A 60948-nucleotide genomic window follows, 5' to 3' on the forward strand; every position below is an offset into this window, starting at 1 on the left:
TCTCAGGGGAAACGCAGAAGGAGTCAAATCCCCGCAGTGCATACTCTGAACGCAATTTTTTTCACGTAGTTCATAATTCATTCCACTACCATATCAGTGAGACGCGGGTATAAAATTCAGATCGGGTCATCAGCGTAATATACGTCCCCCCGAAGGGGTCAGCGACCATGGTAAGGAAAACAATACACTTCCTCGTCTTTTGCAAACGTCCCCGAAGGACAAATGGAGACGCGAAATTGCTATTTGCCGTAAAAGTGTACTATTCATCCTGCACGTCTTATTGAATTTATATTTTTTAAAAAATACATTAGGCTGTCGCTGGTACAATAACGTTCACTGTCAGAACAGGGATGACAGCGCTGATCCATCATCATCGTCATGGACTATCTTACAAGATGCTCAGTGGTTCTCCCTGAACTTTTCCCTGTAGAGCTCTGCACACCCTTACCTCACCTCACACCTCACCGTCTGAATCTATCAGTTTCTCATTCTGTTCAGTTATTTTCTCCCTTGCCTCAGCTTTTCTTTCTTCTTTTTCTCTTTCTTGCACATTCTTTACATATGACCCCCTATTATCGCCGTGCGGGTGCAACGTACGCTCTTAAATGAACTTCAGCCAAAATCTGCTGCTTTAGCTTTTGTTGAAAAGCTATTTTGTATTCAAGTCAGTTCCTCTTATTTAAAAAAAGAATTACTGCCTGGTTATAATTTATAGTCCTAATGCAATTTGAGAAAATACACTTGTAATGGACTAATAGCCAAAGTTTGACCTACTATAAAATTCTGTAGCTGATACAGGTGAAACTACTGTGCGCCCAACGCGGTATATTTTACAGTGCATATCTCAGTCAGTGGTTGACAACGAAGCCTGATTTTTATCTCATCGAAACATCTAGTATTTAATTTCAAGAAATGCAAGGCTATTATGACATATTGTTGGTCTGATTAGTAAAATAGTTTGAAGTTCGGAGCTAACCATCAGTGAATGATCTTGCAGATACCAGGAAAGGTGTCCATTTTTATCTACAGTATTTACATAGAGACGGCTCAGCTAGCGCATCAGACAGCGTCAGGAGGCGATGTGACAGCGCGCACGCATTCATGATGACTAATTGAACAGCGATGACAACAGAGGTAACTTGAAGACGAGCTGAAGTGGTGGGCTGAATCAAGCTGCCATTCTTTTATCCTATTGGGCGGAGGGTTGGATTCGATGATCTGACTTCTTTGTGAAGTCTATGGTAGATGCATTGTACGGTTCAAAACGAGCTATAATTTCAAACGGTCTCTCGTGGAACTTTGTGAATTTTCTTCGGATACGTACCAGCGAATCTGGACCATTTAAAGCGGGACGTAGGTGGGAGGAAAGGACAAGCAAAATACCGTACCTGTGTGAGTGCATTCTTTACCTTGCCGTGCGTTATGGACCCAACGTGTGAAAATACATTTCTATAATGGATGCCTGATGTCTTTGTGTTGACTAAAAAGTTGATCGCGGGGGCAGAAGGACGTATAGATTCATTAATAAAGACAGAACCGAAACTTCTGAAGTCTGATACGGTCTTCCAAACCTGCAAACGAAAAAAAGAGAAAAAAAATCATATATAAGCCTACATTTCATGTGTTCTGTTCCATTTGCTCTGAATGTTAACTCGCTGCTTATTAGCATATACTTCCGCGTTATCATGGATATTATCACCACAACTGCGATGCTTAGCAGTAATATAAACAAATATTTATTATGAGTACATTTTTTCTTATCCAGGCATAATATACATGCATCTATTTACGTATATGTTCTAATTGATTGAGTTGTATTGTCCTGAAGATGGAATCTGTAAGTTCTTATATATTAGTATATATTTTATTTATTTTGTAGATGTATGCTGAAGTCAAAGTTGACTGATTAGTGATGATGTAAGGTCTTTCTTGTGTGATTAATTGTGACCTGGTGGTTGAGACAACTTCTTGTATTGGATTCTTATAATGAAAGTGGGTTCCCAATGGGTTCAATTCAGAAGAATATATTTATACTAATGATACTTCAAATAATAATAAAAATAATAAAAATAATAACACATTCTTATCTTTTTCTTTAATATAAATAATACATTTATTTATAGAGGGCTTTCCTTATGCTAGCAATATTGGTGATTACCTCTCTGTTGCCAAAGCAACGCTGCAATTCGTTTTCCACGTATATGTGCTGGACGGTAAATCCTGCAGTTTCTATACAATGCACTCTTTGAAGATCTTCTGCAATTTGTGTCTGTGCTGCATTATGTTAAGTAAAGTGCGACTGGAAATTACTGAATTACTCCAGGACTAGAATGCACTTGAAAACGGACTGGGAATGTAAAGGTTGTCAATGGTAATGGTAAAGGAATCTCATGGCACACACAGGCCAAGATTACTCAGCTAGCACAAGTTCATGTATTAAAACTTCAAAACAATGTTGTGGTGGTAGAGTGACATCTGCTGGCCCACGTTGAAAATGGCATGTCATTGTTCTTTTGGCCTGTAGAGGTCAGTAGAATTAGAGTGTTTAACGTCACTTTTTGTTCAGTTTTAAATCGCTAAAGCGGAAATTAATGCTTTTGTGATCATGGACATTATTATCTGTGAATCAGTCACAATTGCAAATTATTAGATGGAGAATTGTATACGTACACATATGTGGAAAAACTCCTTTCAAGGATATTTTGATTATATATTTTGGTCAATTTTATAAATAGAACTCTATAAATAGCAACGTTAAAATGTTAAAATGTGAGGAGTAAGCTGGAATTCGTAATAAATGGGCAGCTTATACTCAAATGTTTTTGAAGTTTTAGAGTATATGTACATCATTTAGGAGAATATGTTCATAAGCTCTCTCTCTCTCACACACACACACACATATGTTGAACAAATGCATCTGCAGGACCCTTTTTTGATAAGATAGATATGGAGTAGTTGTAGAGCTGCTTTTGTCAACATACTTGCTGTTTTGGTCTTTATCAGTTAATTGTTTGGTAATAAAAAAAAAAATGCTCAGAGATCGAAGTGAGGCTAAGTTTCTAATTCAGTCATGTTCATAGCCTACCTAGGGGATATGAAATTATGGTAATAACAGTATAAGCAATCATTTTGTTTCAACATAATGACAAAAATCATTCTGTTAATCAGGAAAGGTTGTGTTTTGCATGGTTTCACATGACTTTTGTGTGGACCTCAAGAGCCATGGGTGCATATACTGTGTGTGTGTGTGTGTGTGTGTGTGTGTGTGTGTGTGCGCGCATATGCGTGTATGTGCCTGCATGTGTTTGTGTATACATTTTGCATGCTTGGGTGTGTGCATGCACGCACGCGTCTGCAGTGTCACGTGCGTGCATGCACACGTTGTGCCTGTAAACTCACTTTCTGTGGTTTGTGTCAAAGCTGTGTCCTTTCCCTCCGACTACAAAATCCAATCAAAATTCTTGCAGATCTAAAAGGACTCCTCTGTTCCTCATTACACTTCCCCTTCATACATAAAGACCTTTTCCTCTATTCGCTGTCAAAACCAAGCATAATCCAAAATGGCATCTACAGCAAATTTTGTGAAACTCAGAGTTCACATGTTCAGTTTTAATTTCATTCCCAGAAACAGACAAAAGGCTTGCCAGAGTCTGGCGTCTTAGCTCCTGGGAGAGCAGGATGTCAGAATTAAACTGAAATGCCTGGTTTTTACCTTCAAGGCCATTTTCTTTTAGCACAGTAAGGTTCTCTTAAGTTGATATATCTCCAGGCTAAATTTTATATGCTGTTATAATTGGGATAATGTCTGGAATCTGAGACAGAGGCACATTTTTATTGCATTTTGCGGATGATGTTTTTGCCACCATTTGTTTGGGAGAATTTTTTAGGTACAGTAAATCTCCTCTGCTTTTAACTCCGCGGGCTGGAGCTCAGACTCCAGAAATAATCCCCTCTCCCCAAAGCGTTGGGCTCAAAGTGAGAAATCTCTCTCACATGATGCTGTGGAACACAGTGAAACTGTGAGGCCAAGCCCCTGGCAATTAAACTGATCCTGAGACCCCAGTACTGACAGCTATTCAAAGGCCCGGAGCGCAGGGATTCATGGAAGCATTTGCTTATTTTCAGGAACGTTCCCTGCCATTCTGTATATAAGCACACTGGTGCAGACGGCACATAATCTGCATGCTATTTTTAATTTACGTTGTCAGACTAATAATTGTAAGTAATATCACTTGAGGCCTCTGAATGTCACTGGAAATCAAGCAGCCTCCACTTCCTGTGTTTCTTGGTCTCTGTGGCGACGGAGAGGGTTGGGCCCTGTGTAACAGGGTAGGTCGCATTGAAAGGACACAATTGGACCGAGCTGACTTTTGGCAGAATGTTGCAAGGCAACACCTCAGCAGAGGGGGGGAAGAGAACCCCTGTCTGTACAGAATGTTCCCATCAGGGCGGAAGTGGCGCTGCTAGTCTGGATGGTCTCGGGCAATTAGAAGCTGCAGTGACATTCCTCGTCCAGCAGGTGGAGTCCACTGCACACCGAAATCAAGGCCCTACACTGTTCATGTGATACTGTCTGGAAAGTTTTTAACTGAGCGGTTAAATTAAGGCGGTGTGACAGAACTAGCCTCATGTCTCAAACACCCTGTTCGCTCAGGATGTGTACTGTCACTCAGGATGACTGTACCACTGATTTTTCTGAAGATGAAAGCCAGTTGGTGAGCCAGCTCTATGGGAAATGCAGATCCACAAAGCATATTAGTGGCATGAATAAGATCCTTTTCCTCTCAGTCTTTTGGACCAAAGGACCTTTTTTCCCTCGTGGAACATAAGCAGATGATGATCCTGTTTGTGTCAGTGAAGAGATGTTTGACGTTAGCTGAGCCTTGATTCTGTGTTAGAAGTGTCTGGATAAACAAGCTCATAAGCATCTGAAACGTTAATTGAGTGAAAATGCTATTGTGGCCCATTTTGAAGGTGGAGATAGAGAAAAGTTTGAAGCTGGAGAAAAAAATATTTTGGAAAAGTATATTTGTAATATGGAGTACTGTCAAACCTGGAGCATGTGTGAATGTGTATGAGAGGTGGTGTATGAGAGGTGGTGGCTCAGCCTGTGCTTTTCGAGGCTAACTGGGCTATAGTGTGTCCCCTTTCTGGGACAGGGGTCAAAGCTAACCCATCATGCAGTGCGGCCGCAGCATGCAATATTCCAAGCTAACTGTAGAACGGGCAGCCCCAGTTACCTGTCTCTGGTTATAAGCTGCTATTTAAGCTGCTGAGATAAAGTGGGGGATGAAGGCTCATTATCTCCTGCACTTTCTGCCTGTGCATGTGTATATGTGCGTTTGGCTTGGGGGGGCCTATTGATGTTATTATAGGTGCCTTTTCTTCCCCTCACAGAAACTTAACTGATTCAAGCCTCAATTTTCACTCTGTGGAAAGTAACCCTTCACTGTCATTGATCACAGGGCTGCCCCTCTCCCTGTCTTCCCTGGTCCTTGTTCAGCTCGGAACTCAACTTTGTGCATCTGCTCTATGGTGCAAAGTTCACCCGTCAAAGTGTGATGCTAAAATCCTCTAATGCTATTATAACATTATAATAAGACATCGTCTTGAAGTCTGAAATGGGACATGTTGAGCACTTTGCAGGATTTTGGGCTTCTGCCCACAGTCAGAGCAAAATTCATGTCTATCAACTAACTGTCACTTCTGTTCTGAGAAGACTTCGCAGCTTGTCAGCTTAACAACATCTTCACACCGCAGTTGGAGCAAGAGGCTTAAGGGGTGCATGTCTGCTAACATCAGCATTGCAGCTGAAATGGATTCTCTCTCTCTCTTTTTCCATTTCCGATTCTCTGTCTCTTGCACACAGACATACACGCAGACAGAGACTGAGACAGAGAAGTGTGTACATTCGTAAGGGCAAGAGGTAAAGAGTTGAAAAGGTTCCCACGAGAAAGCTCCCCTTGTGTGGTACCAGCCGGAAGCTGTGGTTGCCGCGGTTTCAGCTTGATCACAGTGTTCTTGCAGCTCGCAGCAAGCGCTGCCGACGCTCGCACTGAGTCACGAGACACCTCGGGCGGGTCACGTGACCAACACCCCCCCGACACACTCACTCAGTAAACCTCAAGACTCAGGTTCCACGGGTCATCGAGCGGGCACCAATTGAGTCAAGAGGTTGAGCCATGTCGGCTTGCCCGAGTCAAAACCCCCGTGCTCACACCTGCAGGCTTACCAAACTGCATGTCTGCCACTTTTTTCCCCCTCCTCTGTAAATCACTTGAGCATAATGTCCTGTTCTTTTGCTCCGATATTTTCTCACCATGAAAACCTGATGTATCATTAGTAATATTATGAGAGGGGTTTCAGTTCCTTAGCTTTTCAGCTCAGACAGCAGCATCTGCATTGACTTACTCCTCTGTTTCCCCCCTCTGCCCTCTTGAACTTCTCTCAGTCTTGCAAGACTGAATACGTGAATCCCCCTTATTATACAGGTTCTGTTGGTACAATTAAAAAACATGAATACACATTTCATTTTAGAGGCTGGAACTGTGCATTGTTTCAGTACCTAAGTGGTGTCATATGGCAGCTCATATCAAAAAGAAAAGCGCAATCAAACCTGAACAAGGCCTTGTTTTTATGTACTTTTCCATTGGCGGAGACTGACATGTTTCTATTGGGATTGAAAGCAGACATGTATGATTTTTATTACACAGGCTGCCTTCACCTGTCGATGTCACAGCATGACAAATTAACAAGGGATGAGAGACGAGCCCTTCTTCCTGCTTTGCTGGATCGAGAGCGGCATATTGCTTGATGGCCGCAGATAACGGCACTCGCCTCTAATAGGCGGCCTGTTTCAGACTGGGCTGAAGACGCTCGCCGAGCACCCCTCCCCCTACCCTCCCCACTTTGCGACCACCACCGACAAAGAGGGAGGAATGCCGAAGCATTTATTTTTAGCCGCCTGAGCTGGGATGGAAAAATCTTCGTTGTGTTTTGGTTTGGGACGGAAACCACAGACAGTTTGCGATGCGTCGGCTGAGCGCCTGAGACTGTGCCTGTGAGAGCTGGCCTGTGCCCCGCCTTACAAGACTCCGAGTTCTTCTCAGGAGTGAACTGGGCCAGCGGTTGCATAACAAAACCGAAAGAGTCCATCTCTTTCTCTTTCTTTCTTTCTTTCTTTTTTTTTGCGTCCTCCGTTCTGACAACTGATGGAGGCTTTGAATCCGTGGCGCCAAATTTCGATGGCATTTATTTATATTCCGCTCTCGAAGGAAATCCTCTTTCCGTCTGAGGGGGGGTGGGGTGGGGTGGGGGGGGGGGGGGGGGCAGGGGGGGAAGGCAGTCATGTCGGTTGTGCATTGCCGTAACATAGGCGCTTGTAAGTTATTCTCTCCTCTGGGCTCACAGGCCCAGGAACTAGGCAGGGAGGCGAGAGAGTAGGTAGTAGTTATGTAATTCCGCTGTGCTGCTCCCAGTAGGAACAATTAGTGGATACACGATCATGACTCCATTGCTTACTTTAACTTTGCCCTCGTACAAATCATGAAAAAAGAATGATAACAGAGTAATTGCATCATCGGAACGTCCTCTCCCACCACAGTCGCGCTCAAGAGAGTTCACAGCAAAAAAAAGGTTAACAGAGCAATATTCTAATTAAATGATTATCTGTTTAAAAAAATCATTTCCTTGTATTTTCTTATCAGTAGGTGAAATTAAAATTTAGCTAACTGTCATGAACCTTAAAGCAGTTTCTAAATCTCATTTCAAAATTCTCATCATCTCATAAATCATTTCTTATGAAGAGTATCAAAATACTTAATAATGTTGAACGTATGCCTCTGTTTAACAGGTTAATAGTATTCTAATGAGAAACATTTTCTGAAAATGCGGAATAGAAGTGATTTGTTGACTGTGGGGTCAGTGTGTCTTACATGGGTACAAAGCTAACACTAATTTAAAGCAATATTGTTCCTTGAGAAATAAAAATAAAAACATAAATAAATTAATCTAAAATAAACCTAAATTACAATTACAGCTGCATGACACTACTTACACTACTTTCTTATGTGTAATCTTATACATGTATTGTGAAATATGTGCCACTATGTATGTGAAAAATTGATCATATGAAATTCACACTAACAGATGCACACAAAAAGTCAAATAAATCATTTGCCTGAAAAATAAATGCTTTGTCATAGAAAGTTGAATTGTGATAATATACATGATACTATGTATACAGCAGATCTTAGGTTCAAAGTCCCTACATCCCCCCTTAGCTTTAGCAATGGATTCACACCACTAAGCCATGCTGTTGAACAAGGCTGAGGCTGTGAATAAAGTTTATAGAAGTGCAGGGGTCTTTTAGGGGTTCATAGGGTTCTGTTCATGCACCTTGGTTGCAATTTGACCCCAGAGATTGTCAATGAGACTAAGCTCAGGTGATTCTGATGGCCAATCCACAGTCTCAGCTCCCTCCCACTCACACCACACCCTCACAGTAGCACTGTCTTGCTAATCTATGTCTCTTTAATTGCTCGCCTAATTCAGATTAATGTATTTGTTATGCTTCTTTGTTTGTGAATTAACTGTGAGCTCGTGAAATGCAGACTGCAAGTGTAGACAGGGGTTCAATGGGTTCTTGGGAATTAGTGCTGCAGACTGTGATGAGAATCCTTCTGAACCGAGAGCTGTCCTTGAAAAACAGACACAAAACACAGTGTTGCTTGTTGAAGGCGAGTTGTCTCATCCAAGAAGCATAGGTTAACATTTTTCATCTGGTCCTCTCAAATCAGTCTCATCAGCAGTGGAGTGAAAATTCTTGTTTGCAGATGATTGCTGTGAGAATAAAAAAAGGCTTAACTAATAAAGTAAGGAAGAAGTGGGTTATGGGGGTTTGCCATGATACCCCATAAAATGTGGAAGACTTAGACCCATACATGGAGAGCACTTCCCATTGCCCCATGTGTTGTTATAGTTAGCTTTTTCCCATCTGGTATTCAAAACCATAACCCTCACCTCGAAAGTTACATTATTGGCATTTAGCAGTCACTCTCATCCAGAGCGACTTACATCAATTACAGGTTTTTACAATGTTATCCATTTATACAGCCGGATATTTACTGAGGCAATTGTGGGTTAAGCACCTTGCCCATGGGTACAGCAGCAGTGCCCCAGTGGGGAATTGAACCGGCAACTTTTCGGTTATGAGTCCTGCTCCTTATCCACTATGCTACACTACACATTTTCTTAGGATTTTAACATGTCATCTGGGTCCAGGTTTTACTGGCTTTTAATGACACAGGGGAAACCTGAGTCCCAGGGTCCTGGATGGGCTAGGGATGGTATCAGGGGCTGGAGTATCCAGCGAATAGCGCGGAACACTGGAACCCCAGTGTTGTGGGAACGTTGCAGAGACGTTAACAGCGTCTGTGGAGAGTTCCTCCCTTGGCAGCAATCCACGACCTTCATGAGAAAAAAAAATCCAGTGTTTGTTTACAGAAATAAACAAACTGCCCAGGGGGATGGGGACAGGGGCTAACCAAGGCCATGGGGAGAGAGGCCGGGGATCGCCGTGGTGACCGGAGTGAGGACACATTCGACGAGCATCTCAGTTCTTTCAGTGTTGGTGGCAGAATCTTGCACATTTTGGAAGTAGAGGAAAAAGAAGGAAAAGAACTTCTTTTTCCCTCTACCATGGCCACAGGGATGCCGTCTTACCTCATAGATTAACGTTAAGTTATTTGAACTAGTCGATATTAATAGAATGTTTTTGCTTACAGTTTGTTCCGATCTGCAGTGACATCGTTGATTGGCGATTGGATTACTCCTGCACCATTTCCTCTGAATCAGAGTCACGGCAAAGCGTTAACTGCGTGGGGACAAGTGCTCTTTGAGCACAGAGGCCATTGCTGTGTTCAGTCAGTCGGTTGTGTAAGACTTGGGGGGACCCGCAGCAGGGAATGACACGGCAATGTGCTGAGAAAGGTACTCACCCCGTGAAGAGTTAACAGCCCCGATTAATTAGAGAGCGATGGGTGCAGGGGCTTGTGGCCCTCATAGCTGGCTATTGTAAGGCTAATGGAGAGTTGAGGTTTACATGCACTCTATAGTCCTAGGGCTAGGGGTAGCATAGAGGCAGGAGCAGGAGTGGTGGGAAGGGTAGTGGTAGGGGTAAGGGTAGGGTAGAGACAAGAGCAGGGGTAAGAATAGAGTAGGATAGAACGTTTGTCATGTATTATTACAGAGCCATTCATAAATATACTGCTCCATATACGCCCCCATGCTAGAGCCACAGGGACATGGCCCATAGTGTGAATACCATTGACTTTGGGTGACATAACTACGCCTCCTCTCTCCAGCTTTGTTCTGTTATGGTGATGTAACTCCGCCTTCGATCTCCAGCTTTGTTCAATTATAACAATGTAACTCCTCCTCCTCTGCCTGGCTCTATTCAGTTTGGGTGACATAACTCCACCCCCTCTCCCTGGCCCTGTTTCGGTGTGGATGAGGTAACCTCATCTCAAGGTGTTGCACCGAGGTACAAAATGGCAGGAGTGAGGTTGATCGCTCACGCCCACGAGCCGCAGCGGGACAGGTCCCTGGGCATGGTAACATCATTATGCGCTAATGGTCATGGGCGCGGGACAAAGCTGGATGGTGTCCCTCTCCTTCCCTGACTCATTACCGTGATTAGCGGAGAGGCAGAGTGAAGCATGAAGATGGGAGATGACATCACCTCTCATTAGCACACGCTGAAGAACAGCATCAGAGCACAGCGGCCAGCAGCACAGGACCCCAGCAACCCTTGCTAGCACCATTTCCTGGAAACTATATGTGGCCGTAGTGTGGCTGTATTCATTCCTCAGCCTATAGACCCTGCTTTGTGTTCCACCCACTGCTATGACCCCCCAGAGATGGGCAAAGATACATCAAAATGTATCTTGTTACAAAATACAAAATACCCCTCAAATAAATGTTTTATGAATCATGGAGAAAGTATTTTGAATATTTTGAAAATACAAAATTGCTCCACTCTGAAATATCTTGTTACAAATTACATTTGAATTTTTTCAGTCCTGTCAAAAACAAATTACCAAATACTCAAAAGTAATTGAAATACGTATTTCAAATACAGGTAACAGAAATACTGCCCATCTCTGTGGCCACATAACAAACACCTGTGGGAACAGCAGACCCCTGAGTGCACTTTTGCCAGAAATATGGAAATGAGCTGTTTGGAGTCAGCAAGCTTGTTATGATCAGAAACTCCTTCAACAGCTTTTCAGTCATTGGACAATTCTGCAAGTTTGTTGAGTAGGGTGGCCAAACACTGCTTGATCTATATTGTAGTCCAGGGGCTTCTAACTCAAGTAATTCAGTATTCTGATATTTAATATTATAATAAAATTTAGGGGTAATAATAGTATTCTCTTTGTTTCTTAGACTATCACTGTATAAAACTCCAGTGCTTTGTATGTGTTGAATGACTTCTTTTACAGAGGTTTCCATTCTTTTGTACTTTCAAAAGTGAAACTAGATTAAACAATGGTGATACCAGTTATTTTGTCCTAATGCATTCACTCACCTATAATAATCAGAACAAAGAGCACAGAATAAAATGCTGAAATATATCATTTAGGTTGGGTTCAAATGTTGTTTGACATATGTATAGCTAGATATAGTTAATCAAATTCTTAACATTTTGAATTTAAGACCTGGTCTTCAGTAGGGTCCATTGGCCCGTTTTATTGTGAGGATGGAGTCTAAGGCCATTTTTACACAGGCGAATTGTGACACTCAATTTTTCATAGATAGTGTGTTATAACTCTGCATGAGAGCAGTTGTGAAACATCTTGCTAGCTAAAATTGTATTTAGGAGGTAGCTAGCTGTGATTAATAATAGGTCACATTTAAATATCATCTTTTATGGATCTGAAGTGACTTCACAATGTGGGGAGGTTCATCTCAACCAGCAACATTGTCTAGCACCGCCCTGGGTGATTCATGGCAGCCATTTTATAACAGAACACTCACCTCACATCATCAGATGTAGAGAGGGAGGGATTTATTATGCAATATAGATTACAGATATAGCCCGTGGCAGTAACCGATCAGTGACACTGAATAATGGCTGAACGGCTGACCTCAGCCCTAATAACTTCACACTGCAGGAAGGCTGCCGTGCGCTTGGGAAAATCGGGATACGAGTAATACAGTCTGCAAGCTTTGAAGCACCTCCGCCCTGCAAACATTTAGACGATTGTTCGTGTTGATTTATTTGAAGGGAAATCCTGTGCAAAAACTTGTGAAAGCCCGCTGGGGTGCTACACCTGTCTTGTGGGTCTCATTTGACTGTTTTGGTTCAAGGTTCAGTGCCATTCGCAGTCCCATTGGTATGCGCCACTGTACATGTTAGCTTGAGCCATTTTGCACCCTTGCTGAAAGCGGTTATCTTGCACTCTCATTCATCGGTGGGAACTCACTGGAAGTTCACTGGGAAGAAGGCCAGTGCTCTTTTTTTGTTTTAATCCTAGACGTTTGTGAGGAGCGGCAGTGGCTAATTCAGATGGCTCGCTCCAAATCTCATTCGAACAATATCAGTCTTGTGCATTCTAAAGTAACTATTAAAGCAATTAGCAGGAAGGCAATATTGTGATTGGTGTCCTTTCCCCCTGAATCACACACAATGTGATCTTACATTGTGTTCTCGGTGCAAGCAGTGATGAACCAGATGGTAATGATGAGGGGGCGGAGGTAAAAAAAAAAAAAGTTAAAAAACCTGAACTCATTATATTGCATTACAAGTGAATACACAAAAGACAAGCTGCTGCTAATTATTGTTACTGTCCTCAAACAGATTTGGAAACGTTTTTCTCACAATTATTTATAGGACAATGGAGGCCATCCATTCTGCTGCTTTGTCAGCAGATTGGCCACAAGTTAGAAACCACACTCATTAAATGATTAATAGATCGGCTGAGCCTATTGAGTGATCTCCTTTGAGTATTTTTACAATGTCTGTTAACATGCATACGCAGTACGTATGTGTGTGCATGTGTGTGTTCAGTTGTGTGTGAATGAGCTTGTACATGGCTTGCGTATGACCTTTCAAGGCATTTTGAAATCTGTCAGCCCAGATAAAATGAGACAAGCTCTGTGGTTTTAACTGTCGCGATTACGAAAATAGCGGGTTGTACAAATCCTCATTGCAGAGGAAGTCATCGACCCCAACCGCCTGTCCATATTTAACCTTGTTATTTATTTATTTTTTTTTGTCAAACGAGCAAAAAAAAAAAATGGTTTGAATCGACTTAAACAAAAGAACCATCTTTGCGGCTGGGAGCGAACGGCTTTGTGGACTGAAGTTTTGGCGACAATATGCCTGATTTAGGAAGGAAGAGACGCACAAAGGGCCAGCCTGTGTTTGTTTGGGCCCCGATGCTCTACTTCAGGGAGCAGGCAGCCCTGTTTAGTCTTGTCTAATGAAGTGAAGTGCTCAGAAACGGTGGCATCGCCGAAGCGAGCTTGAAGTAATTCCCACCAGGCAGCTGGAAAGGAAAAGAAGCCTTTCATGGTTTTCAGGGGTTCTGTTTATTTAATTTATTTTGTCCAGTGTTTATGTTTCCCTTGTATGTTTGATTGCAGGATAAATGGGACATAATAAGCAACTTGTTCTCATCAGCTTGGCTTTTGCTCCATGGCAGCTCTGGCCCATGGAACGTTCCAGAAAGTCTTGATCTCCCATTCTGTTGAATTTAACAGGAAACATGCGGCATAGAAGATGAGTTCCTTGAATTAATCAAACAAAGAAGTGAGCATAATCTTTGATGTTGTTTTTCATTAGCAGCATTATAATTTTTCCACTTTCAACACACTGCTTGAGGGTACAATAAGACTACACTACCCCCTCTCAACCTTCCCCCATCATGAGAGCACAGATTACACAACCAAGGACAGATTACATTAATAACAGGACTAATAACTGTAAATCCTCTCTGGTCAGATGCAGAATCCATGAGAGAACAAGTCCTTGGAGAGGGTAAGCTGCTCTTAAGTGTTCTTGGAAGGAAAACCTCTTTTCCCCACATGGGAGTGCTGCTGGGGGGGGGGGTTGTGGGGAAGGGTTGCTGGGCGTGGGTGGGGGTCACCAATGGTTGCCTGGCTAAATGGCACCAGAGGGCTCCTGAATCGTCGAGATGTTTTCCAGAAAACAAACAAACAATAACCGGGCAAACCAAACGAGAGGCCCTTGGAGGCCTTCCCCACTGAAGTCAGCCGACTGATCCCAAGCCTGGAAAAGTAGTCGTGTCTGCGTGTCAGAGACGGGAGGAAATGCGTCACGTGTGAAAATAAAAATAACAGCGTCAACAACAAACAGCGCAGTGGTTTGGATAGGCCTGACGCCAGCACCTCTGCAGCAGAATGAAAGGGTTCCTGGCTTCTTTGTGGAAGAGGCATCAATAGGAAAGTGTCGGGCCCTGGGGGTTGCACAGCAATTCCAGCTCACCTCCGCCACAGGTCAGCCAGGGACACCCTTCCCCCCCATACCCCCCCACACACATTCAACAAAGTTTCTAATGCCAATGAGTTATACCTAACACTGTGTGCAACTGACAATACAATTATCCTAGTACTGCTACAAAGGGACAATACTATTATCATTGACCATATCTGTGGAGTTGGCTGTCAGCAATGATTTAAGACCTCTGTAAAAAGTCATTAAGCATTAAATAATAGACAGGGAAAGTGTTTTGCTCGGCATGCCAAGCAGGCAACCAAGCAGATGGCACTTACAAGGGTGTTTGATAAATGCATGATACACGTAAACCAAACGCTTCCTCTGGGTTCATGCATTTGAGAGAAGCTATCATAGTGCATGTTAAAGCTGAGAGCAGTTAGGTGACTGGGTGAACAGGGCAAAAAACATGTACACACTGACTGTAGTTACCATCACCAGCATTGTCTTTTTCAATCTGATTTGTGACTGATCAAGAGGGAGAAGGCCCTGGGTGGGGTTGGAGGCTTCTATGTTTTTGGGCTTGGTGTCAGAAGATGCCAGCCAGAGTCTTTGTGTCATTCTGAGTACTGACTGCCCCTTTTCTCCCCATTATTTTCCATCTACTATTCTTGATGGGAGTTTTACATCCAAAAAAATCGACGTAAAAAACTTCCAAGGTTCTGGAAATCTGTATTTAATTTGTAATTTTTTTATGTTAATTTGAGTCTTCCCACGCTGACTCACCTGTAAGCAAGTCTGAAAGCTTTGCTGAATGCCTTCATGGCTTGTTCCTTTTATGGGCATTTTGTCTATTTTGGCACTGAGCACCAGTTTCTGCCACAGCTGCAGTTTTTCCAGATGGGGAATGTGCTAGAATGTTCCTTTGGTTAATACGTCTAAACTGGTCTGATGTTCCGCCGCCTCTTAAGCACTTTCTTTTAGCGTGTTCCAGTATTGTTCCCAAGGGTAGGAGTGCTTCATCAGAGAAATAGAATCTTTAAAAGAGACAGGCCTTGATGCCCTCTCCAAACCATGCTCTAGCAGGATCCTCTGAGTCATAGGCGTTTGAGTGTGTCTGTGTGCGAAAAGCTCAGAGGATTGTGGGTAGGCAGACATCACAGATAGAGAGGGAGGGACAATGGAAAAGTGAGCGAGGGATAGGGACAGAGAGTGGGAGAAAGAGACTATGTGAAAGGGCAAATCTAAACAAAGAGCCAATGCATCTTAGCCTATAGACTTCTGAGTTCTTACTGGACAACCTGTTGATTCGTATTCTTCAGCAAATTGATGATCCAAAGTGTTAGTTTGGAATTCACTTTTAAATGAGTGCATTTTGCCCTTTTAACACTGTAAGAACTGTATCTTATTTATAAGTATTTGTGGATGTAAACGGGTAATTGTTGCTAGGCAACAAGACAAGACTGTTTTAATTCTATTAAAAACAAATTTACTTGCAGAATTTTTGGGTTACATATCTTTTTCAGTAAACAAAATATTAACATAAATCAAATATGTTGTTTCTGCTGTTGGGGTTGTTATCAATGCATGACAGGACATTTTTTAAATACCTGTGTGATAGTCATCTAAATCTCTGACATGAACATTAGCTATCACTGAGGTATTTAACAAAATGCATTCACAGATTTGTCTGATATATTTTATTAAATACCTAAGTAATAGTCAGCTAATGTTCATGCCTAAGTTATTGATGACTACCACTGCTTTGAACATCAGCTATCACTGAGGTATTTAACAATATCATATCTAAAATCATTAAATTCCTCTGAAGACCCAGAGAAAATCATATGCCACACACACACACACACACACACACAGACACACACACACGCACATATGTGCACACACTTGCATGCATATACACACTGCATTTACACATACACGCACTCACACACCCATGCATACATTTCACTCACTCCTCTGCCTATTCCCAGTTGCTCACACCAAAGTGCAGGAGATCAGAATGTGTTAGTTTCAAATTGTGATATCTCTGAGGTCATGAGATTAAGCACTGTGAATGGGGTTTGCGCCAAATGGAGAATTATTTGCATCACTAGTACATTTTGTCTCTGCAAAAGATAAAAAAAAAGCGAGAACAAACTTCCTGTATCTGATGTTTAAGGCTGGATTCATCTGTTTCACTTTCTAATGTGTGGATCTGAATTACTGTAGGTTATTTATTATTTACATTCATGTGCCACATTATTCAAACAGTGCATGTCACCAGGGGCAATTTGGTGGAGTTATCCTTGTATGCTGTTATTTTAATTGCTGTCAACAATAAATACATATTCCCATTCTTCTTTAATGGGTATGAATTATTGGTACCTAAAGCATTGTAGCAATACTGCAACGCTATTTCATTGAATTATGCAAGCATGTGTGTGTCTGCATGTGTGAGTGTGTGCTTCTGACAGGGATATGCTTGGAGGGCATAGCCTTATTTATGGTAGCTAGACAGGTGCTGTCAGACTTAAGCCCTGTACCTGGAGGGGACAGGTAGTCCCTGTGTGGTCGTGACATGAGAAACGTCCACTTGTCTTACTCAGAAACAGGTTTCCTGACTATGTTCGTCACACCACATTCTTATTTAACCATCCTCTATCTCAGTCTTTTTCCCTCCTGCGTGTGTGTCTGTGTGTGAGTGTGACTCTGTGTGTGTGTGTGTGTGTGTGTGTGTGTGTGTGTGTGTGTGTGTGTGTGTGTGTGTGTGTGTGTGTGTGTGTGTGTGTGTGTGTGTCGGCCTGGTTTCACTACTGGAAACACAATGATACTGGAACACACTGAATAGGGTGAAGACTTTTGAAAAAAAGTGATTTTATTTGCAATATATCCAAGATAAATGCATCGTTTTTTTCAGGTTTACAATACTGTATAGAGGAGTGGAAAGGTTGATTGTAACACACAGGACTCGAGAAGAGTAAGATCAGTATGCTTTAATAAGATATCAGTGCAGAAATACAACTTCTTATCGGGTTTAAGTCCCCGTACAATAATAATAATTATAATAATAATAATAATGAATTTAGCATATTAAAAATATTCATAGTATCACCTAATGTAACTGTAAGGCTTCACAAAATAAAATGAATAAAAGCAGAAAATGTGCCAAGAAATAAACAATAACCCTCATTACTTTTAGTAAGATGCTGATATTGTCTTTAAGGTTAATGAAAGCTATGAATTACACAAGGGAAATTAGTGATTATGAATATGCTGCACTTTATTTGTTGTCTTTGATTGGAACCCTTCTAAGTGTCACAGCGGCTACAGCTAAGACTGATGAGTGGAACTCCCTCGATTGTAATCTCTCAACTTCCCTCAGCTCTTCTCACTTACTGCAGCACGGTTATCGACAAATGTCGGCTGTAGCTCACTCCCGCCTGCAAGCCTCAGCCATTTCCAACAAAACAATGGGACCTGACCAAAATCGGAATCTTTCATTTTGATTTTTGTCCTTGGATAGCCTCATGTTTAAATATCCCTGAAAAGTCACTGAATGAGAAACATTTTGAACTTAAGATCTGTACGGTTTGTTTGTTGCCGAACACTTTGTGAGGAAACTACAACTGTTGGTCATCCATGTTGAGTGATTTCATGTTATGAAAGTTATTTGCGGCAAACATGTCAAAACAAATGTGGTACCTGAATGAGTAAACCACAAGACACAAGTTTGAAGGAGGAGGTGTCACCTTTTGTCAACCTACAAGTATAGCAGTTCAAGAAGCTCGCTAATGCAGACAGCCTCATATCTGGCAAAAATAAATACATACAATAATAAATCCTTTTATTTAAATGTCATTTTACAGGGTCTGTGGACAAATTAGGGAGGTTTCTCGCAGTCTATTGACTTTGTCTTGAGGGAAAACAAAGAGCGACTTTTGTCACGTCCTAGCATGTGAATGTTCTTAGAGGAATTTGCACATCACTTTGTTCGTGTGAACACTTTTTGTGGGGGTGAATGGAAGTGGATGCTCGGGTGGCTGCTGTGAGAACTGCTCTTGTGATGAGTGAAGCCAGTGAAGTGCTGCGTCAGTGGGTTGGCTGAGCAGCCGGGTTACACCCCTTGCTTTCACTCAGGTCACATTCACCTCACAGGTGCCCAGAACACACACATAGACTGACATTAAAAAAAAAAAGATTGTGTACAATTGGATGAAAACGAAGACAGGACATGCTCAAATAAACTGCACTGATCGACTGGAGCAAGTTGATTAGTCTGATCATTGTCTTTTTTTGTTATTTTGAGAATTTTTGTCATCATCCATCATCATCATCATCATCATCATCATCATCATCATCCACTTAATCATTATCAGCACTCTAAATCACCAATTTATTTACACTGTCCCGAGCACACTGATTGTTATGCATGAAGGGACATTATGCTAAACTTCCGCTTTTAACTGTCACAATATTTGCAGCGCTAAAACTCATCTGTGGATTGTCACCAAAATTTTTACGCGGGAGGCAGGTGGTTGGGGGGGGGTCATAGGACAACAGTCAGTTAGTAAATCAAGAAAATCAATTGACTCTAGTCCTCTCCAGTGTCTCACAATTAATATAAATACAGCTGGTGTGTCAGTCAGGGTTTAGTAAAAGCTTGTGTTAATGACACAAAATTTGCTCTTTTTGGCCGCAGTACACCACACAAGAGAAACTGGAGCTTGTGTGTGTGTACACTTGGTGTCCTTCTAACACTCTAAGGCACTCTAAAACTACAGAGAAGTCTTTTTCAGTATATACTGTGCACTGTGAAGGGCGTACAAGGCCATTAAAGCAACGCTAAAGTGCCACCCAAGCAACTTTAAAGACAACATCAGCACTTAAAAACAAAATACAGTGTTAATGAAAGTGGATCCCAGAAACTTTATAAAATTGTTTATTAAAAAAAAAAACACACACACACACAAGTTGGTTATATCTATGGAGCACCATCACTTTTTCGATATCATTGAAAGTGATTCTTTTTTTTTTTTCATTTTCGGTTGTCGTTTTTCTTTTGTTTAAAACATTTAATCTGCTACATGTCGAGAGTGGAACACACAAATGTATGGATTTTTTTTTTTTAATTTCATTTCCTTTTTTTCGAGGAGCATAAACAGTACTGGCCTGCTGACACGGTTATGACGCATTTGTATATACTCTGGGAAAGGCGACTTGAAAGACAAAGAGAAACCAGCACTATAGGGACAAAATAAAATCTACTCGTCGAACATCCAAAGCAAACAGGAATCCAATATGCATCTACTGCGTAGATAAGACAAAGTACCAAGGCACATGAATACTAAACACTATCATAGACAATATCCTAGAAACTTTAGAGCTTCTTTCTTTAAATATATATGTATGTGTATACAGCTAGACCTGCAGTGGCCACCACACGGAGATAACTGGACAACAAAGAGAGAGAGTTGAGAATGACTTCCAATGTCCATGAGGAAGCTGTGCTATGGGGCAGAGAAGGGTTAGGGCGAGGGCTGCTACTTTAAGTCTAGGACATAAGTTTTAACCCTTGGCAGAAGGTTCCTGTTAAAGGCAGGCAATATTGGGCAACTGACCGTCAGGCATACAAGGCATCATTCAATATCTCTGCAAAGTGCTTGTGGAGAGAATAGAGGTAACGAGAGCAGCAGACTCACACACGGATAAAGCCTATAAAGCATGACCATCATATTCATTACACTGAAGGCACAAGAAGGCGAGAGAGAAAGGGAGACAGAGAGAGAGAGAGAGAAAGAGAAATAGAGACAGAGAGAGAGGGGACAGGGAGAGGAGAAACAGGGAGAGAAGGAGGTAGGAATGAGAAAGTCAAGTTTTCCTAATAAATTGAGGAAGTAAGTCACGTATTCAAAATAGATAAAGTGTTTTACAGTAGATACAACAAAGGCAGGAAGTCTATTGATGCATTCTCCTTTCCAGGGCAAGAAATAGACCTCAACCTGATGTGTTAAACGTGTTTGTGTGTCTGTGACAGCGAGAGACAGACAGAGAAAAACAACACAAGGCCCTGAAGTGGTAAAGTCCAGGACAGGAGTTCTGGGAGGGCGGGGGGCTTGGGGGTGGGGGGGGGGGGGTTGGTGTTGTGAGTAGTAGTACAGTAGTATCTGGATGCACTGAACAACAACAAAAAAAACTTCGGTTAATATTGGAAATAGTCTAACTGCAAAAAAATTAAAGATATACAGTAAGTATATAATTTAGAAAAACAAGAACAAAAAAATGAAGCGGCTCTTTTTTTTTTTCTCAGATATATGCGCGTAGGGCGGCTAGGTTGTGGGCCAGGGGCGTGGCTGGGTGGGGCCCGGGTGAGTCTAAGTGGCCTGATCCAGTGCCCTCAGCAGGTCGTGCCCCTGGAGCAGGTGCAGGGTGCCCTGAAGCGGGACGTTGACCTCGCAGTCGTAACGGGTCAGCTCCGGGAGAGAGTACGACTCGAAGGAGGGGCCCAGCAGCCGACTGGCCACTCCTGTGGAGGGGCGGGGCAAACAAGGGAACAGTGGGGGACATAAAAATCAATCAGTCTATCAATCGACCAATGGTTGCTTAACAAATTAATAATATTGCTTGTTTCGTAATGGTTCTATCTGTTAGTGTAGCAAATGCAGAAATGTTAAAATCTCAGGTCTGTACTGTCCATCAGTGACTGGAATTAGTTCTCTACTTTTCCCAACAGGCAATTCTGCCTCAGCAAACAGCTATGAATGTTACAACCAAAGGCCATAAACATGAGCTGTAATATGTTTGTGCACAGTGGCGGTGGTGGGGGGATGCTGTCGGCCCTATACCTTCCATTTTTGGAGAGGGCAGCATGCTGTACTCTCGGTAGTTGGAGGCGTAGCTCTGTCCTAGGAAGGGCTTTTTTGGTTTCCCCACCCCGCTCCCAGGATACTGGCTCTTCCTGTGTTGCTGTAGGGGGCTGAGGCGATGATCTTCACCTCCTTGCAGGCCTGTGAATTTATCTAACAGAAAGTGAAAGACAGGAAGAGAGAACACGTCATTAACGGTTGTGTACTTCCCTATGAAGACCCGCTTATCACACCTACAGAGGTTGAAGTGATTGCGTACATCTTTATGTAAAACTACTGCATAGCAGACAGCACCCGAAGGGCATACTACTGTTGTCCCTGCTAGCAATTTGGAGTCACAGCGCTCTGGTTAAAGGTCAACTGCATTGCCTGATGATGACTTTCTTAGTAACTGGCAATGTGCCTCTGAGGCCACCGTACCTGTGAGGGCGCTGGTGCTGAGGCACTTCCGGTCCATGAAGGCACAGCTCTCATGCCTCATCTTCTTCCACATCATCTCTGTGGGCTTGTTGTAAGAGGCCTCCTCCTGAGCCACACACACACACACACACACACACACAAGAATGCACAAACGACAAGCATCAACACTCAGTCAGCAAGCAGCTCACAGAAAATTCGTTCAACAGACAGGCCTGTACATGTGGTGGGGTGCAATTAAGAAGGCACAGCAGTGACCTATCAACAGACAGGCAACACACTGTCGCTCCCAGTGCCTTGTGGGTAGAGGAAGCTCACCAGGGTCATCTGTGGATAGGCACACTGCTCCCCAAACTCAAGCTGTCTCTTGCGCTTGAAGCTGTTAGCCAGAGCGATTCGGGCGGGACTCATGTCTCTGTGGGCCTGGACGAAGTTCTCCATGGACCTGCAGAATGAATTGCTTGTTAGCCTTGAAGGTTCCCTCTCAAGCAAGCCCTGTATGAAGGGTAAAACAGTAAGAAGCGCAATACCTTTGCTTGTGCAGGGCCAGGCGGTGAGAGGGAAGGTTCTGGCATGCCTGGGGTCCACCCAGCGGCTCCGTCATGCCCCTCTTACTATTGGGGTACTGTAAGTGGGGGTCGGGCGGCCATTGTAAGTTCTGACGCCCCCCCATAGAGGAGAGTGGGGTGCTGGCCGGGGCGTGGTAGGGCGGCATCACCACGGTGCCTGGGAAGGGCAGGTTGGGGCGATGGTCCAGGGGGGAGGAGCTGGGAGTCCTCTTGTCACCCGGGGCCTGCATGACTGGGTGGAGGTGGGCGGGCGGAGGCGACGCCAGGGGCTGGAAGAGGCTGGCGATGTTGCTGAAGCTGTGCTGGGTGCCACTGGGGCCGGACTCCTGCGGCGGCTCCTCCTGGCAGATGGGGTTCAGCTGGAAGTCCTCACCGTCCATGGGGATGTAGGGAGCCAGCGTCTCCAGGTCCAGATCACTGAGGTCAGACTGGAGGAGAAAGGGACAGAAGCACTTGGGTCACACTTGGATGTATACTTGGTATATACTTGGCTTCCCTTGTCTAGTCAGGTTGCGTCAGTTCAGTTGTGGTAGGGCTTGAATAGTGTTATGCTCACACTCACTGGTCTGGAAGTGTTGTTAGCCTGGTCTGACACTGCTGCTCATTCAGCTTCAAAGGAAACATTTAAGCTCTATTGTGCTGGATGTTGCTCTAGATAAGAGCGTCTGCTAAATGAATGTAATGTATTGCAATGCATGTCAATCACATGTTGTAAGTGAATCTCTACTATATATAGATTACAGTCAGACAACAAAAGACAACACTATGAGAAAAAAAAATGTGTCTGCTCTATTAACAGATATTAGCCTTCAAACCCAGGCTTAAAAACCTTGAGTCACTCCTAGCAGTAGTGAAGAAAGTGAAGAAAATAATATAAATAAAAATCTTAGTTTTTGTGTTATTGTCGATGTCTCCTAAAATGCCCTACCAGATTCACGGTGAATGATTATCTGTGGGGGCGAGTGACAGTTTTGATTGGATTCCAGCCCTTGTGCTCCCCATACAGAGACGGACACTGTTTGTTAATGAGGAATGAAGTGCGGGGGTGTGAGCAGTGGAGCGCTGGCGAATTTGCATGTTTGACCCCAGTTACAACGTGCACCCTCTTAGGCCCGATTCAGGCCAGGCCAATCAGGAGCCGGCTCCACGTGAGACTTCCCAAACAGGTACAGAACACATCAAGGAAGCACTAACCTGCTGCTGGGCGCCTGTGAGTGCGTCACATCAGCATTCAGGGCCCACTAGTTTATCTAATCAGCAATCAGGGACCAATGAGTCTGTCCAGTGAGCGGTCAGACACAGTGAGTCTGTCCAATTAGCTGTCAGGCACCACTGTGTCTGTCCAATCAGCATCTGAGCGTGATCTTGCTCTCGCTCTAATAAACTGACCTGAGTGGCACTTGGGCTCTTGGGTTCTTGGGTGTCCAACGCAAAGAGCTTCTCTGTGAGTTCGACCTTCAGGTCATTGTCCAGGGAGCTATAGTAGTCTCCAGGACTGCTGGGCTGTACAGGCAAGGAGAGCGACAATGTGCTTGTTACAAAGCTGAGCAATTACAAACCAGCAGTACATGAGCAGCCCACTGCTGCTGCCTACAAGGAACCCCCCCACGCCCCTTCATTTCCATTCAGATCTCCCCCAGCCTCCCCCACCACCAACCCCAGTTCTCCTTGAGGGAGCAATTCTGCCAGCATCGGCCTACATGTCTAAACTGGCTCTTGATTCTCATCTCTAACTGAGATAAAATGAAGAGCCGGTGAGAGACAGCAGCTTTAGGGGAAGTGCGGAGGGGTGAGGACGTGGGAGTAGTGAGGATAGGGGATGTAAAGGAAGAGATAAGCGGGGAACGCACTGTGGAGCAACCGCTCAGGCTGGGTGTGGCGCTGCCCGGGGGTGGGGCCTGGGGCACCGAGAAGGCGGCGGCCACGTTGGGCATCTCACTGGCCGGGCTGGGCTTGGGGGCGTCGCTGCCCCAGGGCTTACTGGCAGGTGGCGGCATGGAGGATGCCTTGCTGAAGAGCTGCGGCTCCTCAAACGGTGGCCTTCCTGTTGGACGAACAGCACACACAGACACGCACACGCTCTAGGGTCAACTCAACAGCGACACTGAAGGGAGGGCAGGGTGAGGGTGGAGGCGGGGGTGGGGTATGAAACAACATCAGGGAAACATTTGGGGAAAGGAGGGCGGGGGTGTGATCCAGAGGTAGGACAGTGCGATGGGCATGTGAGTTACAGACTTCTTTTGGCAAGGATTCCAAAGGATACACCACTATCCAGCAGCCCACCTTCCTTAGTACATAATACTTCATAAGCAGGGATATCCTTGTATTGTAAAATAGATGTCACAACCCAGAGAAGAAAGAGGACCCCCAAAGGAAAAGGAGAACAACAAGGGAAATGGATTTTTGATTGTAGGATCCGTTGTGAGTACTCCAGAGTGGCATGCTGTTAGTCTGTTGTTACTCAGAAACAGTTGCTGTATCAACATAAAATGGAAAGACTTGGAATGGTGTATGGTAGAGGGGCTAGAGTAACCAGATTTATGTGTCTATTTTCCGCATAACCTTCATATTCACGTTTGTTGAGGAAGTGAAAGAAAAACTGATCATGTTCCCACACAATATTTCAATAAAAAACAATGGTTTGTATTCATATTTTTCAATACAAAGTTTATTAATTAAAAAATATTTATTTCCAAGTACCAGCAAAACATCAGCCAAGTGCATCAGCCAATATAGCAAAATAAATTTAGCACATACTACTAATAATGGTTTGTTATTTCATGTTGAATTACTGATGAATTTTTCAACACACTGTATGCATACTATAGTCTATTATCTGTATGTATGCAGTAGCGTAGCAACAGCTCAAGCTACAGAATTAATGCTGGGGTGAGCAGGTCATTTGAGCATAAGCTTTGTGTGTGTGTGTGCGTGCATGTCTATATGTGTGTTAGTTAAAGAGACAGTTGAAAAACCCATAATCCATAGTAAGGTTAGCCATGCTGCCTGGGGGGCAAGGGAGAGAGGTGTGAGGTGTTGGCAGGGTCATGCCAGGGAGATCAGGTGACAGGAGGTGCGGTTCAGGGGAACAGAGGGCGGGGATAGCTGTGGAGGGGGCTCTGACCAAAGTCAAGGGCGATGATGGTGTCCCCGGGCGTGGGGGCGAGCTGAGCCAGGTCCTCGGGCTCCTCCTTCAGCTTGGTGAAGAGCATGTCACCCGGCTCGCCCGCCGAGGCAGCGCCGCCCTGGCTGAAGAAGCTACTCATGCCCAGCACGTGGTGAGGCTTGAACAGCGACTCCGTCTGATCCATGGAGAACATCACCGACTTCTCCTCAATATCACTGCGGGGAAAGAGAAGGAGCGAGAGGGAGAGAGAGAGAGGAAGAGAAATGGAGATGGAGAAGAAAAGAAAGTGGGGGTGGGGGGAAAGGGGAAGAGAAAGGAATGGAAGGAGAGAGTAAGAGAGGGGGGGGGGGGGGGCAGAAGATAAAGAGGAAGAGAAAAACCCATAACTCACACGCACAGAACAGCCACACAGAGAACACAGCCTTTTTAAAGAATTCTCTATTGACCATGAAGACAAACTACACTGTACACTACAAGGGGCGGCAGTGTAGCATAGTGGTAAGGCACAGGGCTCGTAAACGAACGGTTTGATTCACTGCGGGGACATGGCCATTGTAGCCTTGGGCAAGCTGCTTACCCAGAATTACCTCAGTAAATACCCCGCTGTATAAATGGATAATATGTAAAACTGCAACCTGTGTAAGTCACTCTGGATAAGAGCGTGTCCTAAAGGACAGTAATGTAATGTAATGCAGGCTGTGGAAGTGCAAACTCCCAGCCCACCCCAACCTCCCGCCTACCTCAGGACGTAGTTGATGCACACGATGCACTGGGGCTGGGAGTTGCGGCTGTTGTAGATGACGGTGCCCTGAGTCTCCACCCACACGTAGCCGCCGTGCTTCGCCAGCATGCGGTACTGCCCGCTCACCGCCTGGCCCTTGGTGCACACTGGGAGATGCACGGAGGGATGGGGGGGGGGGAGTGGGAGAAGAGGGAAAAGAAAAGAGAGAGTTAAAACACTGACTAGCCCCTGCATCCCCTGGATGCACAGTATGCCTTTGTGACAGTAAAGATAGGGGCAGGGAGAGGCACAGGCCTGCCGTGGGAATGGGGCGGACGAGGTCTGCACGAGCAGGTCCGGCAGGATTAGATAAAGTAAACACAGCCCCTTCCACCCCCTCCCCCCCCCCCGCACCCCGCTCCACAGTCCCATCACGTGCTAGCCCGCGCCCCGCGCATCCTCACAGAACCACCATTCTGTCCGTCGAGACTCCATTTCCGAGGGGGATCACGGGAGTGTCTGATTGGTTCATTTCCGGGCGGAATGCACAGCAAAGTTTGCGTATGCTGGAGAAACTGAGCAGCTGGGAGCAAGGGTGTACTCTCCAAACGCAACATAAAAAAAGACCAAAAAAAAAAACCCCAAAGGACTACAAGCTGTCCTGTGCGGGTGAAGCTGTCACCAGCCCATCTAGATCCACTGCCACTGAACATAATCCAGAACAAGGCGCTTTTTTTCTTCTTCTTTCATTTTCTTCCCTTTCAGAAAGCAGAGAAGGACCCTAATTATTGGTAAATGTCATCCTAGAGAGAAGCCATCTCCCTTGAAAGTCTCATTAGCGGCTAATCTGGGGGACTGCCGGGGCAAGGACACCTGGGCCCGGGAACCACACGCCGTCCCTGGCAGCTGTTGGCCTGATATCTGTCCTGTCACGGGTCAAAGATAATGGGATTCAGGACATCTTAATGCACGCCGAGGCTCCCTGCGACAGGAACCAATCTAATAAGGGTTCTTTTGAATTGCGTTCGTAAATCATACAAGCGTCTGAAATTCAATTTGGCAGAGGGGGCCTTGTGGGCGCACACGGTGTCGTGCTGAGCATCAGAGCGGCGCCATTTTGACGTTCGTACAGCCAGCGCCGAAATCTACACAGATATTGCGCTGTGCTTCTCTGAGAGAGAGAGAGCAGGAGAGAGAGAGAGAGGGAGAGAGAGAGTGAGAGAGACAGAGACAGAGAGAGAGGGGGAAAGAGAGACGAAAAAGTGAAAGCCCTGGAGGTGTTTGTACAAAGCCACCAAATGCGCAGAGCTGAAAAACCCAGTATATTGTTGTGAAGACTCAACAGAGTTCTCTGTGTGTTTTAATTAAAGGAAAAACAAAGAGGGATTCATGGGCGTTATGAAATAAAAGGAAAAGAGGTCAGTGGCTAAGACAACAGCCTGGAGAGCTCAGGCCCCGGCGCATTATTCTGGGTCTGGTACACTGGGCAAAGTGGCACTTAATGCGGCCTTGTCCTCCGCCACGCCAGTGTAATAATAAACCTTGGGAACCACACCGCAGCACCTGAATTAATCCTCACAGTTTTGTCGTGCCAGTTGGGATTCAGAGATTCTAATCAGATCATGTGCACGCTCTCTCTTCTCTCTCTCTCTCTCTCTCTCTCTCCCTCTCCCCTTTCGCTTTTCTTCCTCTTTTTTTTGGTTCTCTATTTTTCATGTTTCCTGGTTAGTAGGCTCACTAATGACTATTAATTAGGTTTTCTGCACGTGTGTAATTAACAGGAGGGATGGAACAGCGAGTGCTGTTTTTGTCACCATACATGTGATTGGCACAATGGGTTGTTAGGGGAGGGGTCAGCTTGCAAAAAAAAAAAAATCCTTCAGCCACTGACCATTACTGTGATTTAAAGGGGGGTCTAAATCAGACAAGTGTCAGTGCCAGTGCCGTGTGTGCGTGTGTGCGTGCATCGGGGACTATAGTCTAATTTATACCCCATCTCTCTGTACCCCCCCTCTCCCAGGGGCGACCCCCTCCACCTCTCTCTCCCCTGTCCCAGTCAAGGACTGCTTAAACCATGTCACAAGGTGCCAGAACTCGGGCCAAGAGTGAGACAAACGGTACTGCAGCGTTCATCTGCAGAGATTTATGGAGATGCACAAGGACCCTGGAATACACTGGAAGAACACCGCATTCCACACAGTACAGAGCCGTGCATGCTGGGATACAGAAAGCTGAGGTCAGAAAGAGTGCTTACAGTATGGAATCTGCCGTGTGGATAAGGGCTCCCGTATAGGAGTGTGTCCTTATGACACAGAATCTGCTTATTTCTTGTAGCTGGAATTGAGGTAAATATGTTATATATAAATATGTAAATATGGCAGTGCTGGCGGAGCCGTCGTTCAGCATGCATACGGTCTGACAAATGCAAACAATAGCTGTGTGGACCGCACGTCTCGGCGTGTTCACACAGGTATGCGAGTGACATAACAGCCTCAGGTGGGTCATTGGGAAGCAGCTGGTTCAGCCAGGTCTAATCACAGTGAGGGTCAGACCAGTCAGAGATAAGATCCAGCTCTAGGGGGGGATGTGCAGCGGTTCTGGGAAGGAGATCTGGACACTTACGGTTCTGATGGCTCTTGGTCACGCTGTCGGAGTCCAGCGCGTGGTAGAAATCATACACAGACCGCCCCAGGAGGTCCTCTGGGCAGTATCCCATTAGCTCATTCACCCTGCAACACACAGAGAGTACAGCACTCTTTAGGTCACAGATAGTACAGCACTCTTTAGGTCACAGATAGTACAGCACTCTTTAACACACAGATAGTACAGCACTCTTTAACACACAGATAGAACAGCACTCTTTAACACACAGATAGTGCAGCAGCCGTTCACACATAGACAGGCAAATGCAACCTCCAACACACAGACTGACCAGCATGGTCTTTGACACGCAGACAGGCACACACAGTCTGATGCACACAGACAGTCCAGCCCAGTCTTAAACACACTGACAGATAAACACAGAATGTTTAACACAGACAGACACACGCTGTCTGTGATACACAGATACATGTGTAGTCTTCAATACACAGGTGGACATATATATATATATGGTTTGTTTTACAAAATATATTAACATTCAGTAGAAACATACATACAATTTTTAATACAGACAGACACACACAGTACACAGTAACTAGAGAAACATGGGAGAGCTGCCATGTTGTTCACCGCTAAGACTTGGTGAAGCGAGAAAGTGAGAGATTGAGTGATTTAACATGTATTTGCTAAGTACATCAGTGGGACAAAAATGCTGAAATTCAATCAAGCAAACATGACATATTTCTGCTGCTGCCGCTAGTTTTGGAAGCAGATAAGAGCCCATCTCGGTTTCTAAAAGGAGAAAACATGGCAAGCGCTCTTTTCCTGGAAAGATTAATCTCACTCGCTGTCACGAGGACAGTTGGGTTATTTGTGATGATATCTGGTCTGCAGAATGCTGCTGAAACAAGAGCCCAGAGCACCCAACCCCCCCCCCCCCCCACATCAATTCCCCCTCCCACCCTCACCCCGTCAACACTGCAAATTTACAGCTTTTTAACAGCTGAGGTTGGGGTGGGGGGTGGGAGGGGTAGTGACCTCTGTCCTTTCTGACCCAATCATAACTTTGAAAGCAGCAAGGAGTTACGGCCATCAAATCCTCCTCTGCATGATTTCGCTCAAGTGTTTATATCAGTGATTTAAAGGGATTCCTTTAGAGTAGCCAATATGGGACTTTTACTGAGTGCAGACATGCAGATATTACTGTAGGAGCCATCAGGTGTGCAGGTGGCAGTAGGTGTGTTGGCTGGGAGTGGAAATTTAGGTGGACTAGGGGAGGACACATGGTACTTCAGGGATACTGTTAGCTTCAGTCCCTTATACATCAGAAAGGAACACTCTTGATGCCTTCACTGTTAGCCAGCCCTCCATTACTCCAGATCTACACTTATCACGGCTGAAAAACACATTTTCCATTTCATTATATTGGCTAATCAGAACTTTCCTATAAACTGACTGTTGGTTAGCATCTGCATTTAGGTTACAACAAATATTGATTGTCAGTTCTAGCGTCGTTTCCTTTAACTTGTACTTATTAATTTGTATTTCATTTGAACTTCATTTGTGCAGTTACGGACTGTTTTCCGCACAGATTCCCAGAAATGCTTTTTAAATGGTCAAAGGCAGACGTTGATAATATGATAGTAATAGTAGCATTGATCATAATCACAGTAACGTTCACTTACCTATATGTGATAAATCTGCCAGGGGAGAGCTGCACCGTTATAATCAGGTTTGTTTATCCCAGGCTAGTAAACAGCCCCAGCAGCAGGGGGCGGGGTGGGGGGAGCATAAAGACACTCCCTCTTTGGGTGGCAGCCAGCCACCCCTGGCTCTCTGGCCCTGGACAGCGTTTACCGCCGTGCTGTTACGTAACGCCTGACAGCTGCAGATTTGGTTAGCCTCTGATGATGGCTCTGTAGCGCTCTAATTGGGGAGGGGGGTGAGCGGGGGGTGGTGGCGGCGGTGGTGGAAAAGGACGGCTCATTCCCAAACTCTCTTCCTGGTCACTTCCTCTAGATTGCTAAAACTGCAGCGCCAGCAGCTACGGGGGAATCCAGATAAGGGGTAAATCACTGTTTCGAGCAGGGACTTGGAGGACCTCAAGCACGTCTTTAAGCGTTTGGGCTCATTACATCCACTGACAGAATAACAGCTGGTATCGGGGGGCATTACCAGGGATATTGCAGCTGCTATAACAATCTGCATTACCAGTATCATCATGGCTACTGTCAGAATAATTGCTGGTATTGAGGGTGTTACCAGGCTCATTACAGCTACTGTTAGAACCACTGCTGGCATTACCACCACATGGCAATGTAAAATACCCAGATGAGATTTTTTTTTTTTACACGCAGATAAGTAAATACAGGATGAAACCCAGCCAACTCATAACATTACCACATCGGTCCATTACTATTACAGTATGTTGCACCGAGGAGATAAAGTTTCAGAAATGTGAGAAGGTTGTGCTTTGGCCAGGGGTGATTGACAGCGCTCAGTTTTCCGCTGAGTAGTGCTAGTACAGTGTGTTTAACTGTAGTAAACACACGTTGCTGTTGGTAACTCTGTATGCGCATGTGTGTCTGTGTGTATATGTGTGTGAATGCATGTATGTGACATTAAATGCAGTGTATGTGTAGATAATGTAGATAGGAGCATGTGTGTGTATGAATGTATATGCATATGCATGTTTGTGTGTATATATTTAGATAGGAGTATGTTTGTGTGTTTTATGTGTGTGTGTATGAATGTGTGTGTGTGTGTGTGTGTTCTGCAGCTGCCACACCCGTGAGCTTTCACACACAGATTTACAGAGGGGCTACAGAAATACAGGGCGGGATAGACAGGGTTGACAGGCTGGAACAGGGCAGGTGGGGCGTGACAGTGCAAAAACTGCCTCTACTTTTAAAAAACCTGCTCCTGCCGGCAGCACTGACCTGCACGGTATTCAGAGGATCAGCTTTCTTACAGAACCAGTCAAAAAAAAAAAAAAAAAAAAAAAAAAAAAAAAAATATATATATATATATATATATAGATTATATATAGATTAGGGTGGCAGAAATGACAGAGCATGAGAAACAGCCCTCCTCTTTGCTGATAACTTTGCCTTGCGTTTGACCGAAGGCAGCGTTTCTGCAGGCTGCTGCTGCATTGGTGAACTTATCCAGCTGTCACTCATGTCCCTGTGATGACTGACACCTCAGGAAAAAAAAAAAAACCACTGCTTTTGCTCGACATGTCTTCATTAACATTCCAATTAATGCTACTCCCACTGTGCCTCCAGCAACAGACCGCCCTGTCTCCTTCAGGGTCTTAGATAGCAAGCTGTAAATCAAGCAAGTGGATTTCTTCTGCATGAAAAAATACGACTTGCTTTATCTACAAAAGCTCTCGAAAAACAGCAACTTCATCAACGCACAGGTGCAAGGAGTTAGGTGCCGAGCACGAGCGCAAGCTGTTCAAACCGCACGAAACATTTAAACAAGACTAAGTACACACTGCATAAATATTTCTAGGATCTATATTTTTTACATTTGAAGTCCTATTTTGCGCTTTCTAATTTGCTTCCAAGAATAACACGAGGGGTGCCAGGTACGGCAAAAGACCGTGGCGCTAATTACCGTAATCACAGTGCGCTGTGCGTTCAGCTCATTTGCGTAACTGGATTTGATTTGCGCAACTATTGAATTACGCCGAAAGAAGTAGGAAAAAAAGGGTCTATTCTGAGGCGGTTGCATACTGTTCTAAAATGGAATCTTTGTCCTGCATAAGCGTCTAATCTGATTAGATCTGAGAGAACACCCAGTAAGGGGAATGTTTTTCTCGGAGCGAAACAGGTTCGCCGTTCAACAGCTGGCACGTCACATTGCGGCCCGCGCGGGATCGTGTCACCTTTTGATGGGGGGACATTAATCAAGGGAGCGAGTGACGAGGGAACCATACCCTTCCACCTCAATCCAGCATTACAGCGCTCCGGGCACAACTTCATCTTTGTCAGAGAAAGTTAAGAAACGTTTGAGGGGAAATGCCATCCGGCACTTGGCTGAAATGGTGGTCGCTTTGCTCGGGGAAAAAGAAAACTTTCAACTGCCAGCTTTTAATCACTTTCTGTGTTTGACACCTGGGTGAACCCATTACACCTGGCGGGTGGGTGGTGGGGGCGGGGGGGGGGGTGGCTGGTGGTAATTATTCTGCCCTGTGGGGGTAATTATTTGGCAATGCTAAGTGTGGCTGAGGTACATCAGAGAAAACTCTCAGAAACAATTACTGAAATGGTCCTCATGTGTCACACCTGTTATTGCTGACAATTAACTTCACCACAGAGTGATGTATTACAGTATGCGTGTGGGTGTCGCGCTTCTCCGAGTAGCAGGTGATTTGTGTGTGTGTGTGTGTTTGAGTGTGAATGTTGAGAGAGAGAAAGACAGACTTTGTGAATGTGCGTGTACTAGTGCTTCATGTGGTATCTGAGTGTTTGTGTCTGTATGCTATCTTGGTTACTTTTTAGCTGTGTGAGTATGTGTGTGTTTTTGTGTGTATTCTCTTAGTTTATCTGTGTGAATATGTCTAAGAAAGTGAGTTCTTCGTGAGCTTGTCGTCCGTGTGTCTCACCTCTCGTCGCAGTAGGTGAACTTCATATCCATGCTGTGGCGGCTCAGGAAGGTCTTGCTGTCGAGCGGCATGTCGATGTTGGAGGGGTGGGGGATGGGCGAGCACATCATGACCACGCAGGTGAGGGGGGGCTCCTTGTACCCGCACAGCACGCGAGAGGGACAGCTGTTGTACACCTTCATGTGGCCGGTGCAGTGCAGGACCTGTGGGAGGGGTGGGAAACAGAGAAACGTGGGCCATGACTGCACCAGCTGAGAGGGGAAGCTGCTCACGGCAGACACCACTGTGTGTCTATAACACTTTAAATCCCAGTGGCCCAGTGTAGTTCTTAAGGTAATGGAAACTGCCTGATGCTGCAGTCAGTAAGTCTGGCTGTGCCACACATACAGAGGCGGGGTACTGAGCGCATACCTTCCAGCTGGCCGATTTGAGGTTGACGGTGCGTCCTCGGTTGGTCACGGTGCACTTCATCCTCATGAAGAAATCTCGCTCTGTGTTCATGTCCTTGCTCCTCTTTCCAAACCCTGCACCTGGGGAGCACAGTACATGTCACTGTCAGCCGTGGGTTTGTGACCAGACCACGATCACTGCGGCATGACTGGACCTGTTCAGTTTCTGCAGTGATCTCATCTACTGGTCTCATTGACTGCGCTTTCATAGGCTCAGTACTAATTCTGTCTGTTTTGTTATACTGTGATAGAGGGTCACCCCTGCTGTGACAACTTGATTTCGTGATATATTTAATATATTTGTGTGTCTGTGATACCAGATCCAGGTTCTCAGGCTTCCACATTCAAAACAAAATTCAAACATTGTTATATCAACGAATATATAATCATAAATATAATTAGAATATTATCTGAACAGATTATATAATTATATACTTATGAAGTACTCAGGAAATAACATAAAGTTATACAATAATAGGTTGTAATACAGCATTTTATATCCTTTGACCTTTGACCATCATAAGAGTGTTCTGTGGCAGATATCATGGCAAAGGGCCCTCTCTCTCTCTCCCTTCCCTGATCTCACCAGGGTCTGTGCCCTTGCTTCTGGAATGTTCTTGTGCGACGCATATCAGGAGGAGGGAGGGGGGGGGGGGGGGGGGGCACAGGCCAAAGGACGGCCATAAGGCGGCGATGACATCATCGCTTCTCTCCCATGCGACCGAGAAAACCCATCGCCCGCATCACGGAGTTCAGAGTTCGGCGTGAGCCCGAGTCAGGTGACGCGGCCGAGGCAGATAGCGAGGCCCTCCACGCCCGGCTGCAGCGGGCCCCGTGGGTGAAGGGGGGAGCTGCTGATAAGGGCGGGGGGGTGGAGGAGGAGGGGGAGGGAGGCACGGCGGTGGCAGTGCCTGCCCGGGCGTACGTGAGCGCGGGACCGCAGCACCAGCACGTCCACCCCAGCGGTGTCTGCATTGTAGCAACAGCCCAGGAAGGTCATTAGACCGAGCTGTCTCCGCTTTTGTGCGGCCACGGCAGGCAAGAAAACGGAACAGAGCAGGAGGAGAGCCAACTGTGGCGCTGTCTCACCTTTGAAACGGGCTCTGAATCGAGGGAGTCACCTCTCCGGGGAAACTCGCACAGAAAAGTCTGAAACGTTTTCCTGTCGAGCTGGGTCCCATGCACCGGCACCACCGGCGAAACAATATCCCCCCCGGACCTCCTCATGCCAAATGCTGAGGTCTTTCTCAAAGGACGGAATGAGACCGTCCTCCTGTTTGTGGCGGTTCAGGGACAGTGAACTTTCCATCCACTGTGTTCTACACAAGATTCTGGACTGTTTCCCTGCTGTTTCTTCTGCTCACGTACACCCCTGTGAGGCACTCCCCTGCCCTAAAGTGTGGTTTCAGGAACTCTCTGTCTCCACACCGTACACTTATACCAGTTTCAAAATGTTGCCTGTTCTGTGTGTATCCAGTGTTGTATTTGTATGGAGCACCATCATACCAAAAAAAAGTCCTTGTAGGGGCAACCTACTTGGCTATAAACTAAATTCTGATTATGATGCAGACAAATATGAAACTTATGCTGTAAGTTTACAGGGTGTTCTGTCCTTTTGGAGCAATATGGAGAAATAAATGATATATATTTGTAGGTTTCATTTGGAAACGTAGCTTTTATGCCTCTCTTGTTCGACATGCTAATGTAGCTGTTCATGTTGTGTTCCCATTGTATGCTTGTACCTGTCTTGAGGCTGAGGTTCTCGCGAATCTCCTCATGGTCGCAGGGATGGGTGAAGTCGAAGATACTATGTCCTGTCAACTCCACCTGGGAGACACAAACAAGTCCTTTTCACACCAACAAACAATGCCTCACCAGCAATAGCAGGCAAAACCAGAAAAAAGAATATGACCAGCACCAGCAAAAACACAGTGGGCAAGGGCAACATCAGCTTCAAGGACAACAATAGCAAAAATGGGCAATTAATAGCAATTAAAAAATGCAACGACAGGAACAGCAGAAACAGAAGCAACAGTTCTAGAACATTTTCAAACAACTAATTAGTAGTAAGTAACTGTCTTATATGTGTTGTATTTTTAGGAAATCTGTTCCTTCTCCACCTGAAATTGACCATAGTCCTGAGAAATCACACAAGTTTTTTTTTTTATTTAAATCTGCTGTTAAGGCGTGTGAACGTCAGACTCAAAACAATAAATAGATACAATTATTTCGCAATCTTGGCCTGCGGGGGCCAAACATTCAGTTACTGTTCAGCTGAACTAGATCATAGCAGAGCTTAGGCAGCCTGAGAAGAAAAAAACAATACAAAGCATCTTATTAAAAATACATGGTGCTTTGTCCCCTTCTGAACTGGTTGTGCTTCTCGTTAAGTAAACTGGACAAGAGCAGATGGGGCTCGGCTGGTGAGAGTGAGTGAGCAGGAGCTGTCTGATCCCCTAACACACCTGTGTCAGGCCCATGAATTTGTTGATGTTCTCAGACAGGAAGATCATGTCCCCGTCTGATGTTACCACGGTGATAAAGCCCTCCAGAGACTTCAGATAAAGGCTGTCCATCTGTCTGTCCTCCTCTGTCTCATTGTCAGTGCAACCTGTGACACACAAACACAAAGCCCCTCATTAGAGTCGCACGGCAAACAGCAAACAGCCAACAGCCCTGCTAGGTGTGAAAATCAGTGCCTGCATGCACATGTGAGAGACTGAGAGACTGTTTCAGTCTCGGAAAGGGGTGTGTACGCGAGAGTGTCTGTGTATATGTGTGTGGGTATGTACGGTAGGTGTGTGAAAGAGGAACTGTGCATGTGTGTGTGTGTGTGTGTGTGTGTGTGTGTGTGCGCGTCTGTCCAACTTGTTTTGCTCCTTCAAGCTCTGGCTCAGACCCAAAACAAACCAGAAGGACCCCATCCTGCAACTCTGAACACTCCCAAACTCCCTGACCTTCCTTTGGTTCCTTCCCCATCACACACACACACACACACACACACACACATATATGTCCTCCATTCATGTCCATTCCATATTTTCATAAGGTACCGCTGCTCTTTATGAAGCGCTTGAGAAAGAGACAAAGGCTGTTTTCCTAAACTTTGAAGGGGAAACTGTTTTCATAGGTCATCTGTCTGTTTTATTTTGTCGTGAAGTGGAAGTCAATGAGTCATACCTTGACAAAGCAACTTAAATAGCTTTATTTAAAACATCAGATAGAAGAGGGCATTGTGTGCATCATAATTATGATAAAAATACTTATTTTCCTACCATTATTAATATATGCCTCAATACAACGAGGGGGATCTGAAAAGAAGGGAAAAAAGTATACATAAAACAAATGAAAAACAAAAAATGATTCAAAATAACAATATAACAAACTGAAAAAAGAAAATTCAGAAAATCAGATCACCTTTACCTGACATCGGCTCAAATGGGAGGTGTAAAAAGGATATCAAGTAATGAGAAATTTCTAGAAAAAGAAACAAAATCTGGCTTCATACTGGGAGGTAGGAAGCATGCGATTCCTCCAAGTGTGTTTCCCTCAGATAAGAGCTTTTCTCAAGGCCTGCCGGGGCCTGGGACTGGAGTTTAATGAGGTCCAGGGAGGGTGGTCCCTCCTGCCCAGAGAACAGAGCTTGAAGAGAGCTTCCACCACAGGGGGTGACTTCTCCTCTCTGTCTTTGCCAAGAGGCTTTTGAAAACAAATACTTGTAACAGTAACCTTTGTTGTCTCATATGAAGGATTCGGGTTTTGTTTTTGCGTATGACACAAATTCTCAGTTCATGCATTCCATATTTTTGCATCACCTATCATGATCTGAAAGGCCACTGCCTTTTCTATACAAACTATAGGTGGCACTGAATCAAATACCGATATTTTTGTACATGTGGTGCCCCCTATGTGACTATATATTGAGATGATAAGATGAGTCATATACTGGCTGGAATTTTTAGCAAATGATCCTTTTTCTCCCACTGTTATGAAATGTACCCTTGACTTTTACCTCAGCCCTTGTGATTAAATGGAAAAAAATCTGACGATAAAATGGACGTTTACACAATTTCCAGCAAAAAAGTCTTTTTTTCATGTGGTCATAACTTGCCTAACTTGGCATAAAGAATTTAAATGAGACATGGGTTCGGTTTTTCCTTAACACTTATACTCAAATTCTGCAGGGTATGATGAAAACAGCCCCACAGGGAGCTCTTATCACATTATTTCTCATGGTGAGTGTCCACTTCCTGCTGGAGTCCAGAGCTTTGGCAGAGAATCTGTAGACTTTCGACAGCTGGGGCATAAAAACCCCCACCCCACCATCAAAAATGAACAAGAAACACCTGTTTGTGTTTAACGGAACTGAATGGAAAGTTTAAAACAGAGATAATGGAAATGTCATCTTTCCGTGTGCCCATCTTAGACCACCTCTTTTTGATTAAAAATCCTAAACACACCAAAGGGTCATTCCTATTAGTCCAGCGTACTTTCTCATTGTTGTTCATTTTTCAAAGCTGACATCACCAAGGTGAATATAAAAACTGCATTCCAGATGAATAAGGACAGTGCAGACGATGTAGGGGTGACACAATGTTTCTTTCAGGTTCTTTCCTGAAACCCGCCCTGTTGTTCAGCCTCCCTCCAACAGAGGGCAGCACTGAGCTTATCTACTATTGCCACCAGTGACTACTGCGATATTGCTGGCATGACAATCAAACACTAGAGGGGCAATTCATCGGGCGTTATGCACGGATCAAAGAACAAGACGATGACCTAGACGACCCTAAAACGTTCCCTGAAACATCTGGAGCTGTCACCAGTGGGGCTGGTAGAGACTGTGGGATAGTGTCTCTTCTCTTTGGCTGCACTGACTCTTATGCAAAGGAGCACAGGTGTCTCCCCAGCACACAAGGGCTGTCGGGGGGGTGATTTCTGTGTGGCGCCAGGGCTGGGTTATATTTTGGCTGGGCCAAGACAGTGAGAGCCCGTCTCGCGGCAATCACCAGCATCCTACGCCAGCCTTCCTGAGAGCACTGCACTCCCTCTGCGATCACAGAGCTCCAGAGCGGCAGATAACACAATCTCCTGTGCCATCTCTCTGCTAACGACCTGCTGGCGCACTCCCTAGCGCTCACTCTCCCTCGCTCCCTCCTCGCTCTCTCTCATTCCCTCTCTCCCTCTAGCTCTGTCCTATCCTCCCCTCTTCTCCCTCCCTTTCCCTCTGACTCACCCTCCCTTTCTTCCTCCCCTTCCATCTCTCCCTCCGTCACCGTGCTTACCCCCCCCCCCCCCACCCTCCTGACTCCGCCCCACCCCATCTTCTCTGTCGCCCCTGCACCCTCCTGCCTCTCTCTCCCTTCAGTTGAAGCAATCAAAAGGAACCAAGTGAATGGGCAAAATTTCACGCAACAGTTGCATGAGATGAGCTGGCATCAAATCCACACATCTTTAAAAAGTAGAAACGGCAACGGTCATTTTGAATTCAGAGTGTCATAAATAAGGAGCTAGGAGACCATGTGCCAGATCTTGTGACTCCTGAGATGGGGACACGGTGCTTTCGCCTGTGCTTTTTATAGATCTGTTCCAACAAAGACAGGGCTGGAATTTGGGAACAATGGCATATTCCTTTGTCCGTCTTCCTGAGATTATAATCTCATTGTGCGCTGGGGAAGATAGGGAGGGAGGAGGTTCACCCCTTTCCCCCCTCTAAACACACGTGCATGCATGCACATACACACACACACATCTACCTCTGACCAATGGGAATAAAAACACCGTATCCAGATTGCAGCCTGACCGCAGTTTCAAAATAAAACTGAAAAGGGACAACAGGCTGTCTGCACTAATGTTTTTCCCTCCAAGTCTGGCTACTATCATCGGCTCTGGCTTATTCCTTTCTCTGAGCCAACGATTTCTGATCTCAGAGAGAATTCATTAAGTGAACTGTGGGACCTAAATGGGCTCATTGTGTGTGAGGTTTCAGACAGGCTTACGAGACTGCTGTACACACCTAAGGCAGTGCGCATGGAGACGCCAAATATTCACGGATTTGATTACAGACAGACAACAAATGTGACACTAACTCGTTTTCATCCTCATTTCAAATGATAAGATTAATACCTGCAGTCTGTAACAAATGTTTCTCCTCAACACACAATGTACTTGCTGATGTTTTGTATCCTCGACATTTAATGAAGCGAGCTAAGCAGGCACGTGTCTCCTTTACGGCTCAGAATGTATGTTTACCTCAAAACTATGACGAAAACTATAGAAATAAAATTCACGTCAGGGATCAGCCAAAGTGACACTGTGTGAGCACTGGGAGGAGTGAGTGTGGAACTGGTAATAACTGTCACTTCAGCATCCCATACAATAATCTTAAAAGGCTTTTACAGGTGGCCAGTCAGAGAGAGAGCAGACTTGGAGAACCTTTACTGTAGGGAGCGAGAAGGAACGGGAGCAGATAAGGGGTCGGTGAAAGTGGACTGGAGTCAGTGAGTCGGGGTGTGAGTCTATCCATTTAATCATTTACACGCAGGCCCATAGGCAAGCGCGCTGTGTGGGTGCTGAGTGTGTGTCTCAGGGGGGAGGCTCACCGGAGGATATGAGCTTGCGCATGCGCAGGAAGCTGATGGCCAGCCTCATGATGGAGGCCTTGTCCAGGTGCGAGCTGATGCTGTGGGGGAGGGGCAGCTGGTGCGCCAGCTCGTAAAACACCTCCGTCTCCTTACTGCGCCGGCAGCGCGCCGCGTCCCGAGACTTCTCCTTCCTCCGCTCCGAGCTGCTCCTGACGGGAAGGGAGAGAGGGACACAAGGTCAGAGGTCAGAGTGGACACAGAGAAGCACGGACTGTGCGGACTTATCATTTTACGAACGAGCTGTGGGCACACAGAGTGCCTCAAATGTCGTCAACATCAAGACAGGGGTGGACGTATTGTGCAGAATGCAGCAAAAATAATTATGTAATGAAAAGAACTTGGAGGCTACAGTGGTCAGGTTCTCAGATCAGTCACAAAGCCACACCTTGAGTCAGCATTCTCAGCAGTATAGAGCAGACGCTCGCCCCCTCTGTTCCGCTCAGTCTCCCCGTTCTCTGTCTCTCCCCCACTCTAGCTTGCGTCTTACATGCGCAGAAAGGGGATGGGACTGCATGCAGGTCCTGTAAATAGGACGCTCACAGAGGGCCACTGCTTACTCCTGTAATGTGCTTTTGTACACCACACTGATATGTACAGACACACACACACACAAAGCAGACAAAGCACTGCTGTCTCACTTTCTGCTGATTTAGCTAATGCTGAGAGAGAGACAGAAAGAGAAAGCGGGAGAGAGAGAGAGAAAGAGAAAGAGAGGGAGCTTGCAGGCCATTTTGTCCTCATTTAGAGGTTCCTGCTGGGCTGCCAGCTGCTCGTTCCTGCTGGGAAACGAGAGGAGAGCAAAGTCCCGAATGGTTAAAGATGAGCTCTGAGAATCACGCCACCAGCAGTGAGCCAGCAGCACCGAAAACCACTTCCTGTGTCTCTAATGTTTCCATCCTGAAAAGCAGGTCAGTGCCCCAGCACCCTCATGAGAACGGCACACAGGCATCGCGCCTGTTGCAGCTACACATTTCACAAACCACCAAAAAAAAAAAAAAAGCTGCACACGGCAAACAGCACAGCCACTAAAAGCGAGAACAGCAAGGGTAGGGAGGCTCTCCCTTTTCATAAACTGAGCTCAAAAGGAGCGTCTGCCCTTCCAATTGACAAAAAAAGAATGCTTTAAACTCGTTCAGCTGTTCTTCTGAAACAGCAGCCATTTTCCCACGCGGCCACAATGCGTGCAGGGGCAGCGCCTCGGCTCCCCTCTCACCGGAGTCTGTACAGGCGCCCAACTCGAATGAAGCTGTGCAGACCCAGGTGCTGTCCATCCTAGAGACATATTGGGCGTGTGTTGTGCATGTTTCAGGTTGGTGACGAGGGCAATGTACATGCACACCTGGAACGCTCCAAATGTCGGTTGCTCAGAAAAGGCACCAAGATCCAATAATTAGTAAGTTTAGATATGGAGTGCAAAACCTGCTGGGAAATTCGAACATAATATGTATGTTACCAAGGAATCTCTCAGCAGTCAATCACGTTAGCTCTGGACAAGACTGGTAAAACTTTCTTCACCACCCAATCAGCAGTGATGAACATCACCCTCAGCTGAATTTATGAATATCTTGAGAGGGAAAACAACAACACACTCACACACAGTTTAGATACACTTAGTAGCAGCACACACAGGGACATATTGTACTAAGAATCTCTGACGTGTGCAGACGTAAACTCTGCTTCGTAACAGTTGTGATCTGTCCAACCATAGGGCACACACATGTGCATGTGACACTTGTGTGAATGTGCACCATGTGAGGGGGAAAGTCCTAACAGGCCTTAAAATGTGACATAAGGACATAACAAGGCTCACAGCATTGGGAAAATGCAGCACTGCTTGCTGCTACTCAGAAACTGTACATCCAGATGCCACTCCACCCATTCTATTCATTTCAGTCTACAGCACAAACACCATGTAAGCATCAGCAAGTAATACTAGCCTTTTGCACTCACCTGAAAAACCAGTAATCAGTCTTAACCCAATTATATTATTCTAACTACGCTTTGTACCTTAGCCTGAGCCTCACAAGGTTTTAAAAAAGTTTGAGAGCCACTGAAAATCACAAAAAATCATTTTTATCAAACATATTTATCAACGGGACTACACTGGCTTGCTTTAAGTCGCTCCCTTATCTTGCCTATATGTGCTGACCAAACTAGCTCTGTTTACCCTTTTTGTCAATCAAGAGCGGAGGTGCTGTCCACCATACCCTTGAGCTAAAAAACTCAACCGTGTGAGGTGCATGCCTGAGTATTAAAAACACTCGGCCCACCTGCCGAAGCAGACATCTCAAATATACAGGACATATATAATATATATAGGGGTGCAGTAATCACCTGCACCCGCTCATGTCCTGAGGAGCACCCCCCTGCTGGCAGAAAATAACAAGCAGAGCGGCCGCTATAATTTTCCCAGCGCAAAATCTGGCAACCTAAGCAGCAGCAGATTTAAAGACTCTCCAGCCGAGTATGTGTTAATTAACTGTTGACATGAAAAGGAGTGCTGGGTGTTAGCGCTGGAATGTAGTTCCTCTTTGTGTACCACAGGAAGCCCCAATCCCAAGACCTAACCCCTGACCCTGCCCCCATCCCGCCCCCCCCCCAAAAACAGTTCAGCTGACCACATGGAAAAAGGGAGGTATCAGAGGGAGTATTATGGGTCATACGATATGATTGAAAATAAACAAAGGAATTGAAAGCAAATGCAGATGGACAAGCACTTTGGACACGCTTAGGAGCAGATACCGAGTATGAGGGAGAACGGAATGAGAAGAGGAAGACAGACGGAGGAGGAGTGGAAAGAGATAGAGAGGAGAGCAGGAGAAAGAGAGGAGGGCGCACAGCGAGGAAGATAAAGAGGGAGAAGGAAGGGGACAGAGAAAGTGAGAGAAAGGGAGGAGAGGCACAGATAAAGAAAGAGGGTTTGGGACAGACTGAGATAGGAGAGAGAGGGAGTGGACACAGAGAGAGCAAGACAGAAGGGAAATTAGCCAGACTGAGAGAGAGGAACGCCTGCAATCAGTCCACCGTAGCCGCGCTCGGAGGAGTAGCTGAGCAGCGCTGCGGTTTGCGGACAGCCCATTGGGGCACAGCACGTGGCAGAGGGCTGGGTGAACTCTCCGTGCCCCGGGCCTGTGGCACACCACAGTGCCCTCTCTCACACACCCACTGAAAGAGAGAGAGAGAGAGAGAGAGAGAGTGCAAGCGTGCATGCGAGAGAGACAGAGGGAGTCAGAGAGCAAGTCCCATGCAGAAACTGCAAACAAAAAAAATGGAACGCCTGAGTCTGACATTCCACAATTATGTCACTTGGTTGAGTGTAGTGTTTGGCTAGAATTCAAGACGTGCTTTGCTAAAGCCGGTCAAACTAACCAAACTCAAACAAGGTGGCAGCGACAGCGCCACAGTAAATTTCCAGCTGGCACCAAACCGGGGAAGTATGAAAGCAGAATAAACCCTGCGCAGATCCACACTGAGATTAAAACGCGCAAAACAGCCAAACAGGTTTGCTAATCTGCTGCAAAACGGGAAAAATGTAAACATTTTGAAAGCTATTTTTTTCTGTTGATTTTCAGAATGTTTTCTGCGGTGGTAAGGGGGGGGGGGGGGGGGGGGGGCGGCAGGAGAGGGTTCTGGGATGGGAAAAAAACAAGTGGGTGTATTTTGAAGTGATCCACCCCGACCCAGCCAGTGAACCAATGAGGGTCCAAGTGCTCCAAGAAAGCTAATTTTCACCCTCTCCCCTCAGTGGGCTGAGCCACGCCCCTCCCTCCAATGTTTTCTAAACAGCCCAGCGTGTCACAGGGGGGTGTCTGGGCCACAGCCAAGGTAAGAGCGAAAAATGTCCTAATCGCTCCCCACAATACAGCCACATATTTGGCAACAGTAACGTCTCCCTTTCCTTTCTTTCTATTTTTTTTTAAAGGAAAATAAATAGGTATTATACTGGTTTCCATGGGAGACAGCTTGAGAGTGAACAATGTATCAAGGAGGCCCTTTTCTAAAAATGAACCCTCATTGACATTTTTCTTTCCTCTGCCGTTTCGCAGATCAGGCAGAGAGGAAGGAATTGGGTTTATTTGTGACCCGAGCGCCGGTCTTGGTCTGCCTCTGGCTGGCGGGACATGGTATCCTGTGAGGCACTGCCAAAACGAGTGCTTACTGATGCCCCCCTGAATCCACGTACACCCCCCCTCCCTCCACCCAACAGACGTAATGGAGGAGCCCTCCCACAGAGTGGGGTGGGAGGTAACCCACTGCCCTTTTTTAAATGGTCATTGTAGCCTCCACTGACCCTGAAATGCAGCCAGGTCTTAAGTCCTGGCCGGGGACCAGCGGGTTGGAAACCCAGCTGCAGGCTCTGAGAGGATCCGAACAACCCCAAACCCCACTGAACCTCATCAGATATCATCAGAGCCCATCAAACCCATTGCACAGGTAAACACTGGAAGCTTTGAGTCTCATAGAGGTGTGCCATTCGCAAGACCAGCTGTCTAAAAAAACCGTCTTCCCTTGGACACACTCCTGGTCCTCACAGAGTAGGGCACTCCAATGTCTCCAGGAGCTGTGGGTGGCACAGATACACGAGGTGCCTAGACATGATGCTCACCATGGCAACGGACAACCTGCCCTGTGACCGAACGGGCTCAGGCGCACGGGCTCGTTGGCAAGCCCCTGTCTCCCATGGCCATTGTTCAACTGAAAATCCTACTGTTGCCACAGGGCCAGCAGCGGAAGCTGCAGGATATTAAACAATAGGTATCCCATGCGGGAGTTTCGAGCTCTGCACTCACTGACCCCCCTCTCCCCAGTCTGCGGCCCTTCCAGGACTGTCCTGCCCCACAGAGGCACGGTGTGGATATGCACTTTCTGTTAAGGCCCTGGTGCCATCCTTAAATCCTAGGTTTGACACCTTCTTAGAGGAAAGAACTTTTACCTGCATTGCAGCTCACTCCTGTCACAGTAACAGGAGCACATCTGTAGAGAAATGCATGTAATGTAATGCAATGTAATGAAATCAGGGTCGTTCGTCTTGCAGTTGAGTTAAAGACCCAGTTTGGGTGAGTGTAATCTCAGGAAAAAAACACAGACTGAGTGTGGGTCTGACACATGATAAATGCACTCCAGCATTGACGGAGGCTGTCACTGCCTTTGCACGCAATGTCGCACTCTTGGAGCGTGGTCCGTTTCAGGTTCTGCCAGGTGACAATCTGTCTTCACCGACAGATAGGCACAGGCTAATTAGGCTGTCCACGCTGATGCGCCAAGCATGGCCTTCAAGACTATGACAGCGAGAGGGAGGGAGAGAGGGAGAGAGAGAGAGAGAGAGAGAAAACTGCCGTGACAGCCCCTGACAGCCATGTCCGAGACCTAACGTGTTTGTTCAGGTTGGAACAAGACAACAGCTCCCTCACACTTCCTCATTCCTCGTGCTAAAAACACATATCAAAGCAATCTATAAAAAGCATCAAATGTCTAAGCCGGAGAAACGTTCAAGATGAGACAAACGGAGAGGGGCAGGCAAAGAGGGCACAAGAGATTACGGGCTGAAGGAAGCATTTATTTTGAGCTTATACATCAACACAAACCCCTATTACTGCACCACAAATCGCTACAATCTGTTTGATCCATCTTTAAAAAAACATGGAGCCACATTTTTTTAAGACCAGCCCAAACAATGTTAAAACAGCAGTTCTTCTGGTGTAGTTATAATCCCCATATTGCCTCTCAAGGCCCTCATTCTATACGTTTTCCTTGCTCCCGAAAGAGTCTGCAGGTCTCTCTCAAAACAGTGAGCGCACCAGCACTGGCCAAATCTCTGAAGAATATCTGAGCTATTTTTGCAGGGGGGTGAAACATGTCAACATGTCAAAACGAAATGCAAACTATGTAAGTTTGACAAATGAGATGTAGGCCAGGGACGTCACGCTGTGACCTCCTTAACTAGGGTTTGTCTCCGCTTGGCCTTATGGCTCTTAAGATCAGATCTCAGACAATGCTGACGCCACTTAAATGAGTGAACGTTTGACCCCGGGGGGCAACTCTCAAGATAGCCTATGCAACTGGTACCTCACCTGAAATTACAGTGAAGGACAGGCTTTCTGATGTCACGCTTGATCGATCCACCAGCAAGTCCAATTTTATTTAGCACAGTGCTGCTGCTCATGGGATTGACGCAAAGCACTTTGCAAAGAGGAACACAGAGGAAGTAACCCTGAAAATTGAATTCAGCAGTGACTAAATTAATTGATAGGAGGCAATGGGGTCGCCAGGTATCGCCAAAGATTGAATTAAATGACACCAAATGAAAAAAACTGCATTATGAAAAATGTTTCTGAGGACAGATACTGTACATGGAATAGCTTTTAAAAACTTACATTGTCCTCCGGCCCTTAGTGGGCGAGTCTGGACTGGCTGCGGTAGAAGATTTACCACTCCTGCTGCATTCGGGCAGACACACTGACCAGCCGTGTGACGCTTGGACAAGATTGGTCGTCCCGTGCCGCCCTCCCTAAAATAAGCCCTGTGTACTGTGCTGCCATCCCAGTGCTCTGCTGGCCCAGTTCCTCCTGGATGGACTCCCCCACAGAGACACATTCCCCTGCCCTTGACCCGCGGAGCACGCCAGCACTGACCACACCTCCCCTAATGACCCCACCTACTGCCGAGACCGCTTTCCTCTCTGCAGAGTTGTACCCGGGCTGCACTGACCAGCCCCCCTCTAACCCTGTGACCTGAGTCAGCAGTCAGCATCACACACCACCCCCTCCTGCCACCCCCCATTCCTGATCAGCCACATTCCAAATGAGATCTCTCTATTAGGTCCGCTGTGACGGACAGGGCTGGGGGAGCAGAGCCCACTGAGATTCTGCCGGTGTCCCATGATGCCGATGGTCTGCAGCACGTAGGCTTGTGTCTCCCACGCAGTGACACAAACCCTATGACGTTATACTGCGGGCAATTTACTCTGCGCCTCTACACCCTCAGCGTCCTGCATCTACCCAGGGAAACGCAGTGATGCAGCAACCTTGGGCACGTCAGGCTATGACGAGGCATTGGTGTCGCGTGATTAAGCTAAGTGTTACTGTTGCTTGTGAGGCCCCAGTGGAATAGCAGGTGATCATTCAAGTCTGGAATCAACATGAGTGACATACTGAGCTATACACACACACACACTTTCACATACACTCAAGAGAATCCCACAAATCTCTCCCTGAGGTCTGTGGTAACTGCACATGGTGATTCATGTAACAATCTCTTCCTATATTATCATACATTAATATTTCCTTTTGAAACATTACCCCCCTCCAACAAAACCCAACACTAGCTCTGGGCTAGCTCCTCTGAATGTGTGCTGTAGTGTAAAGCAGCAGATTGTCCATGCCACCCTGACACTGTGGCAGGATTACAGCCATTCCAGCAGTCCCTCCTAGCCCCTGAAGGGTCCCTGTGACACACTTACTGTACACGCTCTTAAAATTTCTGAAACCCAAGTCATTCACTCTCCAGCATCTTAAAAAGTGCCTTACTGTATGCTCTTAAAAGCAGAGCTCTGATAAAAGGAAACCAGCCTGTAGATACCTGCCTCTTTATGAAACCTCATAAAACCATGTATTCCACAGATATTTTATTTTGGGTCTTCATTACAGCTTCTATTTATTCTCCCGCATTACCGTGCTCCATGTTGATAAATTGTAGGTGCGTTTCAGAGGGCAACCAATAGGCACGCTGACACCTGATCATCAGAACAATATGTAAATACTGTGATACTCTTTCTACACAATGGTGATGCAGCAGCGAAACAAAGGGTTGCTTCGCATACCCTCATTTTGAACAGCGTGTGAACCCGCTGCTTAATTTCGCAACATTCATCCTGTGAACGCCCGTTTAGCTAATGCTATCCTTCAGTTGGTGATGCGGGCTCCTATTCTCCTCTGGCACAGATCTATTGTACTGTTGTTTGGGGGTTTTCCAAGTTTACTTTTCTCGGATGCATTGCGGAGTAAAAATGAAACAGATTTGTGCATCGCTATGCAGATTTAGCTCTGATGAGCTGGAGACGGAGTGTGAGAACAAATACCTTGCATTCTGCATGTTATCATCCTTTTATCAGAGAGAGAGGTGTTAACAGAAGTTCTCACAAAAACTGTGATGAAGGTGACACAATATACAAAATATGGAACATACAATGAACAACATAGGACAAAGCACACAATGTGTAAAGTTGCACCTCCTTGGGATGCTGGAACAAGGACGTAGAGCCAGTGTGCAGCCACGCTCACACACATCCTGGGATTTTTACAGCTGCACACCAGCAGTAGGGATGCACCAAATATCTACCTACAAAAGTTGATATGCAGGTACCAGTTCTGTGTGAGAAAATTGATTGACAGATGTCAGTTCTGTCAGTGAAAGTTGAGTGGCACAGGTGGCTAGTTCTGGCCCTACCTCTTCTGCTGAATAGAACAACGATACAGCCCTGATGCTCTCCGTCCACAGAGTTGCAGGCTGCTTTCGGCCATCGAGGCGGCCCCTCCCTCACGACCGAGAGCCGCCCTGAGTGACAGCTCTCCCGACTTGTCTGCCTCAATCTTCTCCCCACATTGTTCTCATTGTTTGTTTTTATTAAAGCTGCCAATCAGCCGGCATTCAGGGTAGCATGGGGTGTGGGGATGGCGGTGGCCCAGGGCCCTGGGACGAGCGGGCGATGTGGAGAACTTGGCGCTTCGCAGCATGTCCCCGGGCTCAGGTGGGGAAAGGCAAGGCAGGCACTGGCTAGAAAACCCGGGCTCGGCACGGGCCTGCGTCCTGTCATGTCGGATAGCTATTTTCATAACAATCAGAGCCGTGCTTAGCAAACAGCCCGGCTCCCCCGCTTCCCCCCCGCTGCCCCCGGGGGGCACTGATCAAATAGAGACCTCGGCACCTGCTCCACACACACGCGCGCGGCCATTTTCTTCTTTTTTTTTCTTTCCAAGGTTTTTGGAGAATTACGTGAGTGGGGAAAAACAAACAAACAAGGGATTGGGCAATCACATGACCAGCTTACGGTCGTTTACACTCAGAATGAGCTCAGACAAAGTTGCACTCTTTCTCCCTCTCTCTCTCACTCTGTCTTTCTCTTTCTCAACCAGACTAGCGCGTAGCAGCAGAATGCAAAAAGTCCTCTTCAAGGCAAACAGAGCCCCCATTCACGATGTTGGTTCCGTCTTGACCCGTTCGTGTCCGTCCCAGCATCGGGGGAGAATATTGAGTGTGGTGTCGGCCAATGTCGCGGTGAAACTTTTTGCGTGTTTGACAGGGAGGACATTGGAATGTAGCAAAGTGACACTTACTGAACTGTTCCCTGCTGTTTGTCCTCAGAACAAGCAACAAGCAATGTTCCTTTCTGCAATTTTCTGGAGGGGGGACCACAACTCAAAACAATGGGTGGCATCATATTGCCTTACACAACTGAAACAGAATAAATGCCTGACACAAAACATGCAAACCTTCTCAGTATCTGTTAAAATATTCCATAAAAGAAAGGGAAAATATTTTTTTTATAAATGACAAATACAAATCATATATTAGAAATCTGCCAATCACTGACACATCCAATTATATATTATGTCATGCATACATTGTACAATATAATTTACAATATATGTATTACTATGATATACCTAAAAATTGCAAATAATTAATTTATTAGAATTTAATAGAATGTCAAACGAAAATCTGATACTTAAAAGTGGTTGATTGTTAAAAGTGGAAGTACAAATTATAAAATGGATGTTATAAATGTTTGAAAAAATTTTAACTGTTTGAAAAATATTTGTTGTATGATTAATTGTTTCATATTTTCACATTTTTAACTGAGAAACATTCTTAATTCCTCAACATGGAATAAGTTGCATTTGAATATACTGTATTTTCTAATTTATCAATTCAAATTAAACATAAAAATAAGACCTACAATGATTATTTCATCGTGTCACCATGTGAATTTCTGGTGCTGTGCTTTGCAGGCTACAAAGCCATGGTGAAGTCACATCACCAAATTCTTTCAAATGCCATATCAAGTGTAACATCAAACGTAAATAACTTCTCACCCGTGTTAATTCGTTTTCAGTGTCTCTGTGACAACTGGAGATGTGTATCTTTGGTACAGTCACCATTTGCTCACAAAGCGCAACTTCAGTAAGGGTCGCCTTTTGGGTTACGTCTGTTGACCGTGTTTTTCTTTCTCTCTCCTTACAATTTTAGCCGGAGAAGGCTGTAGACTTTCTCATCTCCACCTCTTGTTCAGTTGGTCTTAAGACTTCAGAAGGCAGTTTTTTTTTTCATCAGCAAACGTCTTTTTCAGATCACCAGCCACCTGCCAAACTCCACAAGTTTTTTTTCTCAAAATATCTTACATGCTAGGTGCTAGATTAATTAAACTGAGATCCAAGATTCGGGTGTGTTCAGAGTCTAAACAGCTTTTTCACTTATGTGTATCACACTCAACTGAGTATAGTATCATTCGTTGTAAGCAAGTCGAAATGACTCTTATAGGCAGATTGCTTGAATCTTATAAGCAGGATATTTAAACAGTGGTAGTACAGGATTGACTGTGTCCCAGGGTTCTCTTACTACTTTGGCAGATTCTTATATCAGCCATTATATCTGTTAAATGTGCTGTATTTTAACATATATCATTTTTTGCACGACAGGTTTGGGATTGGATGTTGAGTTTTTTCACCAAACCAATGGAGCGCCATCCCCTCCCTTCCTTGCTTATGGCCCGGCTTCCTGTCACTTCAGCGTCTCGCAGAGCACAAACAGCGAACAATAACCCGCTAATCTCTGATCCTCTGGAACAGCGTGTTCCGACGCATGCAAACAAACACCGTTCGAGGAGACAGTTCTGAGTCATCACAGGAGGACGGAGGGACCGCCGATGCTTCAGATGATATGCTCATGATGCCTACATCGCTGCGATCCCAACATTCAGAACACCCCCCACAAGCCACCACCAAAGTCACACACACATACACACACACACATACACACACACGTTTGCCCACCCCCAACCTCCATCCCTGCCCACCCGAAACACCCAATGTACTGTGTGCTGGTCTCCCTGTCACCTGATCCCCCTCCGGCTCCCACATTGATCACACTGCCCCCAGCTCTGCCTCGACTCATTCACTGCCAGAGATACAACGAACCTGAGGGAGGGGCAGTCAAATTCACTTGGGGCATCAAACAGACAGACAGACAGCTGCAGGATTCATCAACAGGAATGAGAGGAAGAAGTGGGCAAACAGCCTCACAAAAACACGCAGCCCTACTGATGCACCCCCCTGTCCTGGGTCGGGACCCAGCACCAAGCAGTCCCGAGCGACGCAGGGTTTTATCAGATGAGGGGGAGCGTCCGGACAGACGTCAGGGGAGCGGCTGCTGTGGGGGGGACATGCAGTGCTCCACGTAAACCCTGTTGCTATGCCAACACTGGCAAGGGCTCGAGCGGAGGACACTGAGTGTAATGGGGGCTGGCCGAACGGCCCCGGAACAATCGGAGGAGCAGGAATCAGAGAGCGGACGCCATGTTGCATGGCAGAGAGACGAGAGCGCTGGGGGAGAGGATTTCTGAAGAATGAGTCACTCACACCCCCCCCCCATTGTCTCCTCTGTCTCCCCTCCTCTTCCTCACTCTGCTCATCTTTCTTCCTCATAGTATTCCTCCTTCTCTCCTTACTGCTGATCATTTCTTCTCCTGGCATCCCGTTTTTCACTCCTCTCTTCTCCTCTCTGCTCCCACTTATAGCCCCAATTCTCTATCCCTTTACTCTCTTTCCCTCTCCTCCTCTCCTCCACTCTGTCCCCTTGTCCTTTGCCCCATTTCACATCTGCCTGTGTATCAGACTGCAATTCTCAATATCGCTCTGAAAATCCGCTCCCACACAGGAAACCACTGTGCGAAGATGAAAACCCAGCGTGAAACAGAATCGGAGGACAAACGGCGTTTATCGAAATTTATCGCAAAACGTATATAAAATTCTTAATGTGTCTTTCCTGCTTGCTGTGAATAGTTGAGAGCGCGTGGCTAATGTTTGCAGGTGGCAGTCTGCAACAGCCCAAATGCTGCCGTGATGCAGAATACAAAACAGGACTTCGGTTGGCAGAGCACAATCACAGTCACAGAGGGAGGGAGAGAGAGAGAGAGAGAGAGAGCAAGGGAGGGGGAAGAGTACATCTCACTGTAAGAGCTGCTTGGTCTTTATTTTGTGTTTTCCCACTTGCCCTGGCGGGGAGCTGTGAATGAAAAGGAGCTTAAAGTCGACTCCTCGAGGAGCCCAGACTGACGCAGGAGGAAAAATAAAAGAGCGAGAGAGTTTAATTAGAAAGCTCCACGCCGGATCCTGCGGTGAGGGCCTCGCAAGGCCTGCACAGGCCTCCTGTACGCCCGCGCTCGGCTTTCCCGAGACCCGTCCCTAAAGTTCTGCACCTCCCAGGATCAGCCGCACAGCTGCCCGTATATCAGAGGGCTCTCCTCATTCTCTTCTCTAGGGTAAAAAAACACCCCAAAAAAGGGGGAATTTCAATTTTTGAGACCTGTTTAATAATAATGCTGAGTGCTCTGCATCTACCCCACAGAACCAACAAACTGAACAACCTATGAAAATAAATGCAAAGTCAGTTCAGGTCTGCTGTACGAAACCTCCCTCTCTCTCCTGCACTCGCATCCAGCAGGAAAGAGAGAAAGCCTCTGTTTGCTATATTCCGTCTTGTGATTTACTACATGTCACAGTCACACACAGTAGCAAATTACCAGCGCACTGTACGCTATGTGCCAAAGCTGGTTCGGCCACAGGCAGAGCGGTGCACAATGCTTTTAAAAGGCCAACCCCAAAATTAAGAAACAAAAGAGCACTAGATCTACACTGTATCTTTCTTTTAATGCAGTCTGTACTCTTTTTTGTCCGTTCCTCTACTCATTAAAGTGGACATTCCCTTTAAGAGCACACAGATTTCACTTAACATGGACTGGTATGCTGACAGCGTAGACTGTGTGAAGTTGCTTGATGAGTTGGACATGGGACAGATAAGGAAAACAACTCTGGCGTCGGGAGGCTGCGGAGGGGATGGTTTAAGATCGGACGGGGTGACACAGACGGTGATGCTGTCTCGCATGCTCGCAGGACGTGTGGCGGCCCTCGATGGGTCGTGAAGCGGTTGAGATCGGCGTTACGCAACGGTGCGCTGAAGGAAGCAGGCGGTCGCTTTGCAGGAAACGTCAGGAGACAGCGTTCTGGGGGACGGGGCGGAGGGGGGGGGGGAGCTGCGGCCAGGCGCCTAGGGAATTCGGCCTCGCTCAAGCCAAATTAAACACCCGAAAAAGAGAGGGAGAGAAAAAGAGAGAGGGAGGTTGGAGGAGAGAAACTCACCCCAACGCCAGAAACAAGCCACGAGGACTCAGAAGCTTGCATTTACGGCCCCTCCTGGGGCCTTGTCACAATAAACCGTAATCTTCGGTTTCAAGAAGTCGAGCAGCTGGGCCGGACAGGGCTCTTCTGCCTCCCAAACTCTCACAACACGTTTTAACGGCAGCCGAGACCTCATCAAAAAAAACAGTTTCAATAAATGTGGCCATTCATTACAATCTCCCACAAATGACAAAAGGGACTAGGGGGGGGACTGGCTGGCGAGAAAGGGAAAGAGAGAGAGCGTGCAAGAGAAACAGAGAGAGAGAGAGATTGAGGGAGTGGAAGAGAGAGGGAGTTAATCAGAGATTAGTGGGACTGAATTCAGTGTTGTGATTCATTATCTGGGAGTGTATACAGGGTGAACTCGGCCTGCCCCGATTGTGTGCCCTGCTGTAGCTTAGGAGAGAACAGATCTGGCTGGCTGTGTCCCGGAGTGTTCGGCCTCCATGCAACCCGGGACGGCCGGCCTTCGTCTACTCTTCTACAAGCCTGCCAAACGCGTGCGAGAGACCCCTCACTTTTGAGACTGTTTTTTTTTTCCAGCTTGCTACCCGTCTGTTTGATTTGATTCTCAATGAGACTAGCTGAAATGGAAAAAAGAGGAACACAAAGTGAATTGCTGTTCTCCCTCCTGCTCTCTGCTGGCAGACCACAGTATGATTTCGGTATCAGTTTGTCTGAGTCGTTTTCAGATCGTTGGCCCCTGCCATATCACGGTTAACCTTTTCTCTCCAGTTTAATCTGCAGTCACTGGTGCAGGGTATGGAGAGGGAGGGCTTGGGTGCATTAGTGCACGCCAGGTTAGTCTATCTCCCAGCACATACATTTTCAAGCCACCTTGTTCCCACCATGTTGACATTTTCACCATTGTGAGAATTGGGAAGGAAATTTGGAAAAAAAAACAATGGGAAATTAAACCTTCATCAGCACTGCAGGGAAGGTAATGGCCCAAATCCGGCATGTGAGGTGTCAAGGTGAATTTCGTGCGTGGGGCTCTGAGCCCGACGCCTCAGCGCAGAGAAACCCGACAGCTGCGCCGGGAGTGAGACGGCGCTCTGCCTCGCTGGCACTGTGCCCACCGACAGTCCGCAAATGCTGACTGAACCGCTGAGTTGACAAAGCTCGGGACAGCGCAGGCTTTTTTTTTTTTTTTTTCGCTCTCACAGATCACTCGCTCTGGTAGAAGACAGAGCGCCGAAACGGACCTCCGAGGTGAAGACCTGGCGTGTAAGAGATGATGTAAACCTCCGATACGCCGGAGCGGCCGTGGAGAAAAGGAGCCTGTCGCAACCGAGCGGTCAAACGTCTAAATTCCAGCATGCAGAAGAGGAGGAGGAGGATCAAGCTGGGGCAGCTCAGCAGATTACTGGAGATGATCGCAGCAGCGGACGAAGGCCCTGTTGACCTTTAACCCCCCTGGCTCTTGGACTCTGTTTATTCTTTTCCCTTGTTATCTCTCGTTTTATGTTGCGTGCTCCACATCAGAGCTCACAGACGTCACTGGTGTCCCTCCGGCTTCTGTTGTCAGTGAAAAGAATGACAGCCTTTGCATGACTTCTGCTGCTGCACTTTCCCCTACTTCACATACGCCACACTGCATTTCTCAGAGGTCCGCAGTGACAGATGGGTCTTCACGTTTCGTCGTGAGAGAAAGCAAGGGGGAGAGTGTAAATAATGACATCAGTCAGCCCTGTTCAGGCAGGCGATACTCCTGTGCCCCCGCAAGCTTGGGTGTGACCACCGGCGATCAGTGGGGATCGTGACAGCGCTCACCTCTTGGAGGTGCTCGGAGCACCATCGCAGCTGTTAAGTGGGTCAAGTGCAAAACAATGTAACCTAAATGCATCAGCAGCATTCTTTGAGAGGGTACACATGTCCTGGTCGCCCGGGCGAGCATTGGATCGGCCCAGATCTCTCCTGGGCGCACACACACTTTCTGAAAACTTGGTAAAGATCAAGGCTGCTGACCAACACCAGCAAGGTGTTCAGTAAGGGACGCCTACAGAAGATATCTGCACTTAGCTATTTAGGGAGAGAAGGCAACCTTTTATTTGATATGCATATCACATGTGCGCATACACTCACACACAAACAATGTGATGCCGAAGCTGGTTGTGAGGTCAGTCTTTTTCATAACTATCCACTTATTTTCAGGGAAAGTTCAGCCCCAGATGAGAACCAGGCAATGAAAACAGCTTTGATAGTCAGCAGACAAAATGTACACTACCAAAATGATTCCTCACATGCCATGCACCATCAATGAAGTTGGCCTCATGAATCAGACATCATCAAAAAATCTGTTTCATCTGTGCAACGTTTAATTCAAATGAATACTCACATATGAGTAAATTAAAACCAAAGGAAAGCCCCAATATGCACATGAAGTAAAACACCTAAAAAAATGTTACATCCTATCATATTTAGTGGGCAAGACTATATAATATAAAGCAAGGCCAAAAGAAATAGTTTCATTGTATTATCACTTATTCACTTGGTGGATGCTCTTATCCAGGCTGACTTAAAAAGCTTTCAAAGGAAGATATGTACACGTCATCATATCTCTCAAGAAAATAATTAATTGTAACAGTAATTGGGGCTTTGCACAAATGGAGTTGGATCGATGACATTGATGCACAACTGTCCTGACCAGCAGTGGAAAGGATCACTGACCTGAGCCTCGTCCGTCCATTCAGAGACCCACAAAACACCCACACACATACACACACAAACACACCCTCTGTCCTTCATACCCATGACCTGAATGCTTCTGCCATTTTTTTAAGATGGCTGACCCGTACTTGTGTAAGCTGCGTGATGGAGGCAACGGGGAGGACGCTCATCCTGCCAAAGGAAACGTCTAATGTATGCTCATCAGCTGCAATCTGGAATTTCCTGACTCTCCATGTCTCTTTATATTACTGGTTTTTATACCTGAAGACATTTTTTTGGTCCATTTTCTCAGATCTGATAAAAGGTCTTCAAGGAGCATTAATGTGGATTAATCACAAGGCAGGCTACGCCTCCATGATCACACTGGCTTACTCACAAAATCCACTCTCAGCTCTCGAAGATTGCCAAGATGTTTGGAGATGTTAATACTTTTACAGGGACGCAATTCATTAAAGCCGCACAAACTGTTCACTTCATACATTATCCCTCAAAATCAACAGGCTTTTCTCAGCTGCCGTAAGAGGAGCAGCAGGAAAGCTTGCGGGTGAGAAACTAACACACAGACAGAGGTGTGATTTCATGCCGTGCTTTAAAGAACTGAAAGCAGTAAAGTAACTGAAATTGAGGCATGTAACGACATGGCTGCAGTGAAAAAGCACCAGGTAAAAAACACATACAGCACAATTGGGCATGCACTGAAGTGAGACCTACTGTCCAGCCCCTGGCATTGTCACAAACTCCAGAAATATATCTCCATTTAATCTCATTTTAGATAGACAGAGCACCAATCCATACATTTTTCATGCAGAACCACTTGTCGGCCAGGGGCTTTCATAGAGAATCAGCTTACATTATAAGCTTTCATTACGGAAACCCATTTTGCAACTAATATAGCACAGATGAACAACACTCCATTGCCCATCTTCCCTTCACCATCATTTTCAAAGCATTCAAAGCCGAGAGCGTGCTGGCTGCGCCATGTCTACCAGGTCATCAGCTGGGAACTCTTTTTTGGGGGCTGGGGGCAAGGGGTGAGAGACTCACACACCCCTGCAGACCTAAAGGGGACAAGTGAAGATGGACGCAGGGGATGTCCCGAAAGACATTGCCTCTCCTTGCTCCCCCGGTCATCACTTCAGTTCCACTCTCCAGGGACAGATTTTCAAGTGAAACAGTAGACCAGAATCGGTTTGCTGGACATCCCTCTGAATACTGACCTGGCATTATGAAAGATTCTGTGGACAGTGGACATGTGAAAGAAAAAAACCTCAAAGCATTTAATAGTTTTTTATGTCTTTAAGAGAATGTTTAATCTATTATATTATTATTATTATTATTACTACTACTACTAGGCCTACTACTACTACTTTATTAACATTCTTTAAAAAGTCAGAAAATTGTTGTGATCAAATATATTTAGCAATTATTTATTATTTCACTTCACATCTAGAACAAAATACTAATACAACTAAGACTACTAATGCTAATAATAATAAACATTGTCACCTACAGGCTATACTTACGAAGCTGATGTAGCAAAATGTGAGAAATAACTAGTAATTTCAGTCAAGTTGGAGACGAGCTTTGGAGCGCGTCTATCAAGCTATTCCACAGCACCACCCCGCTTTTTAATGTAAAATTAAATTTAAATAAATTACAGAGCAATTTCATAGATCGAAAGAATTAAAGTAATTATACAAATCGGGTTTTATAGTGTTAAGTCTACTGAGTGAAAGCAGACTAACATTGTCTTTCCCTCCAAGCGATTTCATGCACAAATGAACCAACCCATGTAACAATAACCATACAAAAACAGGACACCTGCTTATTGTATCCAGTTTGATTTAGTAACTATACAAAGGATTCGCTGTAGTTTTGTCCATGTTGAACTTTAGCGCAACAGGTCCGTTCGACAACCGTTCGGCGCAGCGTCGATTTTTTTTCCTCCTGGGCAATCGTTCCAGAACTGCAAGGACGACTTCACTATACGCAATGATAGAGGCGTTCGAACCGTCAAACAACCAATTTACCGGAAGAAGCATTTTATTATATTATTTATTTTAATTTACAGACAAACTCTGCAATGCACATCTTTTTCATTTTAAATAATGCATCCTACCTCTTCTTTTCCTTTTCCGCGGTCATGGTTTTCTCTCTGTCAAATGTCCTTTCGCAATTCCCCGTGCGTCCTCTGCCAAGTCCAAGTGCGTTCGGATAGTTTTCACACCAGATTTAAAACACGCAAAACAGCTAAAAGGCGCAAATCTGCCACCAGTATTCTTGCAGAATATTAAAATGAATGTTTTGATTTTTTTCTGTTTCAGGCAAAGTCCATATTGCAATGCAGTCCTTAAGGCGGTTTAAGGTGGGCTATACAGTCTCAGAACACTGCCGAGGATTGTACAGCCTTCTCTCCGATTTCGGGTAGACAGATCTGAAGTATACAAGGCACGCTTTAAGTTTGCTGGTTTCAGTCCCCCTGTCAAAGTTTCCTCGGCTGTGCTGCTAGTCTGGGAAAGTTCCAGCCCCTGTCCCCAGTCCACTCCTGCGCTCAGCTGGCCCGCTGACAGCCGCTCAATCAATCTGGACGCTGTGATTGGCGGGCTCTCCTTGAAGACCCTCCCACCCCCCCGCACCCCAAGCTCTCGCCACCTCTCTCACCGCGTCCGTCTTTTTTTTTCGCTACAGGTCCCGGTCGGCGCACTTTGGGTCGTGGCGGGGCGGGTCTGTCGGTAGGTGAGCTCATTCGCTGCCGGTGTTTGTCCATCGACCTCAAAGATTGTGCCAAGATCGCTTTCCCCCCCCCCCCCCCCCTCCGCCCCCCTCCGCCCCTTATTTCAGCACTCGCGACGAGAAAAGCGCGGAGAAGAACGCACACTAATTTGCCCGCAACTTCCTTAATAATGCTACATAATCAGCGTCGGGAATAGCTGCAAATTGTATATATACAACCGCGACACGGCTCATACAACCTCCCTGGCCGTTACAAGTTCAAAGAGGCGCGCACATTCTCAGTGTTTCACGCGTAGTTTCAGTTCAGAGGTAGAGCTAGCCAGAGGTAGTTTTGACAGTTGAATATAATTGTAACGTTGTAATGTGTAACGTTGGCAGGCGCATTTTACGTGGGGGGAAAAACTCAGGAGGCCTTACTGATCGTCACGTTTTCAATACAAAATTATATGCCTTCTTTTTGCAAGTTGGTGTTCCGTCTTCATTTAATGTTTTACATTTTAAATTACCAGGATATGTTGCGTATATGCTGGTACTGACCATGTTGCTCATTTGATTTCATATCAATACTGATATGAATGTCACGTGTCTTGACTGCTCTCTGCTAGAAGTCGTTTATGTAAGATATATGTAGGTGTATGTATTGCGCTAATACACAAATCGCGTTTTTCCCCACAATACCATTTATTTTTATTTGTACATCATTCATTAGCAATTCAAACTAAATTAATGTATCTACTAATTTAAAATAACTAGTTTTTTCTTTCTGTATGGCATAAAACAAATAATTAAACCATTAAGTAAGCTTACAGAGCTGTGAAACTTGCCCTAAATGTAAAAAAACAAGATTATTTTAGTAATACAAATACATTTCCAACAAAACATTGCCCTCACAAAGTACAAATAGTTGATAGTGGAATGACCTCATCTCCAGAACAGCATTCAATTAAAAGGCCAATTAAACTTAATTTATTAAGAACAGCTAGATGGAAAAACCAGCATGCCCAGAGGTCTGTTGGGGCCAGGACTGGGAGAAAACTCTGGAGAACACTGACAGTCAGACAGTGCTTTTAAAAAACCAATCAATTTTGACTGAAGCATTTACAAGATGGGTTTCACATACAGATCCATTTGTGAATCCCTGCTGAGTAAATCAGTCCATATAAGTATTTCAAAGCAAACTTCAGTTCCACTAAATAATTTCACTGATGAAAATGCAAGAAGCTCCTTTTAACTGATAGGCATGTCTGAGTAGATTTTTCATGCTAATGTCGTTATGTATCACATTGGTTGGGGGAATTCAGGTTACTACCTGTACAGTAAATCATTGTGTGTCTCACAATATTGTATCATTGTAGTCTTGTTATTTCAGGCCATAAAAATCATATAACTTTACAGTACCAGCAATGGGGTGGTTAAGCAGTAGACTCAATAAGGACAGCATTGTGAAGATCATTTGCATACAGTATTATAATATGCTATCATTCTCCATACCTATTTTTAGGCTAAACCCTCCATTCCCAGTCCTGTGAGAGACACCCTGACCAATGCAAAACATTCACTGAAGAATCAGTGCCATGCTGAAAAAGACGGGAGATTAGTTATTATCGTTTCATAAAATAATCGGCAG

General features: G+C 45.6%; 1 protein-coding gene across 2 annotated transcripts; it reads right to left on the reverse strand.

Moving 5' to 3' along the window:
- Positions 1-20576: 20576 nt before the first annotated feature.
- Positions 20577-59157, reverse strand: epas1b (endothelial PAS domain protein 1b). 2 transcript variants are annotated; one of them, XM_036546474.1, is made up of 17 exons: positions 58708-59157; positions 40426-40616; positions 37102-37137; positions 36292-36437; positions 35569-35653; positions 33789-33907; positions 33378-33580; positions 28784-28890; positions 26181-26328; positions 25438-25655; positions 24164-24357; positions 23703-23816; positions 22275-22741; positions 22063-22189; positions 21748-21853; positions 21307-21480; positions 20577-20987 (listed from the first exon to the last, which is right to left on the reverse strand). In XM_036546474.1, exons 1-17 carry the CDS (start codon positions 58731-58733, stop codon positions 20836-20838), a joined length of 2613 nt encoding a protein of 870 aa, XP_036402367.1. In that variant the 5' UTR covers positions 58734-59157; the 3' UTR covers positions 20577-20835. The 2 variants fall into 2 exon arrangements, with proteins under 2 accessions (XP_036402367.1, XP_036402368.1); XM_036546475.1 differs by lacking the exon at positions 37102-37137 and having other exon boundaries at positions 20836-20987.
- Between the last annotated feature and the right edge of the window lie 1791 nt (positions 59158-60948).

This window comes from Megalops cyprinoides, chromosome 15 (genome assembly GCF_013368585.1).
Source record: "Megalops cyprinoides isolate fMegCyp1 chromosome 15, fMegCyp1.pri, whole genome shotgun sequence".
NCBI classification, from domain to species: Eukaryota; Metazoa; Chordata; class Actinopteri; order Elopiformes; family Megalopidae; genus Megalops; species Megalops cyprinoides.

Excerpts from the sequence above, each read along its gene's own strand:
- epas1b (XM_036546474.1), bottom strand. The coding sequence starts at position 58,733 with ATGACCGCGGAAAAGGAAAAGAAGAG. Across the intron at positions 26,329-28,783 it reads GACCAAGAGCCATCAGAACC|TGTGCACCAAGGGCCAGGCG; the intron begins GTAAGTGTCCAG and ends TGCATCTCCCAG. Across the intron at positions 23,817-24,163 it reads GCCTGAGCGGTTGCTCCACA|CCCAGCAGTCCTGGAGACTA; the intron begins GTGCGTTCCCCG and ends TTGCCTGTACAG.